Source organism: the organism of the source record quoted next, unplaced genomic scaffold, assembly GCF_019419815.1.
Source record: "Pyrus x bretschneideri cultivar Hongxiangsu unplaced genomic scaffold, Pyrus_bretschneideri_v1 Contig13, whole genome shotgun sequence".
In the NCBI taxonomy this organism is placed as follows: domain Eukaryota; kingdom Viridiplantae; phylum Streptophyta; class Magnoliopsida; order Rosales; family Rosaceae; genus Pyrus; species Pyrus x bretschneideri.
The window spans coordinates 7,835,469-7,907,228 of NW_025999424.1; the positions used below are offsets into that span (position 1 = coordinate 7,835,469).

General features: G+C 35.2%; 7 protein-coding genes and 1 long non-coding RNA gene across 14 annotated transcripts; 4 read left to right on the top strand and 4 right to left on the bottom strand.

Moving 5' to 3' along the window:
• Positions 1-3,364: 3,364 nt before the first annotated feature.
• On the bottom strand, positions 3,365-7,416 carry LOC103935442 (receptor-like protein 7). Its single transcript, XM_009345211.3, has 2 exons — positions 4,259-7,416; positions 3,365-3,600 (listed from the first exon to the last, which is right to left on the bottom strand). Exon 1 carries the CDS (start codon positions 7,242-7,244, stop codon positions 4,305-4,307), a length of 2,940 nt encoding a protein of 979 aa, XP_009343486.3. The 5' UTR covers positions 7,245-7,416; the 3' UTR covers positions 3,365-3,600; positions 4,259-4,304.
• A 3,094-nt stretch (positions 7,417-10,510) lies between these two features.
• LOC125474733 lies at positions 10,511-14,419 on the bottom strand. Of its 4 annotated transcripts, none has more exons than XR_007256152.1 (7): positions 13,924-14,419; positions 13,556-13,788; positions 13,418-13,458; positions 13,147-13,243; positions 12,753-12,821; positions 12,584-12,673; positions 10,511-12,246 (listed from the first exon to the last, which is right to left on the bottom strand). It is a non-coding gene; the product is annotated as an uncharacterized LOC125474733 (long non-coding RNA). The 4 variants fall into 4 exon arrangements; XR_007256153.1 differs by having other exon boundaries at positions 13,147-13,237; positions 13,556-13,795; XR_007256154.1 differs by having other exon boundaries at positions 10,511-12,242; positions 13,556-13,795.
• Positions 14,420-22,491: 8,072 nt separating this feature from the next.
• On the top strand, positions 22,492-24,507 carry LOC103935428 (pentatricopeptide repeat-containing protein At4g26680, mitochondrial). The gene is given in 3 exon segments (XM_009345194.3): positions 22,492-22,796; positions 22,799-23,340; positions 23,342-24,507. Coding segments are annotated over 3 exon segments (1,587 nt in total). The 5' UTR covers positions 22,492-22,750; the 3' UTR covers positions 24,341-24,507.
• Positions 24,508-24,916: 409 nt separating this feature from the next.
• LOC103935427 (exosome complex component RRP42) lies at positions 24,917-27,404 on the bottom strand. 3 transcript variants are annotated; one of them, XM_009345192.3, is made up of 8 exons: positions 27,177-27,404; positions 26,818-26,958; positions 26,656-26,712; positions 26,475-26,567; positions 26,089-26,167; positions 25,874-25,998; positions 25,420-25,563; positions 24,917-25,330 (listed from the first exon to the last, which is right to left on the bottom strand). In XM_009345192.3, exons 2-8 carry the CDS (start codon positions 26,941-26,943, stop codon positions 25,091-25,093), a joined length of 864 nt encoding a protein of 287 aa, XP_009343467.2. In that variant the 5' UTR covers positions 26,944-26,958; positions 27,177-27,404; the 3' UTR covers positions 24,917-25,090. The 3 variants fall into 3 exon arrangements, with proteins under 3 accessions (XP_009343467.2, XP_048435223.1, XP_009343468.2); XM_048579266.1 differs by having other exon boundaries at positions 26,818-26,924; positions 27,177-27,403; XM_009345193.3 differs by having other exon boundaries at positions 26,818-26,945; positions 27,177-27,403.
• A 160-nt stretch (positions 27,405-27,564) lies between these two features.
• Positions 27,565-31,717, top strand: LOC103935425 (transcriptional adapter ADA2a). 2 transcript variants are annotated; one of them, XM_009345190.3, is made up of 12 exons: positions 27,565-27,751; positions 27,866-28,118; positions 28,575-28,640; positions 28,760-28,885; positions 28,994-29,069; positions 29,353-29,413; positions 29,507-29,562; positions 29,673-29,762; positions 30,044-30,263; positions 30,543-30,753; positions 31,080-31,352; positions 31,445-31,717. In XM_009345190.3, the coding sequence occupies exons 1-12, from the start codon at positions 27,699-27,701 to the stop codon at positions 31,628-31,630; spliced, it is 1,671 nt and encodes a 556-aa protein (XP_009343465.2). In that variant the 5' UTR covers positions 27,565-27,698; the 3' UTR covers positions 31,631-31,717. The 2 variants fall into 2 exon arrangements, with proteins under 2 accessions (XP_009343465.2, XP_009343466.2); XM_009345191.3 differs by lacking the exon at positions 28,760-28,885 and having other exon boundaries at positions 27,566-27,751.
• A 5,915-nt stretch (positions 31,718-37,632) lies between these two features.
• Positions 37,633-44,294, bottom strand: LOC103935441 (transcriptional regulator STERILE APETALA). The gene is given in 3 exon segments (XM_009345210.3): positions 37,633-38,896; positions 43,791-43,924; positions 43,927-44,294. Coding segments are annotated over 3 exon segments (1,407 nt in total). The 5' UTR covers positions 44,069-44,294; the 3' UTR covers positions 37,633-37,765.
• A 16,713-nt stretch (positions 44,295-61,007) lies between these two features.
• On the top strand, positions 61,008-61,944 carry LOC103935423. Its single transcript, XM_009345189.3, is given in 2 exon segments — positions 61,008-61,556; positions 61,558-61,944. Coding segments are annotated over 2 exon segments (660 nt in total). The 5' UTR covers positions 61,008-61,114; the 3' UTR covers positions 61,776-61,944.
• A 7,015-nt stretch (positions 61,945-68,959) lies between these two features.
• On the top strand, positions 68,960-69,941 carry LOC125474734. Its single transcript, XM_048578706.1, has one exon. The coding sequence runs from the start codon at positions 69,129-69,131 to the stop codon at positions 69,759-69,761; it is 633 nt and encodes a 210-aa protein (XP_048434663.1). The 5' UTR covers positions 68,960-69,128; the 3' UTR covers positions 69,762-69,941.
• The last annotated feature ends 1,819 nt before the right edge of the window (positions 69,942-71,760 follow it).

Sequence of the window (71,760 nt, forward strand, 5' to 3'; positions counted from 1 at the left end):
CGTTATAATTCGAACTCGCAAACGGTTTTCGCCTATACGTTCGTACCAATGAGTACTACGAGGATATGCTAAAAGAATAAGTCTCACATCTCACAAGTCAATGGTCAACAGAAGTCAAAGTCCTTGCCTCTAGGGCAATTTCGTAAACTCACGCTTTTAAAATAAATTAAAAATGAAAAATTTGGAACGGGTTGTCACAATATAAAATAATGACATGGAAATTAAATAAATAGAAAATTATTGAGGTGGCAATTGATCAAAGCACCTTAATCAAATCTTTAAAAAGGATGAATGTTTAATCTAACAACTATAGAAAAAATGTAGGGCATTCTAATTTTCCCATAAAACAAATATATGTAAAAAAACAAAAGAAATAAAAGGGGACTCAAAATCGAAGGTAAAAAGTACTTAATACTAAATCAAAGATCTGGTTTTAACATAAATAAAAAATATTTGGGAGCTCATGGCGCCCGTAATAATAAAAAAGCCTCTCGCATCCGCAGGAGCGCCCAATTACATTTTAGTTGATCTTTTTGGCAATGAATAATACATTCCTGCAAGTGACCCTTTACCATAGTGTGGAAAGGGGTTGAAATCTTGCATGATGGCGTGGGTTCAAACTCCATCGGTGGCAAATCTAACATCTAATCTAACAAAATATATCATTTGACAAAAAAGAAAAGAAAAGAGAAAAAAAAAAGAGCAATACGGTCTAGGGCAGGAACAATGAGAGTCTCCGCACGCACTTCATTTGCGATTTAGGGGGCATAATCTAATCCCCTTTTGAGAGAGTCTCTCTATTTCAATTACATTTTAAGTTTTTGCGTAAATAGTTGGACGAGGCCATCTCCTTTGGCAATGGGATTGGATTTATTTTTAGTAATCACTTAAGAAATATAAGAATATCAAAAGCAACACATTTTTAGGGTGCGTAGCGGCTGTGATGCAAAAATGCCTCTCGCATATGCGTGAGCGCGTGCGAAGATGCTAGTTTGAATGAAATCCACACCATCTCAATTTATTTGGGTTAAAGTTGGATTTGCAAAGCACTTGCAAGGTCTTATGAAATAAAATAAAAAACCAAACTAAACCCAAACTTAAAAACTGAATCAAAGTCAAACTAAACAAAAAAACCATAGAAAACCGAACTAAAGAGTAATTTCGGATTAGTTTTGGCAAAAAACCTAACAATTGAAACCTAACCCACCATAGCTTTGGGTCCGCTTCCCGATCATGATTTTCCTACCTCCAAAAGGAAAGGTTCTTCCCTTTTTGGCTGGTTGTGGGTAAGGAGGGATTCGAACCCCCGATACCATGGTTCGTAGCCCCATTAAGGGAAGCCCATATTGTCAAATAATCGCCGCTCAGCCAGAATAAAGAGGGATCACTAAGTGGCATAATACATGGCCAATCAAGTGGTGAGGGTATGTGGAGGGAGATGAGTAAGAGTATGCTAACTCTCCAAAATAACAAGCACTTGAAAAAGCACTCATTATGTGCTTCTTTCGGGAAACACTTTAAGTGTTTTTGAAACTCGAAAATATTTTCTCTAAAAGTGCTTTCAGACATTTTAAAAGCACTTCTAAACAATCCCTTCATATAACAAATGCAACACAAAACAAAGACATGCAAAGACATGTAAAAATGTGATTTTTAGTTAAAGTGAACAGTACCGAGAACTTTTCGTTAAAGTTCCCTATATTTTATGAATGTTTTGGTTCAATTCAGGATTCTTGAACGAAGGCATATGGGATCCCAAATCCCATACCAAAATTTTCAGGATCTGTTACCGAATGGTTGGAATTTTCAGTTCAAGACGTTTTTGGTTCGGTATCCGGACTTTTTTGGTTTGGTTCGCGAATTTCAGAATTTTTTTTCCACTCCAACATAACAATATGACAGAAATATGATTTTTCGAAGACTGAAAATAACCTAAATGCCCTTGTCTATAAATAGGTTATTTTCTCGAACATGGTCATTGCATATTTCTTTGAAAAACTCTCTCACCCTCAAAGAACCCTAACCCCCAAATGGGTTTTTGCGAAAGAGGCGATGGCAAGGTACTACAATATTCAACAAGCAACCCAATTTCTCAAATCCCATTTGCAAGGCGTTGGCGAAACCATGTAGGCTCCTAGGGGATGATTTTTTAATCTATGTCGATGATCTGATGCCTGGCTTGATTCAGTCTGCTCAGAATAAAAAAGCCAACCAAAGGTATAGCAATCACTTATCTGCGGCAAGGAGATCTAGTGTGTATCATTACCAAGATAGGACATCAAATTTTACTAATATCTTAAGATATCTGTGTTTTGACTATGGCCTCTAAATGTCCGGCAGTCTTGAGGTTCATGTCACAAAGGGAGAAAGTTTTGGCCTGTAAATTGCTATTCTACTTCACTAGCCAGTTTAAGGGAATGTTCTTGCCTTGGATCGAACAGGTTGGTTGTGATTAATTTATGTGGGTACTGGGAAAACGGGTTTGGAATCACATGCCTTTGTCTACCACTCTAAAACCCTAAAAAATTCAATCAAAATTGCCTCAAACCTGGAAATTGGGTTTTGCAATCACATGCCTTTGTCTTACCACCAACACAGAGAAATTGGGTTTTGAGTTTCGGAGTCAGATTTTGCCATGGTAGAGAGATTAGGGAAGATGGAGGGCGGCGATCTCAGAAATGAAGGAGAAGAACCCAGTGTACACGATATACACATGATATGCTCACATATTTGAGCTCGACATAAACACTTAGAGCTCACAACTCTCTCTTCGAAGTCAGAAAAAAGCCGTGAGTTTTTATAATTTATATGTGCGTGTTTTCGTCATTTTGTTTTTGTGCATAAAGTGCATAGCTTGTACATAACCAGTTTATTCTATTTGAGTCCAAAGATTAAGAAAATAGGTCATTTCTGGTAATTTCCCTAAGTTTTATCATGAAGTGAAACGAATCAAAATAATATGCAAAGTAGAATCGAGAGTTCCAACTAAAAAGGTAAAATTGTGCATGTTTTAATTTTCGAACCAAGTTAATTAAAACATTATGATCGATGTTACTTTCTCATACCAGCATCAATAAGCAATACGTTAAAACATGAATTCCATTTACCTAGTATTCAAACTATGGATGTAGCCAAATCGTCAATTATGAAGTGAGGATCGAATCGGTTACAATTTCATGATTATGTTACACCTTTGGGCAGAAACAAATCATTCACGAAACACGCCTACATGGCATAATCAAACCATAACATACATGGTTTCAACAACTTTAGCCAATGAAAATATGTTATAAATATTTTATGATTTTCTATATGCTAATTTATAGATGAAAATTTTTAGGCGGTGCTGCGGGGTTTAAGACCGTTTAAGATGATACTATTTTACATATATAATATATAATATGATTACAGACAGAGATGATAATTTTTACAACGCTATTTACATATATTACATGTTTTATGCATTATCATGCAACCATAATCAGATGAACCAAGCTTAAGATTGAACAAATGTAACCAGGAAAATAACATTGTGCAAAACTAATACGACCAACTTCAATCACACCGACAATCTACTCTTTAAGCAAGTTTTCGACAAACCTGCAATAGTAAAATGGATAAATCAATAGATTATAAGAGATGAATGAAATTTATAATTTATATATCATGAATGGATTAATGAAGAATCGATCGTAATGATAAATATAGTAGTCATACAGATTAAGAAGCCATTCATCATATAAGCTAGCCCTCATAAATTCATTTGCTTCAACTATTCTTCTAGCAATTGATAAAAAAAGCAAGCTGCCAGCTATGCTGTAGTTTGTGTAATTACTCCCTAATCATATGACCAATAATTCATTTAAAAAGAATCCCATTTTTTCTCAAAAGAAAAGAAAAACATAAAGGCAGTCCTAGTGACTATATATGCAAGCATGTTAGTTTCGATTCAGTTGTCATGTTTTAATTTATTCCAAGTTACTTTCGGAAGGGCTACTTCCTCATTAAGGTTGCCAAAAACCTTCTGGTGGCAAACTAAGGCAGCAATGCCAGAAGATGCATGCAGTAAAATTTTGGGTACTCACTACTCAGTTAGAAATATAATTTTAGATACTCACTGCTCAGAAATATAATACAACTCTCACAAATAAATGTTACACTTATTAACACCAAGCATGCATCACAAGTTAGAATTAATGTTTTTAAGGAAACCTCGACGACAGCATGAGAGAAATCTTATTGAATAAAAAGAAAGTACCTGAATTGGCCTTGAAGAGCCAAACATTTCATGGATAAAATAATGACTATGTCCGGCGTCCCTTTCCCTTTGTGCCTCTTGGCTGCCTCTTCCTGCTAAATTTCTCCACAAACCATTCATGCTTGTTGTTTGCCAAAGTGTTCCCAGAAATCACTCCAACTATTAGTCCACTAATGACTCCGGGCAGAACCACGTACCAATCAAACTCAAATCGAAATCCCGAATCTTCACCTTCCTCAAGGATTGATGGTGGTGGTAGCTTTGTGCTCTCAGAATCCTTGCATTTCTTTGACAAAGGCTTTCCACACAAACCCGGGTTTTCTTGGTATGAATCTTCTAGGAATGTATCAAACTGTTGGCCAAGTGGGATAGGCCCCCAAAGACGGTTGTGGGATACGTTGAAATATGCAAGAAAATTGAGTTGTACCAAATTGCTAGGGATCCTTCCTGAGAGCTGGTTTTCAGAGAGATCCAATGATTCAAGAGCTGCCAAGTTCCCTAGAGATGAGGGGATGAGACCCGTGAGAGAGTTGTTGGAAAGGCTTAGAAAATGAAGGCCTCTTAGATTCCCAATTATACCTGCCGGAATCTCACCTTCAAATCTATTACTTGAGAGATCAATGAGTCTCAAAAGATAAGGCGTCTCCAAATATTTCAACTCAACACCTTTAGCAACAATCGTGATGGTGTATGGATACTCATACCAGATTTTATGTGGGTTGCCGATTGAAGAGACTTTAAAATAAGTTTGATTGGCTTCACCAACAAATTTCATGAAATTCCAGTTCTCTAGGTAATTTGTGGGCAACATACCGGAAAAATCATTGTTAGATAGATCAATGATGCACAAGTTCGGGAACTCGTGTGTAGTTGCAGGCTTCCCAATTATGCCATGAAATCCATTATGCCGCAAAATGAGAGCCCTTAGTACTGGAAGTGCCCCTAACCAAGATGGGAAGCTGTCGCTGATGCGATTGTTTCCAAGATTGAGAAACTCTAACTGAGTGCAATTGGCCACTGTTCTTGGCAACTTTCCTTGCAACCGATTGAAACTTAAATCAACCATTTTCAAACTATTTTTGTTTGCACACAATTGAGGAATATTGCCATGGAAAGAATTGTTCCTTAGGTACAGTACTTCCAATGTACTGGAGTTCCCCAAACATTGCGGAAGCATGCCACTCAAGTTGTTGTTGGACAAGTCAAGAAGTTGTAGATAATCCAAGTAGCAAAACAAAGGTGATATTTCTCCACTATAATCATTGTTTGCGACATGATAAGCTGTGATTGATTGTGGCGGAACTGGCAGTGGTCCTTGTAACCTGTTGGACGCTATATGAAAAAACAACATATTTTTCCATGGAAGAATGAGTGGATTTTGGTCAAAACCGGTTAACAAGTTTCCAGAGAAGTCAACATTCAACAACGTATCTGTAGTTGCATTCCAGAACCATTTTGGTATTTGGCCATGAATGTTGTTATAAGAAAGGTGTAGGTCGTACAATTCCTTTTGATTACTTAAAAATTCAGGAAACTCTGTTAAGTTGCACGAAGACAGCCGCAGAATTTGGAACACAGGAAGAGTAGCACTCAAATTGGATTTGATCCGTAGAGATAACTTGTTGTTTGATAACCGAAGATCCTTTAACTTCTTGAGGTTGGAAAACTGATCAAACTCAACTGATCCCCTCAAGTTATTAAAGGAAAGATCTAGAACAGTTAACTGGGTCAAATTCATCGTAACCCAAGATGGGATTTGACCAGTTATTTCATTAGTGCCCAAATCTAGATATTCAAGGTTGGTCAGGTTAGACACAAAACATGGGAATTTTCCCCTTCGGTTGGTATACGAAAGGCCCAAGTGATAAAGTTTGGTTAGCTTTCCAAGCCAAGACAAGGATTCGGAAACTAGAGATTGGTTTGTTGTTGTGAAAGAACTTTTGCCAGGAAAATTCATGGAATCATAAAATGAAGAAATGTAAAGATACCTGAGCTTGGTAAGGTTCCTGAGTGAAGATGGAACATGGGGATAAAAGTTACAGAAATGGATGCCCAGTAGATTTAAGGAATGAAGGTTTCCGAGAGAGGAAGGCAGTTGACCGGAGAAGCTTGAATGCCCAACGTTTAACTTCTTCAAGGAATTGGTCCTGTTAAAGTTTGGAAAATAACCTGTGAGGTCTAAGTTACAGGACACACAAAGAACCTCTAAGTTAGGTAGGTGAAAAAGGCCAACAGGGAATTCCCCGTACAAACCAGAGTCTTCAAGTTCGAGAGATGTGAGAGAAGATGCATTGACCAAGATATCAGGCACAGTGGAGTATATGTCTACCCAGCTAAGGTGAAGCTGTTTTATGTTGGTCAAGTTTTGGACTAGGCTTCTCAGGTTGGCCTTTGTCAGTTTTAAATGGAAATGATTTGCACCACCACGTTCATGTTTTTCATTGTAAGACAGATCCAGGGTAGACAGTTTGGACAACTTGGAAATTTCAGATGGAATTTGGCCAAAAAAAGACGACCGAGAAAGGTTGAGATATGTTAGGCTCGTAAGTTCATGGCCTAATCTTGACGGTATTGGAGAGAAGTTGAAGTGATTATCTGATAGGTCGAGCCTCTGCAAGTGAACAAGTCGGAAGAGGCTGCTGTTGGAAGTGATAGAACCATATAGACAGCTGCTGGCGAGGTCAAGGCCAATGACATGGCCAGACTCCTCATAGCACTCAACACCATCCCACGAACAACAGTTACTCCGATTCCGATCAACTTGATCTTCTTGCGACCAAGATGCAACCTTCGGATAAGCAGATGGATCATTAGAAGCAGACATATTGATCGTAAGGCTTTCCTTGAATTGAAACAAGGCAGAGCACTCAGCGAAATGCGAAAGTGTTTGCACAAACGAAACACAGTGAGTAGCATTGAGTAAAAGCAAATTAATACAGCCTATAAAAAACAAGCTAAACCATGAAGACCCCAATCCCGTTCCCATGTCTGTTTATCTTTTCCTGATTAAACAAAACTCACACAATGAAGGGAGGAACTGAATGTTGAAATCTAATGTTCAAGTTGTATGCGTGAATGATGAAGCCATAGATGCTTCAAAGAAAACATGCGTGTGAAAGCCTAGAAAACTAATCGTGTATTAAGGAGGATGCCAAATCATTACTAGAAATAGTTTTTATTTTATTTTTTATAACTGTATGTAGTTAGCTAGGGGTGGGTTCGGTTCCGTTCGGTTCGGTTTTTTACGAAAACCGAATCGAAATTACTGTTCGGTTCGGTTCGGTTCGGTTTTCTATCGGTTTGTGTTCGATTCGGTTTTCTCGGTTCGGTTTCGGCCCGGTTCGGTTTTTTTTTTTTTTTTTGCTTTTTTCCCCAAGTAGCTTAAAAAAAGTATATGAAAACAACTTGCATCCATTTTGTAATAAGTTCTATTTCAACATAATCGTCAAGACTCAAAATAAGCATTCCAAATTTCTAATCTAATCATAGTCTCAACTCAAAGACAATGAAAATAAACATTCAATTCAAAGTTTAATTATAATCAAGTGTTCCAAAGTCCAAAGTTAAATAAACATCAAAGTTTAAATCTTTCAAAAGTCCAAACTTAAAATAAACATCAAAGTTCAAGTATTCCACATCTAAAAGACTAAAATAAACATTCCAAATTTCAACTTTCAAGTGCCCCACAATGAGAGTGATCCACGTACTTTTTCAACGACAATTTGCTTGCTAACGCTTGGGTGGCGGGCAACATATTACCTTTTTTTGAACTTCTACTTGCCATTACTACATAGAAATAATAAAAGAAAAGATACTAATTAAAATGTTATTTAAAATAATCTAACAAAATCAAATGTAATAAAGGTTTAAGGGTTTTGTTAAAAAGATTAAAAAATTAAAAATAACCTAACAAATCCTGGAGGCATGAGGGTTCGAACCCATGCCTCCAGCTTGTAAAGTTTCATTGAAACCAACTTGGCAACAAGTTCTGTTTTGTTATGATTGTATAACTAAACTATTTACAAATATTCAAAAAAATTATATATATATATATATATATATCAGTTCGGTTCAGTTCGGTTCAGTTTTTTTGCGGTTCGGTTTTTTTCGGTCTCGGTCCGATTCGGTTGTCGGTTTTTTTCGATTTTCGGTTTTTTGAACCCACCCCTATAGTTAGCAGTGGTACTGTATGAGTTGGAAAAGCCTGCACTTTAATAAAGCTCATGGGAGAAGACAATAATTGTGTGAGATGGTCAAGTTTCCACACCACACAAATAAGTTGAGTGGTTAAAGAAGACGATAATTGTGTGATAGTCAAGCTTCCACACCGCACAAAGAAGGTGAGTGGTTAAAGAAGACAACAATTGTGTGATAGTCAAGCTTCCACACCGCACAAGCTTCCACACCGCACAAAGAAGTTGAGTGGTTAAAGAAGACAACAATTGTGTGATAGTCAAGCTTCCACACCGCACAAAGAAGTTGAGTGGTAGTTTTCACAATAAAAAAATAAAAAACAAAAGGAAGAAGAAGAAGAAGTTGAGTGGTTAGAGATATTTACGACCATATGCTCTCTAGATACATGAGACTGTGAGCTGAAAAGGAAAGGTGTGCAAGCCAAGAGCTTGTCACCGAGAGCGAGGGCAAGCAGAAAATAGAGCTTGTCCCTTCGTTAATTAACACCGAGAGAGAATAGCTTTTCCATTTTCTTAGCCAAGAGCAAGAGAGAGTTATCCCACAAATATGTCGGGGAAAAAAAAAAGTTGAGGATCTTCCCACGAGGAAGCCAACCTCTGAGTTCTTATAGAAATAGAAATGGATATAACACAACTCATCATTCCTTTTTCCAATACGCTGAGGGGTGACTTGTATAGATAAAGTGTAAGAGCATAGGAAATAAAGAGTAAATTGTAGCAATAATCATTTAACTTTAACTTAATTAAAGCAATGATTCTTTAACTAAAAATCATTTACCATTGGTCCCTCAACTCATCAAAACGTTTAGCTATGGTGCCTCAACTAAAAATTCATTATCATTGATCCCTCAACTTTAATTCAACTAGAAAAATGATCTCTCAACTTTAATCCAATTGAATCACTAGTCCCTCAAGTTTAATCTAACTAGAGAAATGATCTCTCAACTTGAATCCAATTGAATCACTAGTCCCTCTCAAGTTTAATCCAATTGTAGCAACGGTCCTTCCAACATAACTCATTTTGACAAAATTCTGACGAAGTTGACGAAAATAACTATAGCTACACGTTTTGATGAGTTGATGGACCTCAATTGTAACAATGGTCCTTCCAACATAACTTATTTTGACAAAATTTTAACTAAGTTGACGAAAAAAAAAAAATCATAACCATATTTTGATGAGTTAAAGAATCAATGGTAATGAATTTTTAGTTAAGAAACTATTGCTCTAATTTAATTAAAATTGAGTGACTATTGCTACAATTTACCCGAAGATAACACCAAAATCTTGCTTTGAGTCGTTGTTGGTACTTCATAATTAGTATCCAGACTCTTTTTATGACTTTGAAAAGCAAAGTTAGTAGTTGTCGGGGTTTGATTAGCGCTGTTTAGATAAGACTTTGCTTTAGCAAAGAAAGTTAAAGTTGTTGTTGGCTTTACGAACGTATTTCTCTACAAGGGGAATTTCACCAATGTTCTAAGCTAGTTACACGTTAAAACCACAAGTCAATCACACATAGTTCGAGTTGGATTCCAATTCTGTACATTCAGTATCAGTGCATTTATCTACATTCAGTATCAGTCCATTTATCTACATTTAACAAAATCATAACCATTTATTTGATCTAATGGATTCAACTATCCAACGTCAACATATGGATGTTTGAGTAAGACTACCATATCTTTCCCCACCTTTAATGATTACTAGAACATACGCATGCGCGTTACTGCGGGAATCATCTGTTCCAAGTGTAATCGGATGAATGAAACACATTTAAATTGAATAAATTCAACACAATTATGAACAAACAGAGGGATACATGAGTGAATAAGGTCGATAAGATAAGCCGTTTATGCCACCTTGTGCCAAAGAGTTTATGCTAGTATGCCCTCTTATGTTTAAGGAGCAATTGAAAGAAAATAGTTCATGAACGCCGTGCTTCTGCTAGCAAAGTCAGACTCATATCAGGATCACTACAGGTTCTGGGAAAGGATTGCCAAAAGAATGCATGTATAACTTCTCCTACAATTACCTAAATGAATGCATGCATAACTTCTCCTACAGTAAATTTGTTCACCTGAGTCACAATCCCCTCGCAAGGATTGTAAAACTCAAAGCTTACTGTCCAAAACCAAATAATTTGTACCATTTACATGCTTGTGCAACATATGCCTTACACTGGAAAAACATCAAAAATCGAATACAAATTTGTAAATTATGGACGGATTTTGTTTTACATTTTTATAATCAAATCAAGTGGCAGTGTAGCACTTAAAATTACAAACTTGAAGCAGCCAAAGAGAGCAGAAATTAAGATGTAGAGATATCCTCAAACTTGCAATATACTATATGGAAGCTAACCGTAGAGGTTTGTGAAGCAAACTGCGGCATGAGTTGCAGTCAATTGAAGAAAAACGTAGTAGTTTAACTAAAAAATGCATGATGAAATGGATTCACAGTTTTCATGCATGACACAACCCTATATTATTCCATAAGTTAACTTAATATCATTCCACAAAGTGAAATTATAATGCTTACTTGTCGCAGAAAGGGCAATGCCACAATGAAAGCATATGGAAAAACTTAGTAACCCGTAGCATTCATTGCACTTTGTAGCCGATATGTTTTTGTCTTTCTGATGGCATCTGCTAACACAAAAAAGGCCACAAAAGGGATGCCAAGTCTACTTTGATTCTTATATCATGCGATAAATAGAACAGATAGATGATGTTTTCCATATCAATAGCATGCTAAGAAATCTAAAGGACACAACACAATAGCTTACTAATTCAAAAGATTAAATGAACTATAAATGGACCAATGGTTAATCGAACAAATTCAATACAACTGAATCACATTCTAATTTTAAGCTAAGCACTATATTGCCAAGAAAAGTGCCCATATTGCTGTGAATGTAAAAAAAAATGAGTTAGCATCCATTGCTCATTTTGCTAAACGTAATGCCTAGAATCTATTCATTTCAAGTAAGTAAAAATCCAGAATAGGGAGGATGAAGACATCGGACGTTGAAAAGTGATTAAATTGCCATCTTAACAATCGACTTAATCTGTATACACCTACAAGTATCAAATTCGATCTTAGATAAAAATAAAGCTGCTGATGAGATAACTGATTCCTGGTGTGAGTCATCCCTTCTACTTTTTATGGCAATGATTACTTAAAGTTCTCATGCATACCAGCTCTCAATAGGCTGAACAACACATGGAGGTAAGGACCAATCCAGTCATCTTGAGAAAAGGGGATCCCTGAACCCTCAAAACCCACATACATCTTTTGGCAAGATAAGTCATATTGCCAAAGCACAAAAGAAAAAATAATAATAATGTATTGACACATTTAAAAAGAAATTCCGAACCTTTTGTACAATGCAAGAAGGTTTGGGAGTACTGAAAAAAAATGTCTATAAGAAGCATTCAATTTTTTCTTTACTATGCCCAATTATGTGGATGTGCATTGTACTGCTATAATGATGACAATTATTTGTCAAATGCAAGTGGATTTCTACCATTTTATCAGAAAATGTTAATATCAAAGGAAAGTAAGCTTGTATGGAATAACAATCGTTTAAAATTAATGACCATATTAAGAACAGAAAAGTTGCAGCAAATAATTGAATGTAATACAATAGACATAGATGAGAGGATTGAGTAATTCGGAATTCTATCATTCAAGTGAAAAAGAAAACATGCATTATAGTTGAAACAACTCTACCTTTACTTGGAGCCTTAACTTCAAGTAATTTATTATCTCACCAAGCATGGCAGCTTTAACTGTCTGCACAAAACAGAACACATAGAATACAGATGATAAGTTTCCACACAAAGCAACTAAAACGACGTAATACTTAAGATAAATGACTGAAAATGTCAACTTTTCAATTGTTATCAGTATTATATGGACTAAAAGAACAGGAGAAGTAAGACTTCGTGTAGAAGATTGCTTGTATAAACTAAATCCAGTAAATCAGAGAAAAATGTAATACAACAGTACACGACTGGAAAAGAGAGTACAAAATCCAGTATACTGCTTAAGCATGACTCTATGTAAGATTCTTTTCCCTTCCGTTAAAGTTTGAACAGACCAACATATCACATTAAGGAAAACAAATCACCTTCCCAGCCTTGGCAGCAGCTTGTGCAGATTTTCCATACAATTCTTCTCTAACAGCAAGTTGACCCTTCGATTTCTTATCTTTCAAGCCCTGAAAACACAAAATCCCAGATGCAGTGACAAATAAACATGTATAAGTTTCATGAAAACTCAAAGTTTCTAGGCCATACCTCCAAGTTTGCTTCTGCTCCTCTAAGAAACTTCTTCACTCTCTTATCTAACTCATCAGAAATCTTCTACTGCAAATTAAGGTACTGCCCATTTTATTTTCTCATTCCCTTTTTAAGAAAATTATGTGCACATAAGAGCCTAAAGTTTAGCTCTCACCTTGGTGAGTTAAATAGTTCAATGTACAAAAGGTGAGAGCTTAATCCAGAGCTATCATAACTAAAATACCAAAATATCAAAACTCGAAAATCTCCACCAAACAAAACATCTAAAAAACATATTTTCAATGAGATTGAGTAGAATCATGACTGCAAGCAGATCTTGTGGGACTGCCACAAAAAATATAGACCAGTTGATTTCCGTAATAAAATATAATCAGTTGATTTTCAGGCGTACCTGTTCCATTGCAGGCACAGTATAGTGCCACCATCTTGTTTCACACCCATTTAGCTTACATCAGTTTCAAATCCTTCAAATGCAAAATGCCCTGAAACTTGATGAGTAATACAAATCAACGACGACATTCAAATTTTATTTTTCCAAAGAAAAAAAAAGATAAACTGGTCCATATAAATCTTTTAGCTGGAAAATCCACACCCAAAACCAACCCAATTCAATGGTGAACTTGTTATAAATTAACACTACGATTTGAGGATCGATCACGTACCAGCTTAACAGTCACCTCCTCCCCACTGTGTACATTTACACCTAACACCAGACGAGCAATTTCATTACAAAACACATTAAATCAACACAATGAATAATTTTCTAAGGAAAAAAGGATATCAAGCACTGATTACCATACCTAAATAGAGTTCTCTGAAGACCCACTCCCAATCTTCCTCCCCAGCTTAAACTTCCCAGCAATCACATGCTCCATGATGCAACAATGTCCAATACCATTCGACCCACAGACTCAAACTGGCTTCATTTCACAGCAATTGGTGCAAAATTCCTCCTTCCCAATCAAATCCAGCTGCACGGCATGCTCAACCGGCGAAAATATGCATATCCCTTCTTATTCATCCACTCTGAAATCTGCAACCTATAACACATTATTACGAAAGCAGAGGAATTTCCGATTACTTATGATACAAACAAATATCATCACAGAAGCAAAAGTTCCCCCATTTCAACTGTGAAACGAATATCACAAAAGAACATGGAAGGGACCTGAGCTTGTACTTCCATGGGCATCGCCATGACCCTCTAATGAACTCGAATAAGTCACGTCATGCAACATGTATTTACTCCATAGCCCATACAACAAAATTCCACATAGAATTAGTTCCCAAGGGGGCATACACAAATCTACCAATTTTTATTTTTTTATTTTTTTATCAAACTCATATCTGTTGTTTATGCTGGTGTGACTAGGAAACTACTGATATAGGGTGAACATGGTGTAGGTTCAAAACAAACAACCATTGTGTTTGAAAAATGGGTGTAAACTATTAATCTCTGACCTATTATCTTTTTCCATTGCTATATGCAATTAAACATCTGCAAGAACGACTTTCGCTAGTGGAAGCTGTTTTAGAAGAGAATGGAAGTTCTTCCAAAGTCGGATTCTAGTTTTTATTCCTGTAATGATTTCGATCACTAGGCAAAACTAATTTTCTAATACGTGACAGACTTGTTATTTCTCTCTTGAGTCATGTTTTCTAATTATTTTCTTCTAAAGTTTTGACTGATCATCCAAATTGCAACAACATTCAACCTTTGGGACTTATGTAAATTTGGGGCCAAAAAAAAACAGTCAATATACAATGGCTTGTCATTTTTCAACCTATCCAATTCATATAAGCACATATCCAAATTCCAGTTTTAGAAGAGAATGGAAGTTCTTCCAAAGTCGGATTCTAGTTTTTAATCCTGTAATGATTTCGATCACTGGGCAAAACTGATTTTCTAATACGTGACGGACTTGTTATTTCTTTCTTGAGTCATGTTTTCTAATTATTTTCTTTTAAATTTTTTACTGATCATCCATATTGCAACAACATTCAACCTTTGGGACTTATGTAAATTTGGGGCCAAAATAAAACAGTCAATATACAATGGCTTGTTATTTTTCAACCTATCCAATTCATATAAGCACATATCCAAATTCCAGTTCACTAAACCACATATCCAAATCAATTCAAACTAAATACCTAATATTCAATCACATATCCAATTCAAACAACATGGCTAATAGTCAAGAACATGTCCAATCTTTAAGCACATTTACAAAACAGATTTAGAACACTATAAAATCCTCTTAGTAGCCATCTCTCTCTCTCTCTCGCAGACCCTCCCCGAAACCCTAATTGAACGACAGCAAATGATACCTACCCGGTGACCCCCTATCTAGCCCAAAACGGGGAGGACAAAACTGCCCTTCTTAATAGACCATCCCCGCCATTGGATTGTAATCTTAGATGGGCAAAAATGTAATTAAATAATTTGGGCCTCACTTAGGGCCAGGCTTCCCAGCCAAAACCAACACATTTGGGCCTAGCCCAGGGCCGGGCTACTGACCCAAAACCAACAAAAAGATCAATAGCATGGTTGTACTTAATCTGAAATTCAGGATTGAAACACTATTCATTTCTACAGTGCCAATTCCAAACCTTTCTTTAGACAAGTAATTTTATATATACTTCAGTTTTGGTTACTCCCTCATCCTCCTCACGTCTTCTAATTACAAACCTTCTTCCAAGAGTCCTAGTCATGGTCGCCATATCTCCACAGTTCAAACTTGACCCCTCCTCCCTTCTGACTCGCAGTCGGTTCTGTAAGATAAACTTGTTGCAAAAAATTTAGGATTTAATTGCTCTATGTACATTCTTCTCACTAGGACGAAATATATATGTTGGTTTATTTTTAAATTAAATTAATTATAATTGTCATTATTTGGTTGTCAGTAAAAAAGTAAGTATATTTTTCATTATTTGTGGTTAGTGGGAAATTAAGATGGAGTCTTTAGCCTTGCATCTTTTGTACCTCTTGTAACTTTTATTTTTGTTAATTTGTGTTTATCACCTTATTCACCTAAGGGTGATAATAAACATATAATTATTTGCATTTTTCCCATGAGAAGTGTTATTGGCACTCCAAAAATCTCATTTTACACTCCTCACAAGTGTATTTTTCTTTCCAAATATAGAAAGTTTGGAGTGTAGAATGAGATTTTTAGAGTGCCAATAACAATTCTCTTTTCCCATTATCTTTTTATTTATGATCCCACTACCAATTTCCTCACAACTACAATCTTTATTTCTCCATACTTTCTATCTTTTACTTACTGGCCAAAGAATGGTGTTTTTGTGGTGGAGCTTTGGACTATTCTCTTTTTGTGCAGAAAGATTTGAGTCAAACTCAATTTAGTTGGGCTGTTTCTGGAGAAGACAAGTCAAGAGATATACTGCTGCACCGGTTCATGAACTTTTGTCAAACCGCAATGGACTTAAATCTCCTTAAAGAGAGTGAGATACTCGTGCCTTAGCCTAATTGTCTACATGCTTCTTAGAAGGATATTACAATTTTTTTGTGATTTTTCCAACAATTTTGAAAAGATTTAATATCATAGAACCTATACCTGAGAAGCCGTTCGACAATGTTGGGGATCTCAACAAGCCATTCCGTTTCAAGGGAGCTCACTTCAAAATGTGGAAGGGGAAAGTCCCTTTCCATCTCAATCTTCTCAAAGTTACCTACGTTTTGACCGATAAAAATCCAAACAAAGAGAGTACAGAGAACATGAATGAGATGAGCTCTATGACCATGAAGATAATAAGTCCAACAACATGAAAAAAATGAGTACCAGTGTCGGTTTTATCTCTTGAATTGCCTTGCTGATCATTTTTATTATTATGATACCACAGTACCACTTAGTCTTTTGTAAAGAAGATATGGAAAGCTTTGTAGAGTAAATATGACATTGAGAAGGCAGGTGCAAAGAAATATGCAGCAAGCCGTTTTTTTCGTTACCAAATGATGGATGGGAAATCAGTTGCGGAGCAAGTCCAAAATTTCCAAATGATTGTAGCGAAAGTCACATCCAAAGGTGTCAAGATTGGTGACAATCTCATTGTAGCTGGTATCATAGACAAATTACCGCCTTCATGGAGAGAGTTCCAAAAAAAACGTGTCACAAGCAAAGGAGATTTACTTGGAGACCTTGATTACATGCATCCGTGTAGACGAAGAGGCAAGAGGACAAGATGTTCTTATGCAAGAGAATAATGGTAATTCTACCAAGGTAAATCTAATCTCATCAAACAATAACATGCCAAAAATAAGTTTCCTAAAAATGTTCAGTTTCAGCCTAAGAAAAAAACAAATATGAAGAAATTTGGCAAACCTTACCAACAAAATAAAGAAAACCCAAGCTATATGAGTAAGAACCAACAATCTCCTTCATCTTGTTATGTTTGTGGCAAAAGTGCGCATATTGCTCGATTTTGCAGATACCGAACGTGAACCGAATCATCAAGCTCATGTTATCAAGAACCATTTGTTGCAATGATTATTGATGTGAACATGGTTACAAGTGATGAAGGATGGTGGCCAGATTCTGGAGCCAATAGGCATATTTGCTTTAACAAAGGTTGGTTAAGAAAATATACTCCTTATAACGAGCCGAAGACAATTATGCTTGGTGACTCACAAACAACTCAAGTGCTTGGAAGTAGTGAGGTTGATCTCAAATATACCTCTGGAAAGACTTTAATTTTGAAAGATGTACTTCATACTCCTTCTATGAGGAAAAATCTTATGTCGAGTGATCTTAATAAGGCTGGTTTTAAACAGACCATGGAAATTGATCAATATGTAATCACCAAAAAGGGTGTATTTGACGGCAAAGGTTATGCTTGTGATGGCATATTTAAGATGAATGTTGAGAATGGTAATAAAGCTTCTATTCAGTTTATATGCTATCTTCTTTAAATTTTTCATATGCACGTTTTTATCATATAAATAGCAAATATGTAGGAATCATGAGCAGTTGAATTTAATTCAAATAGTTAAAAAAAGCCTTTGAAATATGTGAAAGTTGCAGTAAGGCTAAAATAATTAAAAGCCTCATAAAAATGTTGAAAGAAATTCTGAATTTTTGGAATAATTCATAGTGACATTTGTGAATTTGAAGGAATTTTAACTCGTGGGGGGAATAAATATTTTATCACTTTTATTGATGATTATTCCAAATATACTTATGTTTATTTGATGAAAAATAACAATGATGCTTTTAATAAATTTAAAGAGTTCCTCCTTGAAGTTGAAAATTAACTAGGAAAAAAAATTAAAAAAACTTCGGAGTGATAGAGGGAGAGATTATGAGTCTTTTGAGTTTAATTCCTATGTATAATCTTTAGGAATAATACATGAAATACACTACCATATTCTTCTACATTTATGGCATAGCGGAAAGAAAAAAAATAGAACTTTGATTTATTTGACAAATGTTATGCTAATTGATTCAGGGTGCTCATTCTAATCTTTGGGGTGAAGCTGTTTTAACTGCTTGTTATGTGTTGGATAGGGTGTCACACACGAAACCAAATTTGGGATATTTAAGATTGTGGGGTTATTTAGCCTATGTATGGTTAACTAATCCAAAAATGCCTAAATTGGGTGTCAAAGCTACTACTTGTGCTTTTCTTGGATATGCTCTAAATAGTACAGCTTATAGATTTCTTGATATTGAAAATAATGTTATTATAGAATTAGGTGATGTTATCTTCCATGAAGAAAAATTTCCTTTTAAACCTACAAATAGTGGGGGTCAACAAAATAATTCATATGAACCTTATTCTTCTACTCCTAATTTTCAAGATGCAGAAAATATTGAGATTGAACCAAGAGGTAAAAGAGCTAGAATTTAAAAAGACTTTGGCCTAGATTATTTTCTTTATAATGTTGAGGAAAATTCACTTAGTTCGAAAGATGCTTTATCCTCATCTGATGCTATTTTTTGGAAAGAAGTTGTCAATGATGAAATAGAAACACTAATTTTTAATAATACTTGGAAATTGGTAAATTTACCACCAGGTTGTAAAACTATAAGGTGCAAATGGGTCCTTAGTAGACCTAGCATTCGTGTCGTGTTCCTCATGTTCGCATGGTTTTTGTGTCGTGCATGATAGCTTAACGGCCCGTGTCATATAACACCAGTTAAAATAAACAGGTAATACGACCCGACTCGAAATTGACTCGTTAATATTATCAGGTAATATAACCCGACCCGTTACCGGTTAAGAAAAATATGCTTAAATCAATAAATAATGAAAATGAAAAATGTAATTTGACCCAAAAAAATGTAAAACATAATACTAAGTTAGTATATACATACCACATTGTCACTTAAATATTACTTCAAAACATTTAAAAAAAAAAAAAAAAAAAAAAAAAAAAAAGACATTAGTGCATACTACAAAATACAAATGTTCAAAGATGTGCAAAATGAAGAGAGTTGCATTTCAAGGTGAGGAACCTTGCATGTTTTTTACAATAAAACCCTTCAATTTTCATCAATCACCAAGGGAAATGGTTTTGCAACTTTGGCTTGATATATTATTTTCAAGAGTTATATTGATGTTTTTTTCACTAAGATTTTCCATAATCCATAAACTATAAATCTAAATTTAACCGTTGATTGCCCTTTTTATTTACACTCCATTTTGTCTCACCAAATTTTGTTTTTTTTTTTTCGGATTTTCTTTTTTGAAAACATGATCTCTTAGAGGATGCAAAAAGATGAACGGTTCGGATTATTGATATTATGTTTAGAGTTTTACCATTAGTGAAAATATAGCTCGAAGTTTATAAAGTCTCTAGAAACTATATAACATCAACTCATATTTTAGTTAACCATAAGTATTGGAATGTCATATCAACGATCTAAACCGTTCATTTTTTCTATATCCGCTAAAAGATCACTTTTCAAAAAGGAAAATCTGAAAAATGAAATTGGGTGAGTACAATAAAGTGTAAAAGACAATGGACGGTTATTGACAGCTCATCCCTAATTTTACGATTTTATAAATTTTAAAAGAGTGATTGAACGAAAATGCCCTGGAGGTAAGATTGTTGACTTTTGTTGACCATCTTTTCATGATGAGTACGAGCTATTATTTTACCGTAACCTCGAAGTACTTGACGATACGAACACGTAGACGTAAGTGGAATCGAATTTGGAGCTACGATAAAGATTACAGAACTATGTGTTTTATGAAATTTGAGTGTTTGGGTATTTTATTATTTTAATATTTTCTAAGTGGATATTTTAAGTATTTTATAATTTTTCTGGCTCATGGGGCCCACACCCACACAATATAAGGGAAATTTTATTTGAATCCATATAACCTTCTTTCTACACCCAATTTAAATTTTAAATGTGAAGTGTCTTTTTTATCATATTGTATATTACTGTAAAGTACAAGATAAAATTAACAATAAAACTAAAATGTATCAATAAATCCACTCTCAATAATCAAACCATTACTCTCACGCAATTTTTCTCTTACGTTCTATTCTTGCTAAAATCCTAAGATGCTCTCAGAGAGAGTAAGCTCTTTTTGACAAATAGATATTGATTTTGAAGTTTTTGATCCTCTAACTAAGATATGAATTGATTTATGAATTTTTATTTTATGAACTCAAAGAAAAAATTCGATGTGCCATCGTTGGCGCATCTCAAGATATGATTTTCCTGCAGCTATGTAAGTCTTAAGGAGATGGACTCCCATTCCTCAAACAATTCTTTCAATCCCTCAAATATGGTTTAGCTTACAAAGGGTCTGAAGCATCGCAAGATAGCTTATATTGGTTGTAGCGGGGAAAGACTACGTGAACATTTTCCACACCCTTTGACCTCACCTAGATTAGAAGTGCAGGCATGGATGCTAATAAAAAAATGGTACGGCTCTTGTTGCTTCAGGGTTTCGTCATTTCTTCCGACTTTTTGAGGGCTTGCTCTGCCTTGTCAAAAAGCTCCGCGTTTACATAGATGGTAGCCAGGTTACTATATGTTGACCAACTGCATTTTTCTACATCTTGTGTTTCCATTTCCTCCAAGACTCTTTTTACTCCTTCAAAATCATTTAAGGCCACGTTTAAGGCCACGTAGCTCTGCATCCATACATTATAAGTAAACACGCCAAATATGAAAGAGAATGAGAGAACTTAAACCAATGAGTACACGCCCCCTCCAAATGGTACTGCACTCTCAGTACCAAACAGAGAAGAGATGTTTGGTCTCTTGCACAAATTGACGGCCGGCACCTAGTACAAATGAACAAGAAGTTTCTCAATTCTCACCAGTTCTTTTGATTTCGATTTATATTTCTATTAGATCATGAAGAATTTGAAAGGAAATACGACAGACTTGATGGAAGGAGAGAACGTCAAAGAAGAAAATATATGCTTTGATTTTGATTTTTGTCTTTAGAAAATGGGTGTAAAGATAAATTTACATATTGAATTGGGTTTGTGAGGGTAATTTAGATAGTAAATTTGGGTTTAAAATGATATTGAAAGTTTAGCTAAAAATAATATGGGTGTAGTTAGTAAGCTGAGTGTAGAAAAAAGTTGCATGAGTTTAAATAAAATTTCCCCAACTACAAATACCAAATATTGATTGGTTGGTAAATAACGCGTCTTAATTTAGATTGAAAATCCATTAATTAATATTTTCATGATTGTTTTAAAATATATAGTTTACCTTAAGGACTCGGATTAGGTTTATCATTGGATGAACTGCATTGCTGATATTGACTGTCATATGTGTAACAAAGTAAATTAACTAGAACCGGTGATTTTGTTGTTTAAAATTAATGAGGATGTCTTAGGTTCAAAACACCATGTGTGCTTATTTACATTCCAATTTTTACAAATTTCTTTTCATAATAGTATAAATTTATAAAATTTGGCTAAATGATCAAGAAGTTTAATTAGAAGCGGTGGTTTTTGTTATTTAAAATTAACGAAAGGTCTTAAGTTCGAAATGCTATGTGCATGTTTATTTTTCTTCAATTTTTACAAATTTTTGTTTGGTTTTTAATTTATTTACTAGTTAGTAGCTATGTGAGTTGCTATTTTTAAACATATGTTCCAATTCAAGTCTCATGTAGAATAAATTTTTAGACCAAATTTGCAAATAATATTACTTGTTATCAAAATGTTTAATTTAGTGTTCATTCATTACTTATACATATCCTTAAAGACTCGAAAACATTATAATTTTTTTTAGTCTTATATTGACGAGGTTAGTAAATAAGAAAAAATACATCACAATTTATACAAAAAACACTTTAAAACTCATAATCTATCAACTTGTAAGCCTGAAGTTTTTTGTTTCCTTTTTTCGATACAAAATAAATTAGTTATTCCATGTTTTAAATTATTGAGTTTGAATTTTTTTAAAAATATAATTTTATCAATGTTTTACGTGTGAAAACAAATAATTTTTTTTATATAAAGTGAGGGCATATTTTTTGGCGTCGCCTCAGATCTCAAAAATCTCTAAACCGACCCCGATTATGAGACTTCCTTAAAACTAAAAACTAGAGATCTCGAGTTCGAAACTTACTGCTAGTGTGGAAGCCAAACTTATAGCCAAGAAAATGCTAAAATACTTCTATAAATCTTTCCAATCTTCGAAATGAATAAATAACCATAGCTTGTCACTAATTATTATTTTTTTTTAAAAAGGAAAAAACCTTCAAAGCAACCCAAAATTATTCATTACTCCGGCAAAATTAATCAAATCTCAAAACACCAGTTTTTTCTGTTCCTTCTTCCTGTAGCTTCTGCTCGACATGGGAATCAATGCACAACCGTGCTCGCTTGTTGCTCGACGATTGTAATTGTCGAGTGCCTCAGTGAATCAGATAGCTAGCTCATTGCCCGCCACTTTCTTCATCCTCTGCCCCTCCATCAAGGTTAGTAGATCAGAAGTTGATTTGAACTCTCTAATCGATCCAAGAACTCAAACTCCAGAAAACTCAATTCGATGTACAAATTCCAAATTCGTCAGTTTTCGGGTTTGCCCAATTCGATTCAAAAGAACCCACCTTTACAAACCCCACAATTTCTGGGAGTTTTGGGAAAAGGAATCGGAATCCGATCCCTATACCCCACAGAACGATTCCTGAATCCAAAGGGCAGGACCTTGATTTTGTCAATGTTGTAAGCAGCCATCTGATTCACTCGGATTGGGCTAAGCTTAATCCCTTATCGACCGGTCTAACTGCTTTTAGAGTTAAACATATATTGCTGAAAATTCAGAAGGATTATGTTCTTTCCCTTGAGTTTTTCAATTGGGTTGCTGCTCGAAACCCGAATGCACATACCCTCGAAACACATTCCATGATTCTCCACATTCTCACCAAGTACAGGAAGTTCAAATCCGCGGAGTCTATTTCGAAGAAGATTCTTGTTTCGGGCTCAATTGATTTGCCTTCCAAGTTGTTTGAGGCGATTCTGTATTCGTATCGGTTGTGTGACTCCTCTCCTCGTGTCTTTGATTCACTGTTCAAGACTTTCGCGCATTTGAAGAAGTTTAGGAATGCCACAAACATGTTTTGCCGGATGAAGGAGTACTGGTTTTTTCCCAACGGTTGAGTCTTGCAATGCGTATTTGAGCTCACTGCTAGATTTGCATAGAGCGGACGTTGCTTTGGCGTTCTATAGAGAAATGCAGCGTTGTAGGATTTCGCCCAATGTTTACACTCTTAATATGGTTATGGCTGTTTACTGTAAATCGGGAAAATTAGAGAGCGCTGTTGAGGTGCTCAAGGAGATGGAGAGCATGGGTTGTAGTCCTAGTGTGGTGTCGTATAATACACTGATTGCAGGACACTGTGATAAGGGTCTTATGAGTTCGGCTTTGAAGTTCAAAAACTTGATGGCGAAGAATGGATTGCACCCTACTGTGGTAACTTTTAACACACTTATTGACGGGTTTTGCAAGGCAGGAAAACTACAAGATGCAAATAGAGTTTTTAGCGAGATGAAGGCTGCGAATGTGGCTCCTAATACAGTAACTTACAATAGTTTGATAAATGGGTACAGCCAGGCAGGTAATAGTGAGATGGGCACTAGGCTTTTCGAGGAGATGTCAAAGAACCGAGTAAATGCTGATATACTGACTTATAATGCGCTGATATTGGGACTCTGCAAGGAGGGTAAAACAAAGAAAGCTGCATATCTGGTTAAAGAACTTGATGCAAAGCACTTTGTCCCGAATGCCTCAACCTTTTCTGCCCTTATTGTAGGACAGTGTGTCCGAAAGAATGCTGATCGTGCCTTTCAGTTATGCCAAAGCATGATAAGAAGTGGTCATCATCCTGATGAACAAACTTTGAAGACACTTATATCAAGCTTCTGCGGTAACAGAGATTTTGAGGGAGCAGTCCAAGTCTTGGAAGAAATGTTAGAGAGATCTATTGCCCTGGATTCAGGTATCTTATCTGATTTATGTCTAGGACTTCACCGATGTGGGAAAGAAGAATTGGTAAAGTCAGTATGCGGTAAGTTGGAAGCTAGACGACTCATGCCTCAAGGTTTTGATATGGCGAAGAAATTATCTACTCTGGATTAGAGGGTTAGAACTGAACATTTTTGCTTTTCGATACATGTAGATTTGTATACTGTTTGTACCTTTGAAAGAAAAGGTTCAGCAGTGTTTTCGATTAAACATGTTAATTTTTAAACTACTCTCTGTTCTTCGCTCTTCTTGCTTCCATCAGTCGTAAACTCTTGTCCAAAGTGCGATTGTTGAGCAACCGTACATGACTGTGTCCCAGCAATAGTTCTTCCCCTGGAGTTTTTTTCCAGTCGCCAAATATCATTCGGGTTTTTAAACCGCACTTGAGAATTGAGATACAATACTAACGTTGGAAAGTTACGTGAGTTCCACCACTTCCAATCTCATTCGTTACGTCCCGCTACAAAAGGAAATAAGGAAGGCAATTAAGTTCAGATCATTCCTTCTTGTGGTGTTCCGAAATCATTCATTCTTGTGTTGTTGCCTCGAAAATCTGGGCCAAACTCTTCCGATTCTCGAGTTTCTGCTTCAGGTGGCACAACGATCGTGTAACTGCAAGTCGAACATTTGCATATGCCCAGTATGCTTTATCTATGAAAATATGTGGTATCATCTAATCGAGACCCAGAATGCAAAAGTTCTCAAAGCAACAACTCTTAACTCTTTAACAGCCTAAGGTGCCAAATGTGCGTACAACAAATCAAATGTTTTCATCAGCTCTGTGTAAGTATTGGAATTACAAATTTCATATAGCGAGGACCTGCTCGAACCACCTACTTAGATATATCAGAGATTCTAATTATGTTACGATTCATCTTCACCAGCTTCAGCAGCAGCTATCTGAGAATCCAACGTGTTTATCAGCTGCTCACTAACTGTTTTTGCCACGGATACCATGTCGAGAATGATGCTTGGATCTAGGCCTGCACCACCCCGTTTGGTCAACCCGCAGATGTGCCCTTGCCTATTGACAGAAATTGAAACAGCCGAGCTCATTTGTGATTCCTCTTCTGAAGTGGCATCCACAATGTAGTGCTTACCTACCTGAAAAATATATGCACATGATTCAGTACAGGGCAAAAAAAACATTTGCGATTTGCCAAAGGACAGAAGAGATGGTTAAATTTTGTCACCTTTGTTAATGTAACTATGACAGGAACCTTAGATGTGTCAAATTGCAGAAACTCCTCGTCGCTTACATCAACCTCCGGTTGCTCATCCCCTGATGCACCAGCTGCAACATTTACTCTTGGGATGCCTGTATTGCTCAAAGCAGCCTTTGGGAACATCAGTTTCGTTTTCTTTCGTTTTTTTTTTTATCTTCACTTTATTTGGAAACAGAAACAACAATTAAGTGCACTAATGTAACTCTTAATTCTTTTGCTAGCCACTAAATTTTGATGTGCAAACACTTTAGTGACTCAGTTGTCAAAATATACCTGCTGCCATTACAAGATACGAATTGTTGTAAAGACTGGCTTGCAAGAGCACTAAGCTTGAACTAGGAAATATCGGGATAGAATCATATTTACTGATTTATTTATGCTCAATGATTATGTAAGTAATGTGTAAAGAATTCTCAAGTACCTTTATAGCAGCACCTAGGGCATCTAGAAGATTCCCATCTGAACTGACAACAAGGCCGTCAACGTAAAGATCCCAACAGATCTTTCCTTCCACAACTACCAGAGAGGAGACTTCAATTCCAGCACCTGAGACAAACAAAGGCACCTATATTTTAACTCTGCAGCTGGATTCAAATACGTTCCACTGAGAAACTATTGCCAAAAGAGAACACAGACCAGATCCACTTTTACCACCCAAGAGGCAATGTTGAAGAGCCACCGAGAGTTCTGCTGACAGCTCCTCACCCCCTCTACCCTGCAGACATGTTTAAAAACAACAGCTTGACAATGAGTATAAACGCATTTGGTCCTACATAGGCAAAATAGACGTTCATCCTCTTGAATGGACCAGTAATTCATACACCAAACGGAGTACTTCAGATTGCCTAATGAACAATGAACGTAAACTGAGAGAAAGTGCCTTCGTATTTTATCAGAGCGTGAATTCAAAATAAAAACAAAGTAGCACACAGTCTACAGGCTCATGAAGAAACCAAGATGTCTAGGAAACCTTAATTCACAGAGTAAAACATTAGAAGAAAAAAGATGATCAAAGCGTTAACCTCAAACATTGGTGCTGCGGTTGGACTGCAATCGACATTTATAAAGACCTTTCCTTTGTCAGGTTGCAGTGCAGTAGGCCTTCCAAGTTCAGCCTGCACTCGGTCAAAATTACCAGCAAATATGATATTACAAACAACAGCATGTAAAAGTATGAGCCTAAGATCAACACCATAACAATACCTTCACACTAGCAATGACATCCGTAGCCCCCATCCTGACCCTTGCCGAACCATTTGCCTGCGCAACGGCCACAAAGAACGGCAATTATAACTAAATAAGTAAAATTTCATGTTGCACAAAAAAAATGCACTAGTTTTAGTGAAAAATATGACAGATATTAACCTGGGAAATGACTCCAGTTTTGACATTGATGGGCCGAGGCGTCAATCTTTTTCGACCATCAGAACGAATGTCCTGAGCAATGCCCCCCTGTATAAAATGCTTTTCTCCTATGGATAGTCCCACCATTTCTGATATAAATAACTTCATAAATACCAAGAAAAAAAACTAATTACTGCAGCAATATATCACGTCTATAAATAATTAAAAAAGGGCACCAATCTGAGTGCTCGTATGCCAAAAGAGAAAATCTACAGTTTTCTCAATCAACGTCAACAACTAGGTCTAAGTAAAGGCAGCAACTTCGAATGAAAAATTGTGAACTTTTCAACGAATACTAACAAGCAAAGAGCAATAATTACCGAGCAGAGACAATGCTGACGAAGCCCTAATCAGTGACAGAAGGCGAAGGCGGTGGCGGTGGCGGCGGCGGCGTTGCTGCGGCTGAGAGAAAATGCAGAGGAAAGGCTGTAGGGCTTGGGGTTTAGGGATTCCAAAATCTGAAATTAGGGTATCGGCGAATTTCGCACCTGCAAGCGACTTACTGACCGCTTTTTTTTTTTTTTTTTTTTTTTTTTTTTTCTTTTAGCGGGAACAGCTTCCTCTAAAAACGACGAGGTTTCACTGGTAAATTTCCCCCCGGGAGACGCTCTATATAATCGACACGTGTTCTATACGAAATCCAACGGACTCTATATGCTCTGCGTATATCTTTCTCAACCGTCAGATTAGTATACGATGACATGGCGCGCGCTCATCGCCGGTAAGGCCATGAAACTCGAACCGAACCAAAATTCCCAAATCTTCCATCTGTGAAAAATTAGGGTTTTTCATTTTCTAGGGTTTTGTATTCGGTTCGTCTCCCGGAAAATTTAACTGATCCAATGGGTCGGTCCCGCGCGGTTTCGCAGGCGGCTGTCGACAACCACAATCAGAGGTCAGTGCAATTTTTACCAATTCGCTGCAAATTTTCAAGCTTTATCAGACGTTAAGCAATTTAAATTCCCAATTTCGTCTAACAGAAATTGTTTACCTTTTGTGTAATTTTCAGTAGGGGCAAAAGAAAGAGAACGGCTTCGGGGGCGGAGGCGGCGGAAAACAGCGGCACAGCTCAGAAATCTGTGGCCCAAGAAATCAGCGAACCGAAAGGAGCTTTCTACCATTGCAATTACTGCAACAAGGATATTTCTGGGAAAATTCGGATAAAGTGCGTGGTTTGTCCAGATTTTGACCTTTGCATTGAGTGCTTCTCTGTTGGAGCTGAGCTTACACCTCACAAATGCAACCACCCTTACAGGGTTATGGTCAGTCCCCTTTACATTTTCAAAGTTGATTTCTTTCTGGTACATTAGACTAGTTGAAATTGCATGAAGAAATTTTGAATTTTTAAGCTTTGAGTATGGCTAGAGCCATTTTAGAATTCGGAAATGTAAAAAAGGCAAGACTGGGATGACCTTCGTGTAAAATGCATTAAATGGGAAAAGATTGAATCAGTTTTCTGACCCGAATTGAATCTCTATATACTTATACTGCCTACAAATAAGAATGTTTTCCTTAGAATCATAGAATGCAAGCAACAGCCCCATTTAGATTCACCTCAAATCTGTGTGTAAAATCTATCGAGTAATTGTTTTTATTTGTATATAGAGTATTTTTCGAGCTTGTACTTTCGTTTCATTAATAGGAGATGCTTTCAATATGACATGGAGTATTAATCAAGCATGCATATAATATTTGCTGACTCTTTGGTTTTTAAACAGGACAATTTGGCTTTTCCACTTATCTGTCCAGACTGGAATGTGGATGAAGAGATGCTACTGCTCGAGGTATTGAATATACTGATTTTTCTTTTTTCAATTCTTATGATAAACCTGTATCTTTTATTTTCGGGTGAAACTAATATATTTGTGTCGTGTATCACTTGTTCTTTGATCATGCTGTTTAGGGTATTGAAATGTATGGATTTGGGAATTGGACCGAAGTTTCTGAACATGTTGGAACAAAAACCAGACAACAATGTATTGACCATTATAAAGCTATTTATATGAACTCTCCGTTCTTTCCTCTCCCAGTAAGACCAGTGTTCTAATTAATGCCTGTCCCCACACATGTGATATATACACATATAAATTTATAAAATGCAGAAATTATTACTAATAGTCTCCATGATATCCCTTAGGACATGTCTCATGTTATGGGAAAGAGCAGAGAGGAGCTTCTTGCTTTGGCTAAGGGGTCTGATGAAATCAAGAAAGGTTAGTTTGCAATGATTTCTTATTAGCTGATGCCTGAAAGCAGCTGTGTTTTGGTGTGTGATTCATGATTTAAGATGCTTCAATTGGTTAATATGGAACCAGTTCAGTGGTTTAAGTGATGCATGCTTGCTGAATATGGTGAATGGTGATCTTCTATTATGCAATTTGTATTCAAAGGATCCACGAATTGTTTTCCAATGCTATGTGTTATTTGTTTGTCATAGATGACAATCCTTTGGATTAATTAGAATGTCTGGCTCATCTGTTTCCTTTTTCTCTGCAGAAGTTCCCATGCTTGTGGAGATTACACTGAAAGAAGTGTCTCCCTTTTCCGCAGAAGTCAAGTATGGTATTTTTATTGTATTTAGTTCCTACTTTAGGTTCAAGCTCTTGTTCCATATCTTCTTTTTAATTTGTTTCTTAATTTTCTTGATCAGATGTGAAGAATCAAAAAAGAATCCAGCTTCCCAATCGTCATCCAACTCAACTGCTGGTACACCAGCCAACATATTTGAGGCAGTTTTTAGCAATCTCATTTTTGTCATGTGTGGTTACCACCAGTTAAGCATGCCTGGAAATGTCTGATTTTCTGTTTTGCATCAGATGTCACCAAAGGGTTGGTCCCAGGTGCTGTAAAGAAGGCATCCAACAAAAAGCAGATTAAGGACGAGACTAAAGTCGGTAAAGTGGAAGGTATGGTTTTATGGTTACTTCCTGTATCACAATTATTGTACATGTACTGCATCATACGTATATCTACTTTTACATGTCCTTAGAATTTCACTAACTGACTTTTTTCTTAATTGTAAGAAGCATTAGTTATGTATATCCACGAAACTTTATTGCCCAGAAGTTTTTTCCCCCACAGAATAGTTCTTGTCACTTAAATATTCATGTTATACTTGATACATATTCATATGTTATGAATGTGTCATGTATTTGGTTTAAAGCTCAGTTTTATGTATTATTAACAGAAACTCAGGTTGACCGGAGCGTTGGAGGAAAAAAACTGAGGAGTTTAGGGGAAGAGGGACCTATTACAGAATTCAGTGGCTATAATTTCAAGAGGGAAGAATTTGAAACTGAATATGATAACGATGCTGAGCAGATTTTGGCCGATATGGAATTCAAGGATACTGACACTAATGCTGACCGTGAATTGAAACTACGAGTTCTGCATGTCTACGCAAAAAGGTATTTATATGGCAACTTTGATAGACTAAGGCTGATAGGTCTATTTTCAAGTTCAAAGCAATTTTAAGGAAGGGAACAATCTGAAGTTTTAACAAGATGAAGTGATTATTTTCGTTACGTTCAGAAAATTTATACAGAATTCTATTTCTGTCATAATTATTGCAACACATTATCTCATACAAGTGATACTGTATCTCATCACGTAACAAGTTAGCCTTGCTGTTTGATTTTCCCCTTTTTTCCCCTTGTTATACTCAATTATATGTGGGAATTTGGCAGGCTTGATGAGAGGAAACGTAGGAAGAATTTCATACTTGAAAGAAATCTGCTTTATCCCGACCCTTTTGAGAAGGGCCTCACACCTGAAGAAAGAGAAATATACAAGCGCTTCAAAGTTTTCATGCGGTTCCACTCAAGTGAAGATCACAAGGAATTGCTTAAGAATATCATTGAGGAACAACAGATTGTCAAAAGAATACAGGATCTTCAGGTCTGATGCATACCTCACACTTGACTTGTATTTCTATTACCTTATTTCCCTCTCTATACTGTGGGTTGCTCTCGATGAGTAAATAACGGGAACATGACTACATTATGTTTGTCACGTTCTTTTACATGATTCGAAGTAAAAAGTACCGTGGCTTCCCACGGTTAACTGTGACTAGTTCAAATTACCCCATAATAAACCACTCAAACTCAGTTACCTTTAACTTCCCATCACCACACAAACTCATTTTGTAAGTTCTCTAGGACTGTAATAAAAAACGACCATGTTGCATAGTGTCTTCTCAAATTTTTTTTGCATTAACTATGCAGGAAGCTCGAACTGCTGGCTGTAGGACAGCTTCTGACGCCAGTAGATACCTTGAAGAGAAGAGAAAGAAGGAAGCTGAAGAAAGTGCCCTAAGGATTAAGGAAAGCTCACAGGCTGGTAAAGGCTTGCAGATCAGCCCTCGGGGATCTTTCAAGGGATCCACAGTTCTGCATCCCTTCAGCAAGGACTCATATTTAACTACGCAAGCTATTTCAAGCTCCTTGGATTATTGGGATGTCACTGGGCTAGCCGGGGCTGATTTACTCTCCGAAGCCGTAAGAACGCCAATCTCAACGTGATTTTTTTTTTTTTCCTTTTATGCGCGAAATTATGTTTTATGATAGTCAATGTGGCGTGATACATGCAGGAACAAAGACTTTGCAGTGAGATCAGAATCCTACCTTCACATTATCTCAACATGCTGCAGACCATCTCCATAGAGATTGTAAACGGCAATGTTAAAAATCAAGCGGATGCCCGTAGCCTGTTTAAGGTTGAACCGAGCAAAGTCGATAGGGTTTACGACATGCTTGTGCAAAAGGGAATGGCTTAAGCATAGTTAGGTCTCCAATCCTGGTTCTTGTAATCCTGTACAGTTCTGTTTGTTGATTGAAAGGGAAGATCCCATTTCGTTCACTTATCATCGCAGTGTCCTTTAAAATGCCTCAAAATCCCAGTTTGAGTACATCTCCTGAGAATGTGGCACAACAAAATGATTCCGTGCCTACTGTCGTATACAACTAGGGATTAACCAAATACAGGAACTTATAGTCATAAAGCAGATAAGAATGCCTCCCTCATTTACATATTTATCTTTAATACAAGCGATAATAGCGACGGGTTATCGAACTTTTGCTCTTGTTTATGTTAATGAGAAATGTTAAAAAAGTTGTAAATTTATGCGCAAATGGAAGGAAATTCTAGCAAAGTATCAAATATCAACGTTGTAGGTGAAAATGAAAAACAATCTCAAAAATAAGAACACAAAAGAATTAACGTGGTTCAGCTTAAAGCCTACGTCCACGGACGAAGCATTGAGAGGAATTTCACTAAACAAACGGAGATTACAAAAGAGTGTTTAAACACTCACAACCCAAATCCTATTAAACCAAACGAGTAGATAACCCAAAACAAACGGAGAAGATTCTCTCAAATTGCTCTCTTAACTCACAAACTTACAAATTGACTCTCACCAAATTGCCACATAAATAAGCCACACTAAATAAACTAACCCTTATGTCCTATTTATAGAGCATAGGACTTGGGTTTACATGGGAATCCTAATAGGAAGAAAATCCAAATCCTAATCAAATAGGCAATAAACAAAATCTCTCCACCAAGAAAAGGTAAACCAACTAAGAAGTCAAAATCCAAACTCAAATAGGACACTAAAGCGAAATAGCTAACATGTACCTAATTTCAAGACACAAAACCCAACAAAAAGGCTCAAAAGTGTGACTCTTCATGAATTCTCTGTCACCTTATGTTTTTTTGCACAATGTTTTATAATGTTAACACGAAAATTATCGTTAAACTGTGAGGTGGCAGAGTCTTCTTAGCATTTCTTTTATGTTAATTTGGGTGTAATCAGCACATCAGCTAGGAATACATAATAAATTAGCAAAAGGGAGCTTATTATCATTCTTTTTGACCTCTCGTACATCTTTGTATTTTGGGTCATGAGATTGAATAAATCTGAACACAATGGATAATATCAAACAAGTAATGTGCACTAAGGGTGGGCACGGACCGAGCTGGGCTCAAATTTAGAGAAACTAGAACCTACCCGTTTTAATCTATAACGGGGCGAACCGAGACAAGTGGAGGGATTTTGAGTTTTAGAACCGAGCCTAACTTGGTCCGTTTCAAACAGGCCGGTTCATGGCTCCTATTACATTTATTTTTTAAAGTTTTAACGAAAAGTTCGTAGTACTTTTCACTTTAACGAAAAGTCATATTTTTATAATAAAAAGTCAAATTTGATAATATTCACTTTACCATTAATTTTATTTTTATAGTTAAAAGTCAAAGTTTTCAAACTTTTCGATAGTTATCTTTTATTTTTTCGTCAGCACAAAAATAACAACGTCGTTCAAGTCGTCGAGCAATCGCTTCCTCCGTGACAACCTAGATGCTCAAATCGGATGGCGCCGGAATGCAGCTCAGACCGTTCAAGTCGTCTTCCTTAGTCATCATCTTCATCGATCTAGAACTATAAAACCCACCCAACCAACACAAAATCAGAACCACAAAACCCAACCAACACCTACAAAATCCCAAAACCTGAAAACATAAACTGACTAGGTCAAATCGGGTCCTGTCGTACTCAAATGCCTTGTACCACTGCATCGTCTTCCCTGTCACCGTTTGTGCTGCTCATGCATCTCTGATTCTCTGCAACTTTTCTATGATGGGAGGGATTGCAATCGATGGAGATGAGAGGGACCTCGATCGATCGATGAAGACGACAAACTCAATCGATGAAGATCAAACAGAGACGAGGAAGGAGCAACGATGAACCGACAGACAGAAAATGGACAAAGTCGTGAGGTCCGATATCGAGAGTCGTGAGAGTTAGATTGGAAGAGAGATCGAGAAACTCTTTAGTTCGAATAAAGTCGTGAGGTTTGTGTGTTATGTCTGTGGGAATGAAAGGTGGACGGTGGAGATTAAATGTGCTGATGGATACAATTCAGGTCGGGGGTCCGTGTCATTAAATATTAGACCCTTCCCGCCCTATAATTTATAAATGCAAGCCCAGCGTTGGGTTTGCTTCGGGGGACAATGGAGAAAACAAGGGCCCGAGGGCCGGTGGGAGGGCTCCAGCGTGGGCTAGCCCGACCGAAGGTGGAGGCCCGAGCTTCGGGCCCGTGGTGAATTGCCAGCCCGAGAGCCTGAGGGCTATGTGACGTCAGGCTGACGTCAGCCTGGCGTTAGGGAGTATTAAATTTTTTTTGTGTCAGGCGCGTGCACCCCACTCGCACGTGGGGGCGCGTCGCCGACACAAAAATCAGAAAAAAAAAAAGTTTGTCAGTTACCGTTGGGAAGCCACGTGGCTTCCCACGGTCCGTTAGATCTCAACGGTTACTTAATTTGGACCGTTCGATCTCAACGGTAAAAAAAAAAAAAAAGTCAGATTTAATATCCACCGTTCGATCTGAGATCAACGGTGGATATTAATATTCTTTATAAATAAAAAAATAAAAGAAAAAATAGTTTTAAAATTAAGAAAAGTTACCGTTGTGACACGTGGCACAATCTGGAGTGTTGGAATTCAAATTTTTTTATATCCAACGGCAGAGATTAATTAATTGAATAAAAATTTAAAAAAAAATTGTAAAAAATTCAAAAAAATTCAAAACAAAATCTGAAAAAAATTGTAAAAAAAATTGTTTTTACTTTTCTATAAATACATTCTCATTATCATCTACCTTACACAACAATTTCATATTTTCTCAACTACTTTCAATCACATTCCTTTCTTTGTCTCAAAGTTTGAATTCATTTTTTTTCAACAAAATGACCACTGGTGCAAGTACGAATTGGTCGCTTATTAAAGATGTTGCGTTGTGTACTAGCTGGGTTGAAGTTACTCATAGTTCGCTTACAGGTAACGAGAACGATTAAAAATCTTATCCGATATTACAATTAAAATTATTTTGTATTATTTTATAAATAAAAAAAATACTAATATTTTATTGCCTATTGTCAGGGCTATTGAAGTGTAACGGTGGAGATGCAAATTCTATTGCCAGGGCTATTTATTGTTCATTAAGGGCAGTTACTGTTCATTAGGAGGGCTCCAACACTGAAGTTGCTCTAAGGAGCCGTTCTGTTTTCTGTATAAACTATTGGACCCGCCCCGGATCGCTTGTACTGCGAGTCCAAGATTCATTTGCCCACCCCTATTGTGCACACCACAAAAAGATGTGTTTGTCATTTCCCATCGGCAAAAGATTCATGCAGCAAAAAAATATTCAGTCATTGTACTTGACTTTTGAACTCTTATGAATTTTGAATTTACAGCTTGTACTAGCTTTGACCCATGCATGAGGTAAGAAGAAGAATCCACAATAATAAAGAGAGAGAAACAAAAAGAGAAGCCCTCATATATTCACTATTCACTCTACAAAATATAAGTGGAGTTGGATTATTTCTTTTCTTTTTCTTTTCTCTTTTTTCCTCTTTTATTTAAACGATCATTATTAAACTACGTCAATATATTATATTAAATTTTTATAAAAAGAAAAAAAATAAAATAGAAAATATGAGATAAAGAGATGAAAAGTGAAAAGAAAAAATATAAGTCAATAAAAATCAGAAAGCAACCACTCAGACATATAGGCCATAGCTCCAGAACCTGAACAAAGCTAGACTAAAAAGAAAGAATAAACAACTTGTACAAAAATTGAAATAAAAAGGGGTCATCTTTTGCGTCTGGTGCCAGGTGGAAACCCTCTCTCTCTGTCTCTGTCTCTCTCATAAATCACTCTGCAGCATATCTAAGGATATCACCACCCAAGTCAAAAGTACACTTCTTATGTCAGTTTCCTTGCTCCATTACAGTACATAAACCCACAGGTCACAGAGTCTCCATTTTGCTTTCCTCCCTCCCTCCTCTGCATGCCTTGTTTTGTCACTCTCACCATCTCCCAATACCCTATTTACCCATTTTAATTATTTTGTTTTCATTAATCCCCTTAACAAAGTTTTGTTTCTTTTTTAAAAACGACCATCTATCATAAGGAAGAGGATTTTCTACATTTTTATTCTTATTCCTTTTTCACACATTATTTTTTGTCTTATTATTTCTATAAAAAAATTAATATAAAATGTTAATGTGATTTAACCGTAACCTTTCAAATAGGAGGGGATGGAAGGGTAGAGAGATTAGAAGAGTAGAAAATCTTCCTTCCTATTATAAACTACTTCTGCATATGTGCATGGAAAGATTTCAACTAGCTCATATGTAACGGAATAGGGGACGATAGATTGTTCCGTTCAACCTGATCTAATACACGTCTACTTAATGACACATTTGGTTGGAAAAGAGGCATGATGGACTGTTTATATCAACCTGACTTGTACCATTTCCAACTCTTAGGTTAAAATCTAAGATTTAGATTTTAGTCTTAACCTAATCTTTCTCCAACAGTTGAAGCGTAAAATAAATTTTGAGTTAAAACTTAAAGTTTGGACAAATTTAACCCAGAATTTAGGTCAGTTTTAAAAGGCTGGCACATCGAAATTTAGGTTTTAAACTAATCCAGTCCTTTTCCAATTGTTGGAACTAAAATAAGTTTGGGGAAATTTGATATAAGTCCAATTTTTTGAGCCAATAGTAGGAATAGTCCAGTTTATTAAAATAAGTTCAATTTGTTATATTTAATTATTTAATTATCAATAGTTATCTGTTCAATGATAAAATTTATTATAAAAATCAAATTTCTTCCCAATTATCTCTTTGCTTATTTCTTTTTATTTATCTTTTTGTTATTTCTCGTTCTTCCTCCTACTTTAAACCCCATTTATAGATTTTATTTTTAATTTTTATAATCAACCTATATCACAGGTTAATTATATTTATCTACCTATATGACAGATTCTTTATTTATAATCAACCTGTCACAGATTAATGTGTCTTACTTGTAGGTATGTTATGTTTTTTCTACATTTTAATTAGGTTTCATATCTCACGTATAGGTATTATATACATTCATATATTTGTTACTTGAGTTAGGGTAGAATGTTTTGTAGATAAATTTATGTTAGTATATTAGTTTTTTTGTTATAAGATATTAAATATATTCTTTTGGAGTTGGAAAATGCATAATATTAGAAGATTTTAATTGATTTTTAATATTTTTAGAAAATATAAAATGAGTATAAAAGAAATAAAAACATATAATTAGATAACTGGACTCATTCCTAAAAACACTCTACATTTTTGGACCTAGATCTAAAAGCCCCAATAAGTTTTGAGTTAAAGCTTAAAACTCAGGCAAATTTAACCCAGAATATGATTAAATCCAATGGTGAAAGAAAGATTTAACGAACTAAGATCAAATCTAATAGTATAAATAAAGATCTAAGGGCCCAAAATGGAATCCAACTACTCAAACAATTAAAAAAATTATTTAAATCAAAATTCACCCAAAAGGTCTATAAATACACTTTTCATGGGGCTGGTTTAGTAAATTTGTAATTTTTGTCAGAATCTAGATATTTTTAAGTTACAATGTTCACAAAAATATATTATGATAATCTACATAAATTTTATTTTCAAAAAAAATTACCATAAAATAATTTTGTATAAATTTATTCTTTAACTTAAAACCATTAAAGCAAAAAATCTATATTAAAACCTCAATTTTTTAATTAAAAATTTAAGCTTTAACTCTAAACATTGAAGTTGAAATTAATACACGTCTACTGACATACTTGGTAAGAAAAGAGGCGTGACAGCTTGCTCACGACCCTAACCTAATACACGTTAACTTATACATTTGAAAACAGCATGGTGTGATAATTGATCCGTCAACACTGCATATCAATCAATGATTATATCTTCATTGAATTTTAATCAAATACATTATCACATTTCACATCATGTGATAGTCCAATGTCTGGTAAATCTAACATTACTCTATATCAAAGTTAAGTTTAACCCCCTCTACTAAATCACTAATCAATCTGCTGCACCGAAGTCCCAGAGGTGCAGTCTCGTACCCCCCGAACCCCACGAACACGCTGCGACATGTCGTTCATCGCATACCAAAGCGTTCACTTCCCCAATTCGCTCCCTGAAACTGTACAGATAGGCCCCCCTCTCCGCCTCCCACACCCTCACCACCCCACCGACGCACATTAGCGCGCACCCTTCGTTCATGCACCCCATCACGGCCATCTGCGCCGCCCCCCTCACGTTAAACCTGCAGACCTCCTCCAGAGTGTCACTCCAGCGCACGCGAGCCAAACCCCTCCTCCCCACAATAATGTATGCCGACCTGCTCACGTCAGCCGCTGCCACAATTATCCCTCTCCTATACTCCTCCTCACTCAACACAATCCCCTGATTCGTCAGATCGAAGACAATCACACGCGCGCTCGTGCACGCCACGGCCGTTTCCCGACTCGTGACTCGGACTCGGCCCACGGACTCGGTCATCTCCGTCAGCATGTGCCACCCCATCACGGCCTCCGGATCCGTCAACGTCCCGCCGACAAAAGTCAATTGTTCAGTCAAACGATCCCAAATGTGAAACGTCCGACCCGGAACTCCTGCGTACAGCCCGACCCACCATCTTTCGGATCCGGTGAAGTCAACCAAAACGCCGTCGTTTACTACGTCACCCAAGTGGGCCCTACGAGTGACCTGCGGGCCGTTTATGACCGCCACATGGATGTCTCCGTCCAGCGTGGCGAAGGTGAGTTTAAAGTCTGTTATTACGATGCCGGTAACGGCGCGGGAGAAACGGCCGAGGCGGTCGCGGAGGTGAGGACGGAATGTGCTGACGTGGAGGCGGGTAGCGAGGTCGAAGAGGCGGACGGCGCCGTCGGCGAATCCGCAAGCAAGGTGGGCGTCGGAGAGAGTGAGGCAGCGGCAGGTGAGGCCGTCGGGGTCTTCCACGTCGGATAGGTCGAAGTCGAGGGTCGTGTGGGCTGACCTCCGGGTCCGGAAGTTCATGGCCGTCCGATGCCAGTAGATGTACTCGTCACGCCACGTGTCGCGGATGAGAATTGTCCGGCCCCAGATACGGCGGGTAAGGCGATGCCAGAGAAGCTCAGAGCGCGAGACGGCGCGCCACGTGGAACAAACCTGCACATCAGAAAAAATGTCACGTACGCGATGACTTTCGGTATGTAGGTTACTCGTTCATGCACTGCATGCATGTTATATTGTACGGAAAATATGAGAATTAAAACGCACAGCATAAGGAAGTGTTATTCATGTACTTCATTTTTACTTTCCACACTTTTATTAATTTTTATTCATTGATTTTTTTAATCCATCTAATCCGTCGGTCAAAAAATTATAAGTACATAACGTAAAAGATGGTGCATGTATAGCACCATCCGCACAGCAGATGGCTTCTCTATTTTTTATGCATGAAATAAAATTAAAATTTTAATATAAACATATATTGTAATCTAATTACATGTGGAAGGATGGGCACGCATGCATGAGTAGGTAGGATAATATGTGTATTTAAAAGAGGGGTCAGAATCTATGGGTATTTAAATAGGGTCAGAATGATGGGGTATGTGTTTTAACCAATTAAAAGGCAGTTAATGGAATGGAGCAATGTAATTAATTAACCACCATAAATTAACCCCAAATTCTATACAAGCAAAAAGAAACAAGTACAATATTACAGTCATAATCAAGGACAAAATCTCTTTCATATCACTAATCAACTTGGTACGTGCTATATTATTCAATTTGTTTAACCAATTATAGATAAGAGGCAAGCAGAACCCCAACTTAAATAATTCTTCTGATATAAAAATATAACAATACATTATCAAAGACCTAGATCCCTTTCTAATCACTAATTAATTATGTGGGTTGAGTGGTTTTTGGGATGTTAGCAAATATTAGCTAGGGCAAACAACACAGGGTGGAAAGGGAAGAGAAGCAAATGCAAAACCCTAGACACAGACGGAGCAGACAGTTGATGCCATGCGCGTAAACCCTAGAGAGACAGAGAGGACCTTGAAGGTGGAGCCCGAGGGCAGGCAGCTCAGCTGGCAATCAGCAGAGCGAGAAAAAAGTAAACAGTATAGGGAGGAGAGTGGCAGGGTACGTAGAAGGAGAATAGGGGCTGTGGGAGAGTAAGAGTGAGGAAGAAAAATCGACCAGTAAAAATAGTGAGGAAGAAAAGACATCGGCCAGAGAGATGTCTAAAAAAAGTGTCAGCTGTGTGGTGTACAGTTACTGATGAATAATTATCATTTCATCACTCTGCAAATCTCTCATCTGCCTCCCCTCCCCCCTCTCCTCTTCTGTATCTGTACGTATTCTGTACATAATCTTGCTGCCTGAGTGCTTTATGAGCTTTATTTGATAGAGGAGGATTCTCCCTAATTCTAATTTCTATTCCCTTCTTTTTATTTCTACTTGAACTCCTATTTGAATAGATACAATTAACTCACATTAATATTTTATATTAAATTTTTTATAAAGATAATAAAATATAAAATAAAGTGAGAAAAAAAAGAGATGAAAATAAGAAGAAAGAAAACCTAGCTCTTTATTTGATATATCGATCCAGCCGACTATCATGGACACTGGAGACTGACACCTCTCTCTCTCTTGTTCTCTCTTCCTCTCTGCTTTTATTAATTATTACTCAATCCAACGTATATACCTTACAAGAAGCAAAGTACAGGACTATATTCGTTTGCATTCCACGAGATAATAAGAGATTTTCTACAGTTTCTTTGTAACAGTAACTAAAATCGATATATTAGAGAACTTGGAACTCCACGTGAGCACACTATTGTTTGTAGCAGTAACTGAAATCGATATATTGGTTTTTCTCTCAAATTATTGTTCAGAAATTCAATGAACAAAATCTAACGAATTACACTTATCCTGGAACTTTCTATACAGATATTATAAATACATAAAAACTTGTTCATCGGACTTTGATTTTAACACTTTCGAATATCATTATATATTCATGAAAAAACATAGCTAGGGACCATGAAAGGGACAAAGATCGACCATCTAGATAACTAATCATGTGGTCCATGGAGGAAACATGTACCTAGCTAGCAAGGATAATAAAGCTATAAACAAACATTACACATACATCTTGACATAATAAAAACATAGGATTGCAAATTTTGCGTACTTCCCCACGTATCTTTGGCTTTCATTTCCAAGAAAGGTGTAGCCAAAGCCTGTCCCGTTAAAAGCAGAGAATCTTTTCATCCCCACCCCTACTTTCTTTGACTCCTCTAAATCCCACCCGTGCGTGCACTACTCAAGCACGTTTTCCTGTTCTAATTGGATCTTCTTTCCCTTTTCTTATATCTTTTTTGGTTTTTTTCTTGCTTTTGGAGACTGGATCATGTACTTGTTCTCGGGTAATGGTTTCTTGCTTACTGTGTAACTTATGATATTATTTTATGTTCACAAAAATACTGATCTATATGAAGATTTTCATGAGGAAAATTCCGTTTTGCAGAAACAGAAAATAGGTAGGTTGGCGTCGCTATATGACACCACAAAACGGGATCAGGCTCTAAACGGGCTTGTATGTCATCTATTCGATCAAAAGAGCACACTGTTTCATATAGTTATGCAATTTAAGTATGTCTGCATACATGTTAGGTGTGACAAAAGAATTACACTTATGTTACGATGATTGCAACTTTCTTTTTAATCTTAGAAGAGTATATACTTCAAAAATATTTTTAGAAAGAAGGGTGAAATTATTTTAAAATTTTAACTTACTATATATTAATCAATTTTATCACCTTAAGCTAGGGTCCCAAACAGTTTTCAGACATTCAAAAAAGGGCAAAGCAAAGAAGAGTCTTAAAAGACGAACAAAAGGAAAAAAAACAATGAAGCAAACACAGAGAAATAAGAAGTCACCGGATGGTATTGCATTGCATGTTAGTAAGAGACAAGCACACCTCTGGAGTTGACAAGTAGACATCAGCTTGTAAACCAAACAAGCATTGGGTTCCATTTACCCAAAAAAAAAAAAAAACACAAGCATTGGGTTCCATGTGCTTTATGGCATACGCCACTTGCATCGCTTGCATGCAAGGTTTTTCGACATGGCACCCATCAACTGTCAGAGATCCAATAAATTTTTAATTGTAATGAGAATACAAATAATTCATCACGTATTTTAATAAAATAATAAGAAATTTTATTTTTTAAATTATTAAATTTTTAACATATATATCTTATCATTTATTTAATAACACATGATATATTATTTCGTGTACCGAAAAATCTCTCTAGAGATCTCTACATCTCGATACTCTCCTCTATCCATGCATATCTACCTCCCTCATATAGAAAGTCGTTAGGATTCACATCAAGCTCAAGGTCTTTTTCTTTTTACGATTTAATTTGAATTGTTTACGTTTTCTAGGGCATGAACTTCGACTTCAAAATTCCTTTCTAAGATTTTACATTACTTTCATCCATAGCAATAATAATTGAATTCATGTGATTGCCATGATTTTTTTTTTTTTTAACCTACTGTTTTTCAAGTTCAAATTTTCAAATTTTTCATCTTCCACTTAGTCTACTTTAGATTAGTTTAGACTTTAGTAGTAATATTCGATTGTAATACTATTTAAATCCAATAGCATTTTGTTTTGTTACTTTTTAAATGCCGAAAACATAATATTATAAGTGTTAAAAACATAACATAACCTAAAACAGATCCAACGGTGATATATTCCTGGAATCTTGTTCTTGAGGACTTGCATAACAGATTTACAATAAATTAGAGAGAAAAAAAAAATAAGACAATGAATTTTTGTACGTTACTGGCATGAACAATTTTGTACTTTAAATTCCAATTTAGTCTGAAATAAAGTGCACTATAATATTCTTGCACATGGTATTGAAAATCTCAAAAAAAAAAAAACAAAAGAGGACATTAATGGCTATCGCTGCGAAAATATAACTGTAAAGAGAAACGTTAGCTAGATATAGAAACGTGCAGTTTTTGTACAATCAAGCCTCAGGTACTCAGCTTCCTAAATTTTGCTATATGATTCCAAACACTGGTAAGTGATAAAATCAAGCTTTAAGGGGTCCCTATCCGAGACAAGAAGAAGAAGAAGAAAGGCATCCCAACAAAAATTTGTAGAAAAGCTCAGTCAAAAAAGCAGAGAGGGAGAGAGAGAGAGATTGCTAGAGCTCAAAAGGGTTACATGCTAATAAAGGGAAAGGAAAATTAAAGCCAAAAGAACCCTTTTCCGTTAGATTTGGAAAGGGAAGGGAAAAAAAAAAATAGTGCAAAAATAGCCACATTTTTGTGAAGTGGGAAAATCCAAAGAAGCTTACACAATCCCCCCTTCTTGTGAAAGGGACATTAAATTATTGTTGCATAGAAGAGAATGAGAAAACGACCCTTCAAAAAAGCAGTTACTTTCTGAAGCAAAACAGTTTCTTCTCTCGGATGCTCATAGCTAAACCAAGTAACAAACTAAAGTATGCAACAGTGTCCATCTCTCCGACTAAACTCGAATCTTCCTCTCCGTAGTTTAAATCAACCCGATACGAATTTGGTAAGGAGGACTAGAACAAAACCCAGAACTCGTTGTACTCGTTTATAGGTGATCACCAACAAAAACAAAACAAAACAAAACCCAAAAACCAAATGTTTTCTAGTTTTTTTAATATTTTTAGTTTTTTGGGGAACCCCAATTGAATTAAATTTGGTCTGGCAGCAGAGTCTTCTAGTGTGATAATACATATGATGCCCCTTTGACTAGACTAATATTTTGTCCATTTTTGGAACAAAAACCATCAGTTTCTCAGTATACCTAGTCGGATTCTAACGCAGCTTACCATGCCAAAGACTTCCCAAATAATCAAATTAAAGCATAAATTTTCATATTTCGCATTGCTACACAATTTCTAAATCAAAAACCTTCATGTGTAATTAGTCAATTTACTAAAAAGAAGGGATAGAGGGTTAATAACTGTTAAATTTTATCAGAAAACGCACCTGAAACACGTTAGCAAGGGCAGGAGCAGCGGCAAGTCGTCCGACGTAGCGGGAGGCTTCAGTGGCAACTTGGGCAGCGAGAGCTTCCACAAAAGGCTCAGGCCAGACCTCGTTTACGGCACGTCGTCTGGAAGAGATGGCCCTTCGAAATCACCACCTCTTTGTACATTGCTAGGGCCAGCTCCATTGGCACCGTCGTCTCCATTTCCATCATGGGATGTGGAGGAAGAGGAAGATGATGAAGTTGATGATGGAGCAGAAGAGTAAGAGGTAGACATGAAGGAAGGGGGAAAAAGGTGGGAGAAGAAGAAGAAGCTTGCTATAAAGGAGACCAACAATTAAAGGAGGGAGAGGAGAACACTTGAGAAAGGTGAGGGACCCAAGAGAGGGTCTTTGTGATTCTTGAATATATATATACGCATTTTCACACTCGCATCCTCTTTTTTGTCCCATTATCTAACGAGTAATGTTCGGTGAATTAAATTTGTAAATTAAATTTGAAAATCAAATGATATGAAAATTAATTATTAAATTATTATTTAGGTGTTAAGTAACGTGTTTATTTCTTTTTTATAACAAATCATTTAATTTACAAATTTAGTCTACTTAACACTACTCCCAATCAATTATGATTACAATAATGCTAAGTAGACTAAATTTACAAACTAAATTATGTGTCACCAACAAGAATAAGCATGTTTGTCCACGTTTCAGTAATAAATTAATTATCAATTTCCATACCCTTTAGTTTTTAAAATTTTGTCTACAAATATAATCAAACTAGCATTACTTTTGTGATTAACGTATTTTTATCCTAAAAATGGTATAATTAAATATTTTTTAATCAATGTTTAAAGGTCATTCTCCAAAAATTAAAACAAGGTGAAGATCGTTTATTAATAATAATAATAATAATAATAATAATAATAAAATAAAAATAAACAAAAATAAACAAAAAAAGAGAAAGTAAATTCGCTATAGAAATCATAAAGTATTTATTTTATAGTTCAAATTAATTCATTGGGAGTGAATTTTCTTTAACAATAAAAGACTAATGCTCGACTAACCAATAATGATTTTATCTTCCGCACTTATCTTCTTATTTGTATCCATTGATTCTTCTTATATATTCAATGTAAGTGCATGGGATAATATAGAAACGTAAAATTCACTTCAGCGTTATAAATTGAGAGTAAAGATAATATATTTGAAGACAATCAATTTATGGGATAATACAGAATTTTTTTTGTTGGTTTTATGAGTTAATAAGAACATCTCCAATAGAGATGTTAAAAGATAAATGTCAAATGTTAATTTGATGGTAAATGTGATAGTGTCAGATTTTCTCTTTTTCCAACCAATATGTTTTTTTTGTTATAAATGATATTTGTAGGATCTATTTTAAAAAGAAATAAATTAAAATAAATTTTCAAAATCTATAATTTATGCTTTAATAGGACCCACACAATAAAATAATTAAAATTATTTGACATCACTTTTCTCATATATCAAATTTGACATATAAAACCTTATATGTCAATCCACCTAGAATTGACATATCGGTTGAAACTTACTCTTACCTTCAAATTTGATTACATGATATTCCACTCAAGGTTTTACATCTCTTGGAAATAGTCTAAGTGGCCCGGACCAACCTAAGGCCATCTCCAACCGAGGGTTGGCCAGATGGTTCGTTTTAGCCCTCTGGCCTTCCAAGAATTTAATATTTTAATGAACAGGGTCATATTTGCCTCCGTGTCCAACTGAGGGCCATAGGGCCAAACATAATTTATTATTTAAAAACTACAACTTAAATTCAAATTCAACGGCTAAGTGACACAATATGATAGCTGGAGGATGAGCAATATGATAGTGGAGGATGAGGGAGATGGGTATATTGATGGAGAGTTTAATGTGGACCAAGAAGATCCAAATAGGTCAAGAAGGGTTTGTGCAAAAATATATGATGGACCTAATTTGTCTTTCAATCCAAGAACTGGTAGTATCTCTATAAATTAGTATATGAGGCTATAATTTGCTTTTCAATCCAAGAACTGGTAGTATCACTATAAATGAGTACATGAGGCTATAGAATGATACGTTCTCATGCCACAAATAAGTACCTACAACAGGATATTGTTGCACATCTTTGGGCCAAAAGAAGCATGGAGTAAGCGTTTAAGTTTTATGTTGTTAAATGTTTTTAAAAATATTGTTTAAGTTTCATGTTGTTAAATGTTTTTTTATGTTGTATAATTTGTATGTTGGTTAATGTTATTTAATGTTGTTTCATGTTACTTAATTTAATTTAATGTTGTAGAATGGCTTAGGAAGTTATAGGAAAAAAAATATAATTTAAAAAAAATATGAAACAAATTTTGTGAAATAGAAATTATAAGAAAAATTTTGTAAATAAAAAAAAATCAAATGCAATTGCTAGCTAACGTCAGCTAGCCATTATAATTTTAGCTTAAGGATTCTTGTCAGTTATAATCGATATAGGAATAATGATTTTTCTGGCCAGGCAGCTAGCCCTCCAGCCCTTTCAGATTCTGTGGTGCCCTCTCAGATTCCACGAGCTTTCTAGCTTAACCCTCGGTTGGATACGATTTTTGGGTTATTTTTAACTCTTTGGTTGGAGATGGCCTAATCATCGCCCCCGCCCCCTGGGGGTGGTGGTGTGGTTCCCAAGCTGCAAAGACGGCTTTCTGAAACAGCTGGGTTTATGGATTAACCCTGGATTTTACAGGGTAGCCTTAGCTCTCTCTGGTCCCTTTTGGTCTCCCTGCATCTGTATCAGTTGCAGATGTTTGTCAATAAAATGGGCATTGCCAGTTTTTCAAAAACAAAAGCAACAAAATGCCTCACTCTTTCGGAAAGAAACCAAGAAATTTTTCTTTTTTTTTTCTTTTTTTTTTCCTTTCTCTCAAGGATGTTTATGTTTTTGTAAGGAGTGCTTGGTAAATAGCGTTCTTATTAATAGCGTTCTTATTAGGGAGTTGTGAGTAGTAATAAGAAAGGTTCTAAAAGAAGTAGACGCTAGTCGGGCGACGGTTGGAGTTTAGCGTTTAGGCGGATAAGATAGATTTAAGTAAATTAATTAAGTGTTTGTTTATTTTTGAAAAAAGATACATAATTATATTAGGATACATAAATTACAAAATAAAATGACATATAGATTATAAAGTATTAGAACATATAAGAGTATTCATCCAAATATTCAACAAGTTTCTTACATTTTATTTAAACAATAAAATGCAAAATGAAAGTTATCAGTTTTCTATCTAAATGAGAGTTGCGACTAGGCGGATGACTAGACGGATCTAGGTGCGTGGCCGGGTGGCTAGGTTGAGCCTAGGCAGGGGTCTAGGAGCCATTTCTTAATTTTCAAACGCATACTGTTAATGAGAGCTGTGACCAGTCGTCTAACGTCTAGTCGGGACCTAAACGGCTCTAGGTGAAGATTTTAGAACGGCGGTGGTAAGTAGCAACTGGTGTTGCTGTACTGGAAACCCCTGGTCATATTAATAACTAATAGGTTAAGTTAATTCCGAGTCCTTGATGATCGATGAATTTTATTATTCAAATTTGTTACTTCATATTAGTGCGTAATAATAATTGCGTATTTGTATGAAGTCACGTAATATATAATAGAAAAACATCAGCCACTGTATTCATCCGATGCATAAAAGGTATTTTGTAGTTCATAGCGTAAAATACATAAATAAATTATTCGTGATTCATCAAATTAAACTTTAATTACTATTCCATCCTTAATGGTGTTCTATTTGTGCTATCGTATTTTTTCTCTTGCATTATTGTACGTAGTAAGCAAAATCAAATCATCAACAAACTTGAGGGGCAAAAGCACAGAGAAACATAAGAAATATCAGCAAAAGAAAAATTAGGTGACAATGATTAAACATCTAAACCGTGGGAGTTGAAAAATTAGTGCCCTTGAATCAATAGAGGTTATGAATTTATAGATACGTGAAAGAGGGAAAAAAGTTATGAATATTAACGATGGACTCAAAATGTGATGTGATGAACTTGTGAGTTGTGAGCTTTTGAGAAGCCAAGAGAGAAAGGAAGATACACAAAATTTAGGTTTTGGATGGAATTTTATATTTCTGTGTTTTAGACAAGTGAAGGTTAGTTTTGTGATAAACAAACTATCATTGTAGTGCAGTGGTATATTTCTTCTTAGTATTAAAAGATGTTTCAAGTTCGAACGTTTCTTCTCAAACATATTTAATTGTATCTTATGTGTTCATGAATATTTTGGTAATTTGATTAGTCAAAAAAGTGAAACCTTTTAATTCAGGATGATCCATCCATATCCAATTTTGTAATCGAATTCCATCTCTTCTAGATCAAAGAAAACTTTGTATCCAATTGTTGAGCGGTTTTCTTAATATCTAATGAGTAGCTTGCTTGCAGTATGTGCTGCTGTACTCGAGTTGGAGTTGAAAATTTGAAAAAGATCTTTAGAGATTCAAGGAACTTGTGATGATACAAAGTTTTGTAGGTGCCGAAAACATTAATTAAGGGAAGCGTGAAACTGTGTCCGCCATTCTTTGTACAATGACCACCGCAACCATATATTAGGAGATGATTGACGATCGATGTACCATGCATAACTTGCATGCTGTTTGAAAGTACATTACTTGTATAATAAAAGTAGAAAGACACTGAAAAATTGATCCTCTCTTCACTTATATTTCAAAGAGATGCTAAGTAAACTCTCTTAAAAGTGGATCTTTCTGTAGACTCTCTATCATTTCATGTTTTTGACATAATAATTTATAATGTTATCACAAGAACTTTTGGATAGCTATTTAGCGTTGAACCTCGCCAATACAGCCTCCTGTAATTTTCTTGATTATTTAGTTCCTTGTTTGGGCAGAGATAATGGAAAGAGATAAAGATATTAAGGCTTTAAAATCATTATTTTTTTTGCTAAAGCTTAAAGGCTGTCTTTAGGTCTTGTGTTTATCCACTTTGGATTAGTATTTCTAGTGTCTACTTTATTATTCATCATTTTGTTTTGTTTCCCGACTCTTTTACATGTCCACATAATTTTGTAGATTCGATCACATATTTTAGTTATATAATTTCGTTTATTTATGATACTAATATATGATAATTTTTTCTACTGTTTTAGTCTATGTTTTTATGAGATTATGTAATCGGGACTTATTTATTGTGATAGAGCAAAAGCGTTTTATTTATAATTTTTGCGCATGACTCTTGAAATTTCATAAACGACTATGTTTAGACTCATATCGTATTGTGAAAAAGAAAGAACAAACATATGTTGCCTAACCTAAAAACAAGAGTTTGGCTCCTTAAGTTTGAGGAAACGTTTCTCCTCAAAATATTTTGTGGCTTATTTACAGAACTTCGTCATTGTAACCAAAAGTTCAGATTATAAATCACTCGGTTAAATTCATCTCTAAAAAAAATAGATTAAAACTACGATTATTTAGTCAATTAATTCCAAAATAAATAAACGCTTTATAATACGTATATAAATCTGTTCATTTGATTTTACACAGTTTAATGGATGAATGACCTTATTTTTAGTTAATTTTTTATAAAATAAAATTTTACATAATAATTTATTATACGAACGATTAGCATAAAGAAATACTACAAATTGGTCACAAAAAAAAATAAGAAAACTTACTAAAAGTTAAAAAATACTTAATTTTAATGAAAAATAACAAATAAAAATACAATGAATAATATAAAAAAAATGTAAAAATATAATTTTTTTTGTTAAAAATAAAAAATACCAAAAGTATTTTATTAAAACACTCACAAATATATTGAGGGGACAAGTTTTTCTCAAACCTAAATCATATATCGATGTGAAAGCGAAAAGAAGGGAACAAAAAGAGCGGGCGTGCAAAGACGCAGAGGATAAGCGCGTGGGGAAGAAGAAGAGGAAAGTCATGGGGCCAGAGGAAAGACAGGAGAGTGCTTTTTGACTAGATGGCATGCTCGTGTCTAATCACCTAGCCTGTCTCGATGGAATATAACTGAAAGATCTTTTTTAGCAAAGTACAACTCCCCTCTCTCTCTCTCCTCTGTCTGTATCTCTCTCTCTCTCTCTCTAAAAGGTTTGGAAAAAAATACGGATGAAAATAGCTAGAGTAGGAGAGTAGGCAGCTACTGCTATAATTGTCAGGTAATAGATATACTAGCGTTCGTAGGGTTCCTGCCACAGTCAGTCTGTAACTATCATAACCATATATCCTCACCCCTCTCTCTCTCCTCACACAGCCACAGGTAGAGAGAGAGAGATAGAGCCCATCACTGGCTGGCCTGGCTTCTGCTTCCTTCTGCATGCCCTTCTGCTTCACATTTCAGAAAAATTTATTCATCCTTCTGTCAACCCTATCATAAATATGGACCTTCCATGGTCAGGGGCCCCACCTTGCCTTCTTTTGTTTTCATACGTTAAGAAGACTCTCGTAAAATCGAGACGTTTTATAAATTCTGTTATTTTATGTTTTTTTTAATATTAATATAAAAATTAACGTTAAACTATAAGATTGTAAAGAATACATATAAATCCTATTTTAAAAAAAGAGACCCCTATCATTTCTCTTTGGTTAAACAAACTCCCTATCATTCATTCATTATCAATGCTATCAAAGTCATTCTCATATGGAAATGATTTTTCTACTCTTCTCTTAAATTATGCATGCTTACATTTCTATTTAGATTTATTTAGAGGAATGCTTGGCATTTTAAAATTGAGGAGTTTTTCTTTAATATTTACTGTTATTGATTTACGAAATTTTGCATTTATAAACAATATCATTTGTTTTGTCAATTATTTTGTAAAGATCATTTATGTGAAAAATTAATTAAAATTAAGGTTGTTTAATCAATCAATTGTAGCAAATGAAGAGACGGTTTGTAATGATTTTACAGTATCTGATCATTTGTTTTAATACAAGTCGATGACTAAATAATCTCATTTTAATGACTTTTTATAGAAATGATTCTTACATAATGATTTATAATATGAGTGATGATAAACATAAACACAAAATTTTATAAATTGATGATAAAGCATTATGAGGAGGACCGCCTCCTCATTCAATGAGCATCTAAGTTAATTCCTTGTTTAGTCTAAGATAAAAATAAAACACAAAAATGAATAAAGAAACAAGTTAGAACTTAGAAGTAAACAAGAGTGCATCAAAAAATAAGTGCACGGAAATTACTTTCTTTTCAACTAACTCTGAAGGTTCTTCAAATAATCAAATGGCAGTCTGGTACCAAACTCAGTGCTTATCAAGTATAAGATGAAATCTTTTCTGGCAAATTTTAGCAAGTGATGCTCGATAGGCCTCAATATCATTGCTGTGCATATGTTGAGAACCATCGACATCATTGTCTCACTAAATGTTCAATGAAATGCTTCACGTATAAATTCAGAATAAATCAATCGACTAAACTTGAAGAATTGTTGTACGTTGTTTCTATTCAAAAATGTTTTGAGTTTTTACTCTAGAACTTCGTGAGATATGATTCTTAAAGAGAAAATTTTCATTGTAACCGGGACATAAAGTATTATTATACAAATTATAGGATATATGTGTTAAAAAATTAATAAATTAAAAAATAAATTTCTAACAGTTTCTATAAAAACATATTATGTACCACTTTTGTTCCGATCACAACAAAAAATTTCTCATTTCTTAGATAGATAATAAATACAGTTGAGCAGCCCTTAAAGGCGGCAAAGCCGAGGTTAGGACTGAAATGGCCTTTGACGCCTCCCCATCTATCATATGAAAAAATACGTAATAATAACCAGAGATTTTTACAAGTAAGCTTTAGGTTTGGCCCTCGTATGTATAAGATGATAAAGTCATTTACAACCGAAGACTAAAATTTGGGTCCCGATCAAATAATCCTAGTTAGTGTTTAAAATATTCATAAAATTATCGATATTTTTGTCGAAATATTTAAAAAATCAATGTTTGATATAGGAAAGGGTGGAATGCAAACTTCATCCTATAACGGTAAATATAGAAAAATTAATAAATATCGATGATACTTACCTATTCACTATAGAAATTTTGTTGAAATCCATTGCAGATTTCGAACTGTTGAATTATTTTTGGTAAATTTTTTTCTCTAATTTCGATTAAATCTCAATGAGTTGATATTTTTACCCCATCGTAAATTTTCATAATTTCTATCAAAAACATCGATAACGATATATATATATATATATATATATATATTGATATCCATGTATATTTCCATAAATTCACATATCAATATTTCTACTTACATTGTTATTTAAACACGAATCCTAGCTAGCTCCACTCCTGTCCCTGGAACCACTCATAAATTTGGACTGCATGCATTTATTTTCTATGTTTTTAGTTTTTTAATTTTAGGAACAAAAGTGGAAAATAAAGACCAAAAAAGTGGAGGTTGGGTGTCTAGAGACACAATTGTTGGTGTCCAATCCCCAGTCGGTCAGATTCTCACTATTTGTGCCCCCAATCTTATTTGGGTTTTGATTTGAGAATAAGAACGGTTAGGTTTGGGCTCAGGTTTTGACTATTTGGGCCAACAATTTTGCAGGACCTTTCGTTAACATGTAACAACATTCAATATTGTTAACACTTGACTACAGATATTGTTCACACTTGAAAATGGTTACAGTTTGTGTTGAGAATATGAACTCTGTTGTGCCAAAAATTGGTATGTTTTAAATGCAAGCACACAAATCTATTGAAATATAGACGAGTGTAAGTAAGATGTTGAATTTATAGAGATTGTATATAAATAATGGAAAACTAATCAAACGCAAATTAACTTAATACTAACCTAGTTGGAGAAAAGTTGTTTTGTTGGGCAAACTAATCATATGAATATGAAATTGGTAAAGAAAATAAATGATAGTATTAACCAAAGTATCTGATTTCACTCATTAATCCATAAATTCCTAATTTATTTATCTAGCAATTCCTAACTCACAAAGTAGCATTAGTAATAGTTAAATTCTTATTCGTTTAAAGGTATAAATTCAAAACATCACATATAAACTAATTATTGAACTACATAATATCAAAGCATGCTAAGCATCCTATGGAAAGAAGAATATTTGAATTACAAAACCAAACACGGTTCAATGAAATTTGGCCTCAAAACTATCAAGAATGCATGACACGAAAGATGAAAAGAACAACAACTTCATTTTACCATTTGAAGCAAGAATCATAGCATTACGATCACTAAGGGAATTGAAGAGATAAAGAACATAAACTTTGTTTCATAATCATTGTTTCCGGATTTGGATCCTCTCCTGAGCCAATGGATAGAATCCTCCTAACCAACTACCGTGGGCCGTTGGATTTTCATCCAACGACTATAATTATTATAACTTTAAAGGGACCCCCCTGTTTGTAGCCGTTGGATAAAAATCCAACGGCCCATAATGGTTGGTCAGGAGGATCCTCTCCATTGGCTTAGGAGAGGATCCAAATCCATTGTTTCCTCCTTAACCTTAGTTAAGGAGCCACTCATAATAACAAAATACAAAAATTCAAAGTGTTTGGAAGACATGGAAAGAAATATAAAACAAGGGACAAAGTGAAACTATCTGGCTCTCCTCCTCTCGTTTGCTGCAGCTCCTATCTGTTATAACAGATATGGAAGTACAAGTCTTGCAATTATTTGGCAAATACAACTTACTTGTAGTGGGTGAATGTTTTCCTTCTTTCATTTTACCTTCATCACTTCTTGTCTTCACAAATGGATGAATTCCTCCTTTTACCGTTTGGTCAATAATTATTGCATGTTATTACTCCCCCTCACCGATCTCAACTATTCTTCCGTTCAGAATCTACAAGTCCAACTTGTGCATTTAGTGGCCAGATGCTGTAGTTTCCTCAGAACATGCTTCAATGTTTTGATCACACAGAACGCTACAGTGAATAAGTTATCACTAAATTTGACAATGTTACATTAGACACAATTTGGAGAAACTGTCATGAAGAAGTAGTTTTCATTTGAGTACTTTATGTTGACGTTTTGAGCCCTACAATTCAACTAAAAACATGAGCTGCGTATCTGAACATCTGTTGGTGTGGGATAAACTGGGAATTTACTACATAAATTAGATTGGCACCAACTATGAACATGTTGGAGTATAAACAATTTGAAACAACTTTCATGAAGAAGTCATCTATATCTGGGCAGTCTACATTGATAGTTTGAGGCCTGCGAGTTAACCGATGAACAGAAACTGCTAATTCCAGCTTTGCCGCCACAACTTGCAAGTAGCCATGCACATGTTTCAATTAACAAGTTCGAATACCTCCTTGGTCTTTTTCAAAGTAAATAAAATAACTTGCACAATTACACTCGACATTTTTTATAAACTTGTCACGATAAGTATATTCAACAGTTTACTAGTCACAAGGATGTAATTAATTCCATAGAAAACAAGGTTTTTTTTTCTTTCAAATATATAAAGTTGACAGTCGTGATGGAGAATCAGTCTCCTTTCTCTCAAATATTGTTTTTTTTTTTTCAACTTAGTTTATCTAACTTCTTCTTATCTTTTCATATAATAGATTACGTAAATAAAAAAAATGTAGTTACATCCACACGTTTATTTTCATTTTTAACATATTTTTCTCAAATTTTCAGTTATCAAATCAAATGAATTAAAAAAATCAGTGATTAAATATTAATCAGATGTGTGAGATGTAAAAATGAATTTGTGAATATCACTTTTCATTAAAGACTCCAAAATAGCTATGAGATGAAAAATGCATATTGGCGCAAGTGAGTGCATTTCAATTGACTAATTAAAAATAATGCCTGCTTTTTACATGTTCAGTCATTTCTCTTTACGTGATGACAAACTATTTGGTTGTAAAAACGCCATAATTTGAATCGTTATTCTTTTGTCTTGCAAATATATAATCAACTGAAAAAATCATTCATTTGAAAAAACGTTAACTATTCATATATGTCGAAGAAATCAACTACTAGATAACCAACTATGAGCCTATGACTTAGACCCGGTTCTGGTATGGGGCTTCTGAAAAAATGCTATAAAAAAAAATGGGAGCTGTTTTTGTTCGTGGTAAACACTAGCTTCAGTTTTTTCACAGGTGGATAAAAAAAGCAAAACAAAGCTGCAAGGCACCTTTTGAAAAAGTGTTTTTCACATAAGTTTAATAAAATTGACTGTACTACTGCAAAGCCTTTTACAAAAAAATAGCCAAACACTTCTACTTATATAGCTGAAAGCTGCTAATAGCCTCACCGCATAGCAAAGCACTGTTTTCAAAGCAAACCATACCAAACCAGCCTGTACTTTTCCTTCATCCATTTTACCACATATGCTTCGTTGACCGAGAAAGTATCATGCTTACAACTGCAAGGCACTTCTTACTAGTTGTGCACGATTGGATTATATGACGAGTGATCTGGACGTTAAAATGCAATTTATTATAGGATATGATCGGAACATGACTTAATAGCACGACCGGCGCAATGTTCAACTACGCTGCGCGCACTGCTATTTGTCCTGCATTTTACCTTAATTACCAGAGAAACCACTACGCATCCTGCATGAAACATTATCCCAGATTCAAATTGTCGTCCTTGATGCTGCTGCTAAGGAATCAGTGGGTCCTGCAGGGGCAGAGTGGGCGGAGGAACTTAACGACGTAGCCAATTACGCTGACGATGTCTTGGATGAAATCAACTACGAAGTTGTCCGGCATAAACTAGAAATTAAAGACCGTATCAAGAAAAAGGTACTCAATTTCTTTTCACTCTCGAATCCGCTTGCATTTCGTCTTCAAACGACACATAAAATTAAGAAGATCAACGCGTCGTTGGTTGATCTCAAGAGTCGGGCACCTGTAATCGAACTAGTTGCTAGAAATGTGTATGCAACCCATCAAAGAATGAGACGGGTCAGAGAAACGAACTCATTGATCGGTGCTGGAATCGTCGTTGGAAGAGCCGAGGCTGTGTCAAATATAGTTGCAACATCAACCCCTATGAGTTACAATGTAGTCACCTACACCATCATCTTCTAATGGCCACCGACTAATATGTCACAAAAGCATATAAGTTCTATAGAATACTTCTAATAGGATTCTAGGATCACATTGTCATAACATTTATCATACTTATCATTCACATTATTAAGAAGATAAATAAACACATATATTTCACAATTTGACGTCCCATACACGTAAACTGATGTATATATTATCGGGGATAACTTACTAACCAATATAGGCCCACTAAGCCCTACACAGTCCCTAGTAATACTGATTTTAATATTTAAGATAAATTCGTAACATATTAACCAAAAGTCAAGTCTCTGTCAAAGGTGGGGTCCACGATCCTATACAAGCCAATATGGAACATCCGCCCATGGATTTTCGATCTTTAACTTCTCAAGGGTCTCATTTATCTTCTAGAACAATATCCTAAAATTTCGGAACAATCTAACGGTCGAATCTCCGCCAATTGCAAATTTAAGTGGCAGTCAACGTTTAATTTTACAACTTAGAAATCCAATTTGGGATGATCCGCACGTCGGATTAACGATCCGTCAATTCCTAATGTCATCAAATATTACATACTATTTTGTATTAAAGTTTGGTGCCGATCTAACGGTTAGATCATCAATTCATATAATAACCAAATGTCGGCCGAATAGGTGATTAACCATGAAATTATACTAAAACATCAGCTTTCACTAAATGGATGTTAAATATGAAATCAGGGCATCAAAATTTAGCCTAGAAAGGTCATGTGGGGTCTCAGCCCATGGTTCGCCGCCACAACTTGCCGGAAAATTCAACTATTTCAAAAAATTACCAAATTTCACAGGAATGTAGAGCAAGTCAAGGGGAGCAATTTTCATACTTGGGTCAAAGTCCAATTCGGCCGGGAAACCCTGAAATCACCCTCGACCCAATGGAACCCTATAATTTGGTGTTTCTTGCTTTGTCCTCAAATGGACTCTGACGCTCCAACCAATGATTGGGAATTGTTTCTGAGCTCAAGGGAAGTTTTTTGATGGTGGGGATCGATGGGGAGGGTTGCAGAAAACGACAAATCACCGCTGGGTGTCCTCGAAACCCACGGGTTCTGTTCTTCACAATTTTGGGGTTAAAGCTTGTAACATCCCACATCACCTAGGGGAGTGATCCTTATATGTATATTCTCATCCCTACCTAGCACGAGGCATTTTAGGAGCTCACTGGCTTTGGGTTTCGTTAGAACTCCGAAGTTAAGCGAGTAGCGTGCGAGAGCACTTCCACACACTGGGAAGTTCTCGTGTGAGTTCCCAGAAACAAAACCGTGAGGGCATAGTCAGGGCCCAAAGCGGACAATATTGTGCTACGGTGGTGGAGCGGGCCCGGGATGTGACAAAGCTAGTGAAGTTTGGTTGAAAATGGAAGAGGGGAAGATGATGGTTCATTTTATGGTAGTGGCGAGGTTTGAGTTGTCGGAAAAATGGACAGGAAACCCGTCGATAATTGTTGCAACGGTGCGGGTTGGGTCGAGGTGTATGGGTCAAAGGGGAAAAGGTCCGGGTTTGGTGCTTCTTACTTCCCTCATTTCTTTCCCTGATCTCCCCTCCGATTAGGCATCTCCCTTTTCCCCCTTTTCATTTATCTCCCGCCTCTCCTTTCCTTCCTCTCCCCTGTAGCCATCCGGCAGCTTCTAGAGTTTTTTTTTTTTTTTTTTTTTTTTTTTTTTTTGTAATAACCAAAACGTCTCTAATTTTTTCATTTCAACCTTGATTCACGAACGATTTTCGCCTAAGTGCTCGTAGGATCAAGCTTTATCCAAATATACTTAGCGTGACCTCGTAAGGTCCTTAATTTTTTTTTTTTTTTTCCTTACTGGCCAAAATTCAAACTTTGTAATTAGTTTAAATAAAATCTAAATTCAATTAAATTAACATAAATTCAAAAAAATAATATAAAATCTCGTTAATACAAATACGTAGTTTTCAATAGTGAAATCCAGAAACGGGATTTCACAATCCTTGTATAGGCATTGGGATAGTGAAATTTAAACCCCTTGGACTTTTCTACATAACCAACAAAGTAGCATCTAGCAGCTTTCATATCCAATTTTCTTTCATTTGGATTATAAAGTCTAGCTTCACACATGCAGCCCCAACTATGAAAATGATTGAAGCTAGGTTTTCTACCTGTTCATGTTTCAAAAGGGGTAGTTTGAACTGTTTTGGTAGGAACTCTATTAAGTATATAGTTGATTGTTTTAATTGCTTCTCCCCACGAGAACTCAAATAATTGGGAATGGGCCAACATACTCCTCACCATGTCTTTCAGAGCCCTATTCCTTCTTTTTGCAATACTATTTTGTGATGGAGTGCCATGAGTGGCGTGTTGAGCAACAATACCCTCTTGTTCAAGATATAATGCAAATAGACCCTTGTGTTGACCACTTTTAGTGTATCCGCCAAATATTCACTTCCTCTATTTGATCTCACTACTTTAATGTGTTTATTGAACTCTTTTTCAACTTTAAGTTTAAATATTTTGAAACAATTTGACTTGAGACTTTTTTGAAATTAAAAATAGATAAGTGTATCAAGAGAAGTCGTCGATAAAATGAACAGAATATGATTAAGTTTGATGAGGACAATGAAACATCAGTCTTCGTTTTCTAATAAAATAATCAGTCCTAAAAATGGTTTAGACTTCATGGATTGTTGATCCCATTTTAGAAGTGACATTTGGTCTACAAAACCCATAGCCCATCCCTGGCCTTAGCTCCACAACCCATCCCTAGAGTCATCTTGAATGGAGAGCGTTAACGGTTCAAAAACCAGAAAATGGTTTGATTCGTTAAAATTCATCTCCAATTGATGATTGTGCTAAATTTTATGGAACTCACAAGACCATTATTTGGCTAAAAGGGCATTAGGTTGGCCAAATGTAGCCACTCTCTTAGCCCTTTTTTTTGGGCCTAACTCTTCAGCTGCAATAATTGGTTCAAATTCAATGGCTAGATTTGAAAATATAAATTAACAAATAAATTCAAAGTATAAATCTTAAACTAATAAATTCTTGAGAGGCTATGTTTAGCCCCTTCGTTTGAAGACAATATATGACTATAACAGGACACTATTTATTTAAAAATAATTTTTGCATAACTATAATACTGGAAGTTTGACTTTGTTCCTAAATAATTTGGATTACTATAGAAAATCCCCAATAAATAAAGACTTGGGATTAACACATGGCAAATCCAATTATTACACAATGTGAACACTAAATTATGTTCAACACCCCCTCCAGATGTTTTCACATAGTAAGATTCATTCAACTACATAAACACTGTTAGGTGTGTACTGCGTATTTGAACTCCAAATTGTAGTCTCGAAAATAATAATTGAATAAACCATAAGGTTGTGGCTACTTACTACTCCTAAACCGAGTTATCAGAGGTCAACCTTAACATCTAAGTCAATCCTAAAGTATTAAGTTGACATCCAAACATTAAGTGATCACCGATTAAGCAAATGATTAGGGCTTAATGCCTTCCCATTCCCACAATTAACCAATCTAGAACATGAGTTTTTTTTTTTTTTTATCCAAATGTTACAAGTGAAAAACAGAATGAGACTGCAACGGCCTTGTAGTTCGAACATTAAAAGATAAATTTACACTGATGTCTATATTTCCCATTCTTTAATATCACTTGCATATAAAAGTGTAAAGTAACTTTTTAAATGTGTCAATGACATTTTTTTAGAAAATCTATAATTAGGTGTTTGAATAAAGAATTTTAAAATTTTAAGAAACTTAGACTAAATTTGTTAGGAATGAACAAGAAATTTTTTATAGAGACTTGAAAAATAGCTAAGATGCAATTTGAAGGACATTTGTAATGTTTTAATAATAGCCTTGAATGGTTGGGTAGTCCATTAATATCAAAATTTTAATGCAATTTCAACACCGATTTTAAAGTTGCATGAAACAGTAAAGTTCTTCTCCGAACGTACCATAAAAATTAAAAAAATGCTAAGGAGACTTCTCCCAATATGCCATAAAAAGTCGAGAAATGTTAAGAAGATTTTTTTAAAGTAGGACTCTCTATAGATTCTTTGTCACTTCACAGTTTAATATCAATTTTCGTATTAATATTATAAAATACTGTGTAAAAAACATAAAATAACAGAAAATTCATAAAGAATCTCATATTTTTTTAGAGAGAATGTTTAGCATTTCTCTAAAAAGTTTTCAGAAATTGGGAACTAAGGAATGGTTTCATATTCTTATCCATTGACATGATTAGTTACTTCCATTGCATACATGCTTACACATATGCCAACTTGAACCAAACTAAAAATTCAACGTGCCATATTAAAAATTAAGGAAAACTAATGAAAGGGCTTGAAAACCTTTAAGTTTTAACGATAAAGACAAAATAAAAAGTAAAGTGAATAATCCTAGGTTTGACTTTTTAATGTAAAAATAGGATTTTTCGTTAAAGTGAACAGTATCGCGAACTTTTCGTTAAAACCCCCTAAAAATTAACCCTTGAAATTACTAGCCATCTCCATACACAAACTAATTAAATTAAACAACCTCTTTAAATCCAAACATATTTTAGTTCAAACATTTTATATGTAGGTGAAAAAACATTTTAACAACCTTATGTAGAAAACTACTACCTAACAAGATGTATCCTGTATACTGAATTTCAAACACAAACCAAAACTTTTTGGCCTTAATAAAAAAGATTTGTACTACATGAGTACACTATTACAGTAATATTTCATGCCAATAATATAATGATATGTTAATTTCATTTTTTATATCTTTATATTATTAACACAAACTGTTTCTGTAATAATATACATGTGTAATACAAATTGCTCTCCTTATCGAGGTAAGCAATAAGACATCAAGAACAATCACCATAAAATCTCATTTTTGTTTTTGGAAAGACCATTGATTTGAAGTCTTAGTCATAAAAAACAAATATTAAAATGGTACTGATTTGGGGTTTCTGAAGGGTACCACTGCAAATAAAATATTAAATAAGTTCACACACACCAAAAAAATTATTGTATTCACAATTCTTAAGTTATATAAAGCGCCCAAAAAGCTTCACTTCCTTGTCAAGTGCAAAACCAAAAGCTCACCGGGCCTCTCAGAAAATATTTGCAGCTCTGTTTCAATCCTACGATCTGATTTGAACGTATTCGTGTACCATCCATAGCGTTTTCGGAAAATGCTTTGATTGTTTTCTCAGTAACTATGGATTATCTGAAGATTTCAAGCATCCAATCTGCAATAAACCAGTTCAGTTTCAAACAATCCCACAAAGTGATCAAGTTTTTACTCTCAGTCTCAGTGTTTTCGGTCTTACTCTCCTACTCTTCTTTGATCCCTTTTTCTCTCCACTCTTTCAATTCCTTCACATCTTCTGTAAATTTTTTCAGCTACACTTTTGATAAGAAATACGTGTTTTTGCTTTGCAATGGACTTCTGGTGTTCATTGTGAAGAACTCTGGTCTCGCTGGAACTTCTCCACGGGAGAGCTCTAATCTCAACAATAATGATCATGTTCCCAAGAGCATCGAATCCGGGCGAAAAGCAGCTGAATTGGAAGAAACTAAGGTAACAGAAGCACCACAAGCTAAGGAAGAAGTTAGCAACGGTCGAAATGGAACAAACGAAAGTAAGAGAAGATGAAATATTGGTCTCAGAGGAAGAAGAGAAAAGGGTTTTGATTACAGTGGAGGAAGAAGATGAATGCTGCAGAAACAATTTTGCTCTGGACGATCATGATATGTATGAAGAGGAAGGGATTGAAGTGCTGAGTGCGGAGGAGTTGAACAAGAAGTGTGATGATTTTATTAGGAGAATGAAAGAAGGAATTAGACTTGAAGCCCAACAACAGCCAATCACGTTTTGATATTGTCAGTGAGAATAAAAGAACTAACAACCTAGTTTTGTTAATTCTAAAAGACTACTTTCTTTGTGACTCGATGGATTTTTTTGCTGTTGTTTCTTCTGTACTATTGTTTGAATTGTGTATAAATACCATCCAATAATCTATTTTACCCTCATATGAATCAATGATGCAATTTTTAGCTGAAATGTGTTCGCGTATAGACTTGAAATGTGACGTTGAAACCGATGATATGGTGTTTATACTAAATTTTGCTCTACCAGCCCGTGTAATTAAGACCATTGCATGAATTTGATATTTTTCCTAGACATGACTACGCATCTAATTTTGTTTAACATGATATCATAACTTTTTACCGTCTTATGTATGTCTATCTATCCATGTGTAAGATGAACTTATAATAGTGAGTTTTAGTTGATCTAGATTGTTAACCTATTTCCATAACAATGTTAAGCTTTTGGGGATTAGTAATTCTCTAAGAAACTTCACCTCTAATAGTGAATGGCTGATATTCGTAAAAATTAAATCAAATTGTGTGAAGCAAATCGAGTCTCCCATTAAAATAACAAAAATGATTTCTTACTATCTATGTTTACCATCATTTATATTACCTTTCTAATAAAGATAGGACTCACATGCATTGGTGGCTCTATCTCTATTAAAGAGAAATAGGTGATAAGTGTAAAATTACTCTTAAAATAAAAAAAAATTAATGAAAAGGGTTTGAAAACTTTGAGTTTTAATGATAAAGACAAAATAAAGGGTAAAGTGAATAGTATCATGATTGATTTTTTAGTGTTAAAATATGATTTTTCATAAAAATAAACAGTACCGGAAGTTTTTCATTAAAGTTCTCTAAAATAAATAGTTGGAGATTAGGAAAGGACTTGGAAAAGTATACATATATTTCCCAGTACACTTTCTAAGTTGAAAGTTGCAACAAATAACCAAAAGTTAGGAATCGGTCAAAAAATCCTAGGGAGTATTTTTGTCAGATTTTTCAATCACATCCGTTCATAGTATATCGTGCGGTCAGTTTTTGTTATGTACTATTTATATTCAATTTTAAATAAAAAATTTACAATAATTTCTGACTGCACAATATACGATGAACATATGTGATTTGAGAATCTCCGGAATCCTCACAAAGAGAATTTGACGAGAATCGTGGTTTAAAAATTGATGAGCTTGGGTTTTTTTTATCTATTTCTTGTGCCTGGTATAATGATTGGTTTTGGTTGTGGCATGGTACTCTTTCTCGTTGGTGTATTTAAGATTATTTTATTCAATTAGAGATGTTATTTTATAAAGGAAATGAAAATAAAGATAATTTTATATTTTGAATTGTGTTTGAGAGGATAATTTAGGTAATAAATTTGAGTTTAAAGAGATATTAATTCTTTAATAAAAAATAATATAGATAAAAAGAGTAAATTAGGTGTAGAAATAAATTATATGAGTTTAAATAAATTTTTTTATTTAAATTAAGAAAATCTCCAATAAATAAACACTTGGGATTAACACGTGGCAAATCCAAGTGTCACACAATGTGAACACTCAATGATGTTCAATACCCCCCAGATGTTTTCACATTTAAAGATTCATTCAACTACTCCAAATTATTAATCTCAAAAATAATAATTGAACAAACCATAAGGTTTTGTCTACTTGCTGCTTCCTAAACCGAGTGACCAGAGGTCAACCGAGCAACTCCACCGTATTCAATAGCTCGGTGGACTGGTTCAATTTCCTACCTAATTGCTCTAACTCTTTACTCCTGCTCATGCGGACGATTGGGCTGAGGGGGGGGGCTGAGTGAGAGGGCGGGGTCGAATTGTAGACCCGAGTGCCTGAGGCTGGATGATGCAAGGTTGACGTCAGGTGACGTCAGCCATGTTATTAAAAAATTTGCATTAAGCGCGTGTCGCACACGTGCGCGTGGGGGCGCGTCACCGACAGCTATTCAGTCGGTGGGGCCCGTAGTCCAGAGGTCTGAAATGTTACCGTTTATGGGGGCACGTGGCACATTCTCATTTGTTGGATTTCAACGGATAAATTTTTGGACCGTTGGATTTTCAACGGTAAAAAACTATTCAAACCTCCCCCCAATGACTAGATGATGTGGCACAATATCATCCGGTGGATTTCAAATCAACGGTCCACGTTATTCGTCTTTAAAAATAAGAAAAAAAGGAAAAAGAATTAGATATATTACCGTTGTACCACGTGACACAATCTGGAGGGTTGGATTTTAATTTTTTTTAATCCAACGACAGAAATTAATTAAGTAATAAAAAATGTAAAAAATTAATAAAAAATTCGAAAAAAGTTAAAAAAAAAAGGATTTTACCTTTCTATAAATACCTTCTCATTATCTTCTACCTTACACTACAATTTCATATTTTCTCAAATACTTTCAACCACATTCCAATCTTTCTCTTAAAGTTTCAATCCAATTGGTTTCCAACAAAATGACTAATGATGCAGGTACGAATTGGACGCTTATTGAAGATGTTACGTTGTGTTCTAGCTGTGTTGAAGTCACTCATGATCTGATTATAGGTAATGAGATGCAGTTGCGAGAAATGTGGAGTCTTATTCATACCCTTTTTCTTAAGAAAATTGGTGGGAAAAGAACTAAAGAATCGATGTCCAGTTGTTGGAGAATACTCAGCTAATCGTTTAGTTATTGGAGAGACGCCTTGGCACAAGCTAGTAGTAATATTCGAAGTGGAGAAAATTTTGCGGATCAGGTAACAATATATTATTTATTTGTTTGTACTATACCCAAATTTACATTAGCTACTTTGATATAATTATTTCTTCTCCCGCATTGTGTAGACACTTCAAGCACAAACTTGGTATAATGCCAAAACCAAAAACAAAAACAAATCATTCACCTGGTGGGAATGTTGGAATATTGTCAATGATTGTCATAAATTCAGAGTTGTGCCTATCGATCCAGAAATTGTCATGAACAACACCCCTCTACACTTTACACCCGATCATGACTCGCATATTCATGAAAGCGACACAGAACAAGTGTCGAAAGCAACCCCTGAACAAGGGTCGGGGTTGACCCGTTATTCAATTAGGCCTCAAGGTAAGAAGGCTTCAAAGATAAAATGTAGTGCTTCTGAGAATGATTATGCAAAATATATGGAAGAACTTGCTTGCCAAGGTGAATTGACTTTGGCGCGGGAAATGGCTAAATTTGAGGCTGATAAGTCTAGAGAGCAGGCAAAAGCTTGCAGCTGCTGAGAGATTATTTCAAGTTAATGAGAAAGAAAGAGAGCTACTTAGGCAAAAAAGGGAAGAGCTTAAAGAAGAAGAAGGGCTCAACAAGATCATGACATTATGAAGGAGCCTGTAGAGGCGATGTGTCCTGAATTCTAAATATTTTTGGAACTCGGAGAAAGCGGACGTGGTGCGAATGAGGCGTGCAAGAGAAGCGAGAGCAAGAGGAGATGGTCCTAGCCCCACAAATTGGTTAGGTGATGATTTTCCATTCACAAGGGACTAGGGAATTTGTTTTTAATCAGATGCCATAATTTTCCAATCACTTTGGGTTGTAATTTCTTATTTATTGAATAGAGTACTTTATGTTGTTTCCAATTTATTGAATTTAGTACTTTATTTAAACTAAGAGTATATTTATTTAATTTGGTAATTTATTTAAACTAAGAGAATCTTTATTCAAAGGACATAAACACACCAAATAAAATTACATAAACATACCAAATAAAATTACAAACACACCAAATAAAAAAAAACTCACTAAATGAACTTAAAAAACACACCAAATAAAATTAAATAAACACACCAAATAAAAACAAACACACTAAATGAACTTAAGTTTCTTGAGCTTGTTTCAATTCCCATTGGTGCTCTATCAAGTCAATTTGCCGGACATTGTGAATATATGCGTCTTGAAGTGAAGTATATCGTTGAATGAGCCTTTCATTGTAACGTCCATTCCTTTGTAATGGCTCGTGTTGCACGGGTTATTCGGTGACATCATGAACACAATATATTTGTGTTATGGAATTGTTCATCGTGTCTGGCTCATATTCATCAACGACATCATAATCGTACTCATCTTCCACAATTATGTTGTGAAGAATGATGCACGTCATCATGATGGATCGAAGCGACTCTAAATCAAACATTCTGGCAGCATATTTGACAATTGACTAATAAGCTTGGAGAATACCAAAACAACGCTCCACATCCTTCTTACACCCCTCTTGACAGCTTGAAAAGTGTTTTTCCTTTGCACTTTGCGGATGCGGTACTGTTTTGACAAACGAGGACCACCTTAGATAAATGCTGTCTGCTAGATAGTATGGCTTGTGGTTCTTATGTCCATTGACCCATTACGTAACTCTTGGTGCTTTTCCTTACAGGACATCATTGAACACTAGGGATTGGACAAGGACATTGAGGTCATTTTGAGCTCCCGGAATACAAAAAAAAGCGTGTCAAATCCATGTATCAAATGATGCCACTACCTCCAAAATGATACTTTTTGCTCATTTTCTGTTCCCATAAGCTCCTTGCCATGCACTTGGACAGTTTTTTTAGGTCCAGTGCATATAGTCGATGCTTCCAATCATCACAGGAAAACCTAGCATTTTGCCCTTCTTCAGAAGCCTTTGCAAGTTCATCTTAGTAGGTTTTCGGAGGTACTCTGTGGTGTAGACAAATTTAATTGCAAAGAAAAACGTCATTAGAGACTCAAGAATAGTTGATTTCCCCATCCTCGCTATATTATCCACTTGGTCTACAGATGCTCCATATGCAAGCATCCGCAAGGTAGCAGTAATTTTTTGCTCATGAATAAGGCCCATAACACCAAAAACATCATTCTTTTGCACAAAGTAAGAATCATGGTTGCAAACAACAATCATGATTTTGTTGAACAAATGTCATTCCATTCTAAAATGACGCCTAAAGTATGTATCAGGGAATACGCTGTTATAGACAAAATAATCATCTAAGAGATTCGTAACTCGTCGTTGCCTACTTCTATCAATGTTTGGGGAATGGCTAGCCTGGAGATCTGAGTCATAGCTTCGATGACTAGACAGGAATGTGAGGCTCTTTGGCTTCTTGCTTCGTCATCTCTTCTTCTACACTCCTCATCCTCATCCTCTTCCTTTTCCATCTCATTTTCGCCCACTTGGAGATTGAACATTTCTTCCCCTTGCTTAAACAATTCTTTCTCTTGCTCATCAATTTCTCACAACATCCTTGAAGAAGACATTGTAAGAAAGAAGCAGAAAATATGAATAATGATAGAGATTTTGATTTTGGTGTGTGATTTCTTAGGATGGATGGTGGGTTATAAGGAGGAAAAATAAAGAATTAGGCTGTAGATAATGTCACGTGGCATGCCATCATTCATTAAAGATCTAATTGAAATCTATCCTCAAAGATTGTGACAGATGTGACATGTGTGTGATGTGATTGGTTAAAAATCTTATCAGAAATCTTTTCTCAACGATTTTGAAAAGGTAAGGATGCGTGGCACGACGGCATTGGATAAAATCTTATCAAAATCTATCACCAAAAATTATCTTTTTGAATAATGACATATGGCGCAACGAGAACGATTAAAAATCTTATCCAAAATTACAAATAAAATTATTTTGTATTATAAAAAATACTAATATTTTATTGCCTATTGCCATGACTATTCAGTTAGGGGTGGAGATGCAAAAGGTAATTACTATTCATTAAAGATAGTTACTGTTCACTGGAGGGGATTGAATAGGAAGTTGCCGTAGGCGGCCTTTGTTACGCTAGAGTTGCTCTAACATCTAAGTCAATCCTAAAGTATTAAGTTGACATCCAAAGATTAATTTTTGTTCAAATGTTACAAGTTAAAAAAAAAGTGAGATTACAACGGCATCGTAGCTTGAATGTTAAAGAATATAGATATTTTAGACAAAATAGTTTTTGAGATTGATATAACTTTTCAATTTTTTGTTATCAAATGATAGATTTTGTTAGATTAGCCACCTACGAGGTTCGAATCCACGCCGTCATGTAAGGACTTAAGTTCTTTCCACCACTACAGTAAAGAGTCACTTGCTATAACTTCTCAGTTTGGTTTGTGAGATTTAAAATTGTTAGAAATGGTCCCTGAGGGTATATTTGGTCATTTCGTGAAAATTTTTCATTAAATTAAGGATCTTTTGTCAAAACACCTCCCCTTTCTTTTTTAATTGATGGGTTTAACTGGAGCTTTGTTCACAGAAGAGCCAAATGATTGACGGTGGACAAACTCAGGGATCATTTCTATTGATTTTAAATCTCATGGACCAAAGTGAGAATTATACCAATTTTCAGAACCATTTTAGCTAAAAAACCAAGAATATATGTACACTAATGTCCATGTTTCCTATTTTCTAACATCACTTGCATATAGAAGTGTAAAATAACTTTTTAAATGTGTCAAAACAATTCTTTATAGAAATTCTGTAATTGTGCATTTGAATAAAGAACTTTACAATTTATCAAACTTACTAAAAAATTTATATAGAGACTTGAAAATAGCTAAGATGCAATTTGAGGGGCATATGAAGTTTAAAGTTTCCATGAAACATTAAGGTTCTTCCCCCAACATTACCTAAAAAGTTTTGAATGTTTGGGAAATAAGGAATGGTTTCATATTTTTTTACCATTGAGTAATTAGTTACTTGGATTGCATGCATGCGTACACATATGCCAACTTTTACCAATATAGAAAGCTACTACTCAACAAGATGTATCCTCTAGAGCAAAAATTCAAAGACAAACCTAAACTATTTGGCCTTAATGAGAAGAATGTGTATGACTGAATATATTGTTACAATAATGTTATGTACTAATAATATATAATATATGTTAGTTTTACTTTACGAATTCTTATATTATTAGTACATACTATCATTGTAACAATATACATGTATCATACAAATTGATCTCGTTAGTAAAAAGACATCTAAAAGAATAACCATAATAATTCATTTTTGTTTTTGGAAAGACTATTGATTTAAAGTCTTGCTCGTAGTCATAAAAAATAAATATTAAAGTGGTAGTTGACTGATTTGGGACCCTTTCCATGAAGGGTACCACTGAAAAATATATTAAATAAGTTCGGTGTTCACACACCCTAAAAATTATTGTATTCACACTTCTGAACTTCTATAAAGCACACCAAAAGCTTAATTTCTTTGTCAAGTGCAGAGGCTAAAGCACATCTGAGAAAACATTTGCAGCTCTGTTTCAATCGTACGATCCGATTTGAACGTATTCGTGCACCATCCTAACGTTTTCGGAAAACGCTTGGAGTTTTTTTTCTCAGAAACCATGGATTATATCAAGATTTCAAACATCCAATCCGCAAGCCAATTCAATTTCAACCAATCCCACAAAGTGATCAAGTTTTTGTTCTCAGTCTCAGTGTTTTCAGCCTTACTCTCCTACTCTTCTTTGATCTCTTTTTTTATCCACTCCTTCAATTCCTTCACATCTTCTGTACACTTGTTCAGCTACACTTTGGATAAGAACTACATGTTTTTACTTTGCAATGGACTTGTGGTGTTCATTGTGAAGAACTCTGGTCTCATTGCGACTTCTCCACCAGGGAGCTCTAATCTCAACAATGAAGAACATGTTCCCAAGAGTATCGAATCCCGGCGAAAAGCAGCTGAATTGGCAGAAACTAAGGCGACAGAAGCACCAAAACCAAAGGAAGAAGTTGTCAACGTCGAAATCGAGCAAGTGAAAGTGAGAGAAGATGAAAAAAGGGTTTTCATTACAGTAAAGGAAGAAGATGAATGCTGCAGAAACAATTTTGTTGGGGTGGACGATCATGATTTGTATGAAGAGGAAGGGAATGAAATGCTGAGTGCAGAGGAGTTGAACAAGAAGTGTGATGATTTTATTAGGAGAATGAAAGAAGGAATAAAACTTCAAGTCCAACAGTCAATCATGTTGTGATATTGTCAGTGAGATTAAAAGAACTTACAACCTAGTTTTGTTAATTATAAAGGACTACTTTTTTTGTTGTGACTTGATGAATTTTTGGGTTATATTTCTTCCGTATTATTGTTTGAATTGTGTATAAATGCCATCCAATAATCTCTTTTACCCTCATATTAATCAATGATGCAGCTGATATGTGTTTGCGTATAGGACTAAAAATTTTATGTTGAAACCATAACATGGTGTTTACCTAATTTTGCAACCATCAGCCCTTGTAACTAAGGCCATGGAGTGAACTGATATTTTTTCTAGATATGACCATCCGTTTAATTTTGTTTGACATATCATAGCTTTTTGCAATCTTATGTATGTCTGTCTTAACTTGATATACATTGTCAATTTATTTCTGCAACAATTATAAGCTTTTGGGGCTTAATAATTCTCTAACAAACTTCACCTCTAATAATAAAATGGCTGATATTCCGTAAAAAAAAATCAAATTGTGTGAAGTTAAAAAAATGGTTGGAGATTGGAAAAAGACTTGAAAAAAGTATTCATAATCATATCCCACTACACAGTCTAAGTTGCAAGTTGCAACAAATAACAAACTGTCACGAATCCAGAAAAAATCCTTCATTTAGATAGAAGAAAAGGTATAAAGTTGCATTCAGAAAAGAACAAATATAACAAAAATATCCTCGATTTCACCTTTTTTCCATTGTTTTTTTTTTTTTTTTTTTTTTTTTTTTTCAAAAGGATATGTTTGATTCTTGTTCTTGCTTTATGTTTGTCCAATGTTTATCCAGCTTTGAAGAAGATACCAAGCAATTGCTCACTTGACTCTTTTGGTTTCCAGGTCTTTCAGAAGCAGACAATTACTCTCTAGCAAACAGTCCAAGTCAAGCAAGAGTTCAAATTAGTCTGATCATACCTTATATAAGAGACATCCCACCAGTCAATAATGTGTACATATATAGGAAATTGATATATGTGCCGCCTCATTAAGTTACTAGGAAGCACTCTTTCTCGTTATGTTGTCAGATTATGAATAGTTTATTATTTGGATCAAATAGTATGGTCCAAAATATGTTTTTTGTTAGACTATTAGAAATGTTTATATTACCCGACTATGATTTTCATAAATTCATTACAATGTTTCTTGCCAAGATACACGTTTTAGATATATGTTTGACAATAAAACACTATTATATAAATCTATATTCTAAATTTAAGATTTAAATATATGTCCGACAACGTATGTAAGTAAAACACTATTTTATAACTATATTCCAAATTAAGATTTAAATATATGTCCAAGAATACAACATTATTTTTTTCAACAATCGATATTATCTACACCAGGGGGAGGAGGTGAGCTTAGCCTCATAATGAGCTGACAATAATATGGTCTAAATTTGCCTTTGGCGAGAGTCAAACTTAAGACTTCTCACTAACAAGTGAAGAAGAATACCATTAAATCGTAGTGCTAATCCAAATTCTAATTTAAATGGAGAATTAATCATGTTTTGCGCCCTCCATCGAACCTCGCTGCTACAATCTTTATAAACTTTAGTTGCATGTGTACATGATGGGCTGTCCAATTATGTCCATGCTTGGAACAAGGTGTGCATATTTTCTATGCTTTTTTGTGTTGATTTAGCATGCACAGAGTGACCATCCGACAACGGTTAGAGATCTTGACATCGTAACGAGCTTAATTAAGTGCATATATAATGGGATGCACAGCATTCTCATAAGGTGAGCATGTAAGTCACGAGAAAGGGAGACAAACTGCACCACCAACTAACTCTGGATCACCATTTACCAATATTTTATCTATTTCATCAAAATCGTTTTTATTCATCTGACTTTCTCGTTACCTAATGTTACCGTCACATACAATATATAATGAGGCAGCATATAAGTCACGAGAAAGAGAGACAAACTGCACCACCAACTAACTATGCATCACCATTTACCAATATTTTATCTATTTTATCAAAATCACTTTATT

What these genes read in the sequence shown, in the direction of transcription:
- LOC103935427 (XM_009345192.3), bottom strand. Translation starts at nt 26,943, where the DNA reads ATGGTGGGACTATCCATAGGAGAAAAGCATTTTATACAGGGGGGCATT. An exon ending in ATGTCATTGCTAGTGTGAAG is followed by an intron (nt 26,568 to 26,655) that starts GTATTGTTATGG and finishes GACCGAGTGCAG; the next exon opens with GCTGAACTTGGAAGGCCTAC. An exon ending in TCATAGTTACATTAACAAAG is followed by an intron (nt 25,331 to 25,419) that starts GTGACAAAATTT and finishes TATATTTTTCAG; the next exon opens with GTAGGTAAGCACTACATTGT.
- LOC103935425 (XM_009345190.3), top strand. Translation starts at nt 27,699, where the DNA reads ATGGGTCGGTCCCGCGCGGTTTCGCAGGCGGCTGTCGACAACCACAAT. An exon ending in GTCGACAACCACAATCAGAG is followed by an intron (nt 27,752 to 27,865) that starts GTCAGTGCAATT and finishes TGTAATTTTCAG; the next exon opens with TAGGGGCAAAAGAAAGAGAA. An exon ending in CTGCATGTCTACGCAAAAAG is followed by an intron (nt 30,264 to 30,542) that starts GTATTTATATGG and finishes GGAATTTGGCAG; the next exon opens with GCTTGATGAGAGGAAACGTA.
- LOC103935442 (XM_009345211.3), bottom strand. Translation starts at nt 7,244, where the DNA reads ATGGGAACGGGATTGGGGTCTTCATGGTTTAGCTTGTTTTTTATAGGC.
- LOC125474734 (XM_048578706.1), top strand. Translation starts at nt 69,129, where the DNA reads ATGGATTATATCAAGATTTCAAACATCCAATCCGCAAGCCAATTCAAT.